The sequence below is a fragment of the Gymnodraco acuticeps genome, unplaced genomic scaffold (assembly GCF_902827175.1).
Source record: "Gymnodraco acuticeps unplaced genomic scaffold, fGymAcu1.1, whole genome shotgun sequence".
Classification (NCBI taxonomy): domain Eukaryota; kingdom Metazoa; phylum Chordata; class Actinopteri; order Perciformes; family Bathydraconidae; genus Gymnodraco; species Gymnodraco acuticeps.
The window spans coordinates 1-62480 of NW_022990644.1; the positions used below are offsets into that span (position 1 = coordinate 1).

At 43.3% G+C, this 62480-nt stretch overlaps 1 protein-coding gene across 2 annotated transcripts; it reads left to right on the forward strand.

Annotated features, from left to right (window-relative positions):
• The first annotated feature begins 17127 nt into the window (after positions 1-17127).
• Positions 17128-44346, forward strand: LOC117554743 (zinc finger protein OZF-like). Of its 2 annotated transcripts, XM_034229233.1 has the most exons (7): positions 17128-17240; positions 19737-19834; positions 21418-21485; positions 21616-21751; positions 37119-37184; positions 42270-42720; positions 42889-44346. In XM_034229233.1, exons 2-7 carry the CDS (start codon positions 19751-19753, stop codon positions 43485-43487), a joined length of 1404 nt encoding a protein of 467 aa, XP_034085124.1. In that variant the 5' UTR covers positions 17128-17240; positions 19737-19750; the 3' UTR covers positions 43488-44346. The 2 variants fall into 2 exon arrangements, with proteins under 2 accessions (XP_034085124.1, XP_034085123.1); XM_034229232.1 differs by having other exon boundaries at positions 42270-44346.
• Positions 44347-62480: the final 18134 nt, after the last annotated feature.

Here is a 62480-nt window from a genome sequence, read left to right on the forward strand (position 1 = left end):
CGCTAAAAATAAAACTTCAAACATCGCAAAATAAACTGGTCAGACTACTGCTTGACCTTTCATCTAGAACCCACCTCACCTCTGCCCACTTTGACAACCTAGGATGGCTTAGAGTAGACGACAGAGTACAGCTACTTGCAATGGGCCTGGTCTACAAGATCCACTACACCTCTATGGTACCCATGTACATGTCAAAATTCTTCCCAAAGGTCAAGGAATACCATGATCATAACACCAGAGGGAGCTCCACAAATCATGTGAAACCCAGATTTGGCACAAAAAAGGGGGAATACACGTTTCGCAATGATGCCACATCAAGGTGGAACGCTCTTCCCACAACTGTAAAGGAAAGTAAAACTATACTTACCTACAAAACCTCTCTTAAAGAGCACCTTCGGGGGAGAGCATTGCAAAACTGTCCCCGGTAATGGTACAAATCTCAACCTGTCGTTCAATGGACAGCTTCCCCCCCCCCCCCCATCTATGTATATACTCGCATTTTAGACTCTGTTACTAACTGTACATCTGTAGACTTGGTATGTCTTAAATGTCCGGTTAAGATGTATTAGAACCAAATCTAAAATGAAAATTGTAAACAAGCCATCTGTATGTAAAAAAAACACCGGTATGTAAATTGTAAATAAGCCATCTGTATGTCAAATATGTCTTATATGTCTTAAATGACATGATGAATTGGAAATGGGGGACCCTGATGTAAACAAGACGAAAGTCTTTCTCTGGTCTGCATCCCCTTAACAATTGTATGTTTTGAGCTGTACTGTACTGTACCCAATATACAAGCTGTTAATAAACTTTTCAATCAATCAATCAATCAATGATAGCTTCTGGCCGTGTCTCAATTCAGGGGTTGTATCCTTCACAGTGGCGTTTTCTCCCGGAGGCCAAGGGAAGCCAGGCTTCCCCTGTTTTTTCGGATTGTAGTTATAATTTAAATAAATAAATACAAACACTTTGTTTTGTTTCGATAATTCTCCTTTGCTGTGTGTTGCTGCCGGCCCGGCTCTCCCCCATTCTCATTGAGTATTTTACAAAGAGTGAAACAAACAGCGCCCCTCTAGATGTTATGGTGAAACAGTAGATTGCACTCTCTGTTGCGAGAGGAGGCCAGCCGAATCTAGCTTCCCTTGGTGAAAAAAAATGGAGGGATTGACCAATCAGATGAGGCCCACGTGATGCCCCTGCCAACCTGTGATTGGTCAGGGCCATGCCAAGGGAAGCTAGCCGCCTCTTGCTTCCCTTCAGAGGCGGCTGGCGGCTGGCGATTTGATTGGACACTGCCATCCAATCAAATCACATCAACATCAGTTTTAATACTGTAACTGTCATCACCGCCGTTAGAAATTATCAAGCAAATGAAGCATTATGGAGGGTGGAGATTTGGCGTACTTAATCAAACATAACTTTACTAAACTTCCGCTACAGCAGCAACTACAAATTAAATCAGATGACAGGCAAATGCCCGCACTCGAGCTGTGTGTACACAGAGGAAAAAGGGAGAGAATCGGACGTTCAATGAGGACAATTATGTCCGCACGGAGTGGCTAACTGGAAGCGCTAAACTTCAGCGTCTATTTTGCTGGCCATGTCTTCTTTTTGACAAGGAAAAAAAGTGCTCCCTGAACAATCCTTGGGCAACTTCAGGATTCATCGACCTTGCCAACCTGTCACGGGCAATTGAGAGGCACGGTAAATCCAAAAATCACATAGATTGTGTGATTGTCTGCATACATTAATAAGTAAAATGCTTAAATTAATAAGGAGAGAGTTTCAGCTGGAGAGTGCGTGCGGACCTGTCGGTTAGATAACAGGCGTGTGCAAGTCCTGCATCTGTGTGATACAAATGTGTGTAAAATGATACCGGGCGCTGTAATCACTCATCTGGTTACGTTATTGACCACCCCCCGACCCAAAAAATGGGCTTCCCCTACATTTTTCCCCACGCCACGCTACTGATCCTTCAGGGTACGCAGCCTACGCGGTCGACGCAGGATGCGGCGGACGAGACCGCGTAGGCTGGACCGAGTGGCCTACGAAATGAGACCGTCTAGGTCAGGGGTGGCCAACCAGTCAGAGGTTAAGAGCCACATGTTTTCTATGTTACTGCAAGGAGCCACATCAAACACACAGTCACTGATACCGCTTGTTTCAGTTTTTTGTTTTCTGGAGACAAGATTTCAACCACGTCACTGATTCATTTTTTGTGGCATTGGGATATATTTTTAAAATCCTCTGGAGCAGAGAGAGGAGCTGTGTATTATTGTTATTGATTAATGCATCAGTGTTTCTTAGGGTCAAAAACACTAAACCCACAAATTAAAATGAAAGCGTTTAGTTTATTTAATAAAAGAGCACATGTTCAATGTGAAAAGTGACAGTAGTTATAGATTATTTGCAATTTGATGCTATATATATTTTTTTTAAAGTATATATATAACACCTTGAATTTCAGGGGGGCGCGGGGCTCCGTTGGCGGCTCGCAGTGCCCCTCCAAGACAATGGTAGGGGAAACACTGAATAGTGTTTAATCAACAATAGGTTTCCCCCCCTCAAAGGTGATTGGTTCATTGCATTGCAGGTATTATTGTGATTGGCTCTTGGGTCACATCAAAATTAGACGCGCTGTCATCCTCTCATACTGACACCTGACACCACACATACACATGTAGGGAGAGCCGGGACGAAAGTAACACGGGACCAAAGTAACGGAGCGATTTTATCCAGCCCAAACAACTTTGACCGGCCAAATTACGTCAGAATGATCAGCATTCAATACTTAACAGACCTACTCAATATCAGGTTTAACTGTCAGTGTTGTCACGATACCAACATTTTGGTTTCGATACCAAGTCAAGAATTGCGATTCCGATTATTTTTCTTAAAAAACGGGAAACAGTCTTAAATGTAATTATTGTGCTTTATGTCACACCAGAATCATAACCATAACACAAACTTTTAAACAATGAGAACAATAAATGACAAGAATTCGTATTAAATAAAATTAATACATTTCTTACAGACAGGCCTCGTGGTGTCCGTAGGCTTGCCCTCACTGTCAGAGATATAGCTCAAATACTTCAAAATTTAGCTTCTGGCGTATTTGTTGTCAACAAGCCGAGGCGCAGCGGCAGTTGCACTCCCACTTGCAGCCATGCTTCTCGTTTTCTCACATGCTCTGGCAGCTAGCGCGTGCACGAGAGAGGGGAGGGATTTAGAGCGTGCTTGAGAGGGGAGGGACTTAGAGCGTGCTTGAGAGGGAGGGACTGCAGGCACGGCTGCAGTGCAGGGATTGGAAGCAGAGCGCTGAACACACACGGCTCTTATTAAAACCCGCGCTTTCTTACCGGAGTACTTTCCCCCGTCATTCTTAAAGTACCGATACTAATGAAACGGAGGAATCGTAACGTTTTTAACGACAGGGTATCGCGGTATACCTTTCAAGTATCGGTACACCGTGCAACACTAGTCAGGAGTCAGTGTCTCTCCCCCAAACTCACACATATACAATTCGATATGAACTGAAGAGCCGCATGAAACTAGGCAAAGAGCCGCATGCGGCTCGAGAGCCGCGGGTTGGCCACCCCTGGTCTAGGTGGTTCTAGGGCCAGGAACAACCAGGCTGAGTCGGGCTGAGTATGCTAAACTAGAGAGAGAATCGCTGGCAAGGGGACTACAACTACAACAAGATGAACATATTTGACCGTGATTTAATTGTAATACACGTTTCAACATACTGATACCGGTTAGTAAAAACCATGAATTAATGCTTTGACAAGTCTGCAGACAGACGGCAGAGAAACACCTTTTAAAATGCGTGTTTTCTAAATGGAGATCGGCTAAGCTAACGCAGTATATGCTCCGACCGTCCACACTCACAACAACGGCCTGCAGACATAAATAAAGCAGCGACTGTATTCTCCATGACACAGGCAGTCTGTGGTTTGTACTTGTTTAACTTTTGTCTAGTTTCTGAACAGATATGAGGAGCTGTGAGCTCTGAGTGCTAACAGCTAACGGCTGTGTTGTTTTTCTTGGGCTCTCATTGAAGATGACGTCACGGCTCCGCCTACACTGCGTTACTATAGTAACTGCCCCAGTTCCTAAACTGTAATGGAAGCGCAGCATTAAAGTGAGCCGGGCCTAATAAGGCCTAACCAAACCGAGCGAGGCCGAGCGAGGCCTGCAGTGGAAACGCGCCATTAGTCGGGCCAGAAAAAAGGTGAAAAAGTAGCCCCGGGCCAAAACTAGGCCAAGTGGAAACGCAACCAAAAACGGGCTCGGCACGCTTAAAGCGAGCTACCCGGTGCAGTGGAAACGCGCCATAAGGATACAACCCCTGAAATGAGACACAGCCTCTGAGTGTTGTATCCTGGCAAAGGATATCCACGCAATGCATCATGGGGAGTGTAGTTTCTTTATTTAAACAGCTATTCAATGGAGACTACAAACAAGACACACTGCCGGTGTTACCGTTTAAGTCAGGGTCGATCGCGATCGACCTGTTGGTTACCCCTGGTCGATCTTCAAAGCCTTCACTGTCGATCCCTAGCATTTAAAAAATAAATAAATAATATTTTCACAAAAAATTTTCATGCTCTGGTTGGTTGGTTGTTTAAACAAACTTTTTAGAGCTAGCTCTGGTTTGTTGATTTGAATCACGCACAGGTCATTTGACAAACTCCAATTGGTTATTAGATATGTTGACGTCTATGAATTGCTGCATGCAATTGTGGGTGGGGCTAAAAAAAAACGTTATTTTAACGGTCATCTTGAGGAGTAACTTAAACTGTACCAAGTTCTGCTAATCTTTAACCAACATCGATATGGCTGAGTGTCCGGCGAAAAATAAATCAAAAACGTATTATTTCCACCCGGGAATGGGAGCATGAATTTCTTTTCACATCAGCGAAAGAGAAGACTGTATGCCTCATATGCCAACAGGCGGTAGCCTTGGCGAAACGGGGCAATGGAGCACCACCATGGTAAATTCAAAGACTCATATCCACTCAACAGCGCATTAAGAACCAAAATAATTGATGAACTGAAAAGAGGACTAAAAGCACAGCAGTCACTTCTCATCGTGCCTACAGCAAAGAGCAATGAAGCTACAGAAACGTCCCTCCGAATTAGCCATTTTGGCTCAGCACAAAAAAACATTTACGGATGGTGAGATGATTAAAGAAGCAATGAGCGCCACAGCCGACGTCTTGTTTGCGGATTTCAAAAACAAAGAGGACATAAAAGCGAGGATAACAAGTGTACCACTTGGTGCGCCTACTGTAGCCAGAAGAGTCCAGTCATTGTCCGAAGATGTATCCCAGCAAGTATTAAAGGACTTGTCTCTCTCTGAATACTTTTCAGTTCAATTTGACGAGCCTACCAATTCCACAGGCACAGCCCAGCTAGGTGTGTTTGTCCGGATGGTGTTCACGGATTTTTAGATAGATAGATCTCTAATTTGTCATTGTACAGGTACAACAAAATTACAATGAACTCAAGGTGCCAACACGCAACAACAAGACAATATAAAAACAACAAGACACTATAAAAACAACAAGACAATATAAAAACAAGAAATGGGACTTAAATAGACATGATAGGGAATATGTACATAAATACATAATAAATGAAATTGCACGATTCCCCTCGTATTGCACGGAAGACTTATATAATTTAAATATTAGCAGCGTTTAGTGCACATATGGCCCTGGGAAAGAAACTGAACTTGAGTCTGTTTGTCCGGGAGGACATGATACAGAAGCGCCTGCCTGAGCGCAGCCGTACGAAGTGCTTGTTACTGTCAAGGAGGCCTTTCTTGCCCTTTGAAAGAAAGAACCAGGGGTGAGGATGTGTAGAAGGCATTCAAGGACTATGTTCGTGAGTACAAGATTCCCATTCATAAAATAGAGTCCTTCACAACCGATGGGGCACCAGCGATGCTCGGTGTTCGTTCAGGATTTGTTGCGCTGTGCAGAAAAGACCCAGACTTTCCACCATTTGTAAACTATCACTGTGTGATACATCAACAGGCATTGGCAGCTAAAGCAATTTACATGTCACATGTATTGAATGTTGTTGTTAAGATTGTCAACTCAATTCGCGCAAAGGCGCTCCAGCACCGGCTTTTTAAGTCTTTATTGGACGAGCTGGACTCTGTGTATGGAGATTTGATCCTCACACAGATGGAAGGTGGCTCAGTCGGGGCAAGGTGCTCCAGCGTTTTCTGGATTTGCTGCCAGAGATCATCCGTTTTCTGAAGTCGAGGAACGAGGAGTATGAGCAGCTGTCCGACGATACTTGGTTATTGGACTTGGGGTTCCTTACCGATCTGACTGCAAAACTCAATGACCTTAACCGAGAATTGCAAGGGAAAGACCGAGAGCTTGGTCACATGATTAGCGCAGTGGAGACATTCAAAGTGAAGCTCAGTTTGTGGACCACTCAGTTAAGACATGCGAGGCTGACACACTTCCCAAATCTTGAAACGGTGTCACAAAACCTCACAGACAAAACTGCTTTCCATCCTGAACAATTCTGCGCCCATTTGAACAAACTGACATTAGAATTTGGTGCTCGATTTGTGGAGCTACAAGACATGGGCAAGTAGTTGGTTTTGTATCAAACCCTTTCCTCAGCGTTGACATTGAACAGCTGTCAGCTAAAATGCAGGAGGTGTTTACATTAGCTATGGGTGTTGACATGGAGATCATTGAAATGCGTGAGTAGAGTAGAGAGAGGTATCCACTGATTGTGTCATGTGCGCTTAAACTGAAGGCCTACTTTGGCTCCACCCTCTCCTCTCCAACTCCGGAGAATTACACATCAACATGCAGCGGGGCGTCACAGTGTTGTCGCCAAGTTTAATGTAAAGTTTCACAGCTTTCTTATAGCGGAATCCAGTTTGTTAATGTTCAGTAGCCAACAGCTAGCATAGCATAAATGTCTAACCGCTAACGTTCGGGTAACTTACTAGTTAGCTCTGCTCTATATATTACAAGCTAACATGACTAGCTAATGCCACACTGTGTGAACCAAAATACTTTTTGTATTACTATATCATACATGCTTGGTCCAAATCACTGCTAAAATCATTATTTTTAACACAATTATTATTATTGTTACAACCCGGCTCGTGGGCTGTAACATAAAGCAGGGAGGCGAGACGAGAGGTAAGAATATACGTTTATTTGTTAAACACGTCAACTAAATAGACACCAGCATCAGGTCCCCGAAACTGGCGCAGAGAAAATGCCCAGAGGAGTGAGACTCCTATATCCTGTTTCATCAGGTGCGCCTCATCAGCCCATGGATGTATAATAAGAACTGGATACAGCGTGGGAGGAGGCGGGGCCTCATTCATTCCTATGAGAGCTGCTCATTAGCGCATGATGATAAAATGGCCCAACTTTTGAGAGAGTGAAACGTCACAGATTACCCAGCATGCCTGAGAAGTACCCGTATGTGCACTCATAGAGCATGCGCAACTTTAACCAAAATGCTCGTTCACATCAAGCACGTCAATTTGCGTACACGTAACAGCACCGCGTTCATGACAGCATGGTAATGGATTGTTGTTATCATGGATTTGATATGAACGAGGCGGCAGTTAGCAGCTAGCGGCTAGCTAGTAATGATGCTAATGTACACATAAATCGTTATGTACTTATATTACGCTGTAACAGGATCTAGTGATATCCAACAGAGCTTCATTTAGCATGAAATAATTATTGCACTGTATATATATATATTTATATACAGTGCAATAAGCTTCTTAGTGCAATACGAAGCTACAGGGACGTTAATAATGTCGGTCATATTAACTTTATTTAATAAAACATTTACGGTACAAGATTTAATCATACAGCCCATGTAGTATGATAATGAATTACAGCAAACATGTGCAATATATCCATTATTACAGCTCCGTGGGATGGCAGTAAGACGATATGGATCCGTTCTTATTGTGCATCCATGGGTAAAGATAAACGCAACTCACATTGGTTTCTCAAACAGCATCTCTGTAAACTACGTGTATTCACTGAATTTCACTCTCTGCCTTTAACGGCTCGTTGTAGCTCCAATAGCTCCAGCCCCACCCTCCCTGTGAGCACAGTGTGCTCTGATTGGTCGGGACACGTAACATGAACGTGCCGGGCGGCGCCGTCCCGTGGATTAGATGCGCGTTCATAATGCAGAGGGAAATAACTCTCAGAATAACGTTATTAGCACATTTTTACAACTTGAGGAACGAATGTTTTTAACAAGGGCTATACAAGTGTTCATACTGGGTAGTTTATTTAGTTAAAAAAATTATCCAACGAGTTACAGACCACTCTTTCCCCATGTAAGTCAATGGGAAAAAGTGTGTCCGGGCCTGGCAACCAAACGGAAGTGTAGTACCGCCGTTTGGCCAGCACGAATATTTTCATCTGAGTCCGGCGCACTTCCTGGGGGCTTGCATCAGACAGCTGCAGCTGGAACCTGCAATCACACACAAAACACACACACAACCAGAAGGCACCCCACGTGGTGTGGAGGGGTCGTCACAATATAGTATGTATTTTTGTTACATTTTATTAGAGATGTCCCGATCCGATCACGTGATTGGGGGTCGGAGCCGATCACGTGATTTTCAAAAGATCGGAATCGGGAGAAAAAAATCGGGGATCGGGAATTTTTTTTTTTTTTTAATGAAATATTTTTATTATTTTATTTAAAGTTACAAAACAAAAATGACCATGTTCGCGTCTTAAAGTCATCCTGAGGCCTTAGTTTTGGTTTAAAGTTACACAACATCATGTATGTGTTGCTTCTGTTGGGCTTGTTTTCAGACCTGGTTCTTCCTCCCAAAGCAACAGAGTGGGCGCAGTGTCTGATAGTAGCAGCTAACGAGAGGCTTCGTTCAGCTGGTGACTCGGGAGTCGGGACAGAGAACATGTCAGGAGTTTGGAAGTATTATGAAATTGAAAGCGAAGGCAGTGTAACAGCCAGATGCAATGTTTGCAAGGCGGAGGTTCCGCGTGGTGGAAAGATCAGAGCTACGTTCAACACGACCAATCTAACACGCCACCTGAGAAACAAACACCACCAACAACAGGACGAGTGCACAGCGGCCACTCAGGTAACGGCCACTCAGGGAACGGCCACTCAGGTAACGGCCCCTCAGGGAACGGCACTGAAGCAACCGACACTTTCAGAGACTTTGAAAAGGAAAGAGAAACGGCCCCAGAACAGTGAAAAGGCCCAAAGAATAACAGCCCAGATCATCGCGTTGGACGACCAGCCGTTATCTTTTTCTCTCTTAAAGCATTGCATAAAGATGAAGATCGGGAAAAATCGGTATCGGCAGATTGTCAAAATCAAATGATCGGAATCGGATCGGGCAAAAAAAGGTGATCCCTACTGACGTTACATTAACCTCCGCTGCACAGTGTCTTTTGCTTTAATAAAAATGTTGATCACAAAAAAAAGGGTTATTTTGCGGTTTGGAGAATCTGAGTCGCTGTTGACTCGTGCACGACGACGAGTCTGCTGGGTCTCTGGATCTGCTACGGCTCTGAGTCCTGTCGTGCACAATAGCCGCGGGAAGTAGGGGTCCTGGAGGCGGGGCTGCGAATGGTGTACATTTGAAAAACTTCATGTAACTAGCCGTTATCCGTTAGCTTTTTTTCTCTTAAAGCATTGCATAAAGATCGGATCGGGAAAAATTTGTATCAGCAGATTGTCAAACTGAAATGATCGGAATCGGATCGGGAAAAAAAAAAAGGTGATCGGGACATCCCTAATTTTTATCACACTTGGCATAAACTATTTGATTTCATCATTTAAGAACAGGAGAATGAAAATAATGATTTGTGGTAATCAAAAACAAGGTATTTAATTAATACTTTGAATATTAATGACTAAAGAAATAGATTTGAAAATGTATAGTAAAGAAACACTGCATGAAATAACATAGCAAAAGAATACAGGTAATGTTTGACCCATGTTGTGCCTTAGAAGTGTGGTGATACAAATATGATTTTTATTCAAAAAGTAAGAAAGGGAAACATAAAAATTAGAATTGGTGTTGATCCAAAACAGGTTAATTGAGGAATACCTGGAATCCTGAATGGTTCAAGTAATTTATTGCAAAGATATTTACAATTTAAACTAATTTGGGTCACTTTTGACACACGTTGGTTGTATGTTGTGTAACAAAGGGTTAACATGACAGCTGTGATGTTCACTCTTTTGACAGAGCCCCAGTGGACAGTGAGGACTATGGAAGAGAAGATGTGATGGCTTTATGTGGAAAGCTGCTGACGCCAGCTTGTGTCCCTCATCAGTCTCTCCAGGCAGCACCCAGCTATTCTTCCATCTTGCAGAAGAAAATACTTTGATATGTGAGTAATAACTAACTTGTGTCTAACATAAGATTCATTGTGGTTTAGTAAAGTATTTAAAAATACCCCACATTGTACATGTACAGGACAATCAGACCTTGTTCAACAAAGGTCATCAGACAATTGTTTTATCTTTGAGGTACAGCCGCAGCAGAGAGTCTGAGTTTGAAGAAAACCCTAACATTTTATTTAGTGTTGTTTAATCAATCAATATTGACTGGTCTTGAATTTCCTCACTGGATTACAAAATGCTCGAATCTTATTGTACAGGGACATTATGCAGATTTCATCACCTGAAGATGAAAATATAGATTCAGCGACATGTACCAACTGTCCTTCACTGCAAACATCGCTGCTACAACCCGTTGCTGCAGATACACGCTTTACAACATCAGGAGGATACGTCCCCAGCTGACTCAGAAAGCGACTCAGGTTCTGGTCCAGGCTCTCGTCATCTCACGCCTAGACTACTGCAACTCCCTCCTGGCTGGTCTACCTGCATGTGCCATCCGACCTCTGCAGCTCATCCAGAATGCAGCGGCTCGTCTGGTCTTCAACCTTCCTAAATGTTCCCACACCACTCCGCTCCTCCGCTCCCTTCACTGGCTTCCAGTAACTGCTAGAATCCACTTCAAGACACTGGTACTTGCTTACCATGCTGCGAATGGATCTGGCCCTTCCTACATCCAGGACATGGTTAAACTGTACACCCCAGCACGTGCACTACGCTCTGCATCAGCCAAACGGCTCGCTGCACCCGCACTGCGAAGGGGACCCAAGTTCCCATCAGCAGAAACACGTGGGTTTGCTATCCTGGCACCAAGATGGTGGAATGAGCTCCCCATTGACATCAGGACAGCAGATAGCTTACACACCTTCCAGACTGAAAACTCATCTCTTTCGACTCCACTTCGAGCGATAGAACTATTAACAAAGCACTTATATACTAACAAAGGACTGACTTATCTAAAGCCAGTTGAGTAGCACTTGAAATGTTTTGCTCTATGAAACCTGATGTACTTATATGATTCTGTTTTCTTCAAGTTTGTATCTTGTTGGTCGAACGCACTTATTGTAAGTCGCTTTGGATAAAAGCGTCAGCTAAATGCAATGTAATGTAATGTAATTTACCATTTTAAGGAAATAAACTGTTAGTGGTGTTGACCGAAGCTCCGCAGCTGTAGCTAGGCGCTGCTAATGAAAACTCAAGTGCTCAATTTGTTGGTTTTTCTTTTTTATTAAGAATTGACCAAGCATATCTTCCTCTTCGAAATCCCAGTTGTACTTCGCTAACACGCAGTGCCTGGGAGGGTGCGTTTGATTGTTCTCACCCTTACCTCATTTATGGACTAGGTCATGTTAGACAAGCAATCCAGTGGTTAGTTTTAGGGTAAGCTCCATTGTTTTGTTTTTATTCATTCACTTTAAGAGAAAGGGATTTCAGAAACAAGTCTCACAAGTTTGGCTCGAGGTAACATTAACAAAAGCTAACTGTTGTTAGACTATGTTCCCCCCTTCTAAACGTAAGAAATGAATGAGAAAAATATGAACGACTCTGAGCCACGACCACACAGCTTCAAAGTTGTAGGAAGCTGAAGCATTGCATTCGTGCCAGCGCCTAGTTATAGTTTCTAAGGTATTAGAAAGTTGGTGTTCTGGAAGGGGTTTAGCATTCGATCAATTCCCTTGGGATGCTCTCAAGAACTATCTTACAATCAATAGTGTGTGTGTGTTTAAGTTTCCAACCCTGCTTCATAGGTCCATCATACAAGATAGGGGATCTATTGGCAGCTGCTGATAATAACATTCATCATTATGGTTTACTAATTGTTGTCTGTTTGTCCTCTAGGTTGCACTGCCACGTTGACAGCAGCGCAGAATGGACAGAGGAAACATGATTGGGCCTCAAGTTTTTTGCAGCCAATATTCATTATCCTACAAACTTGGGATAGGAGGGTGAGTGAACAAGCTATCCATTGGTTGGAACCTACCATTGTTAGACGTACTAAATCCTGCACACTGCTCCTTCAAATTGACAATTTCTGTTATTTTCAGTTGAGAATGTTTCAAAGTCATCTTAAAAAATTCAACTTACTTTTTGTTTCTACTGTTTATAAGTATGATGTTTAAATATGAAATGCTGTATTCATTAATGGTTGTATAATTCTACAAATATTTTTATATTTTAAATTTTTTATAGTAAATGTTCCCTACAGAACATTTTGTGCTGTCATTTTATTGAACGTGTTTGATTGGAAAATGTTACAAAAAAGCTGTAAAATAATAGTATCTAGCTGTAGATCTTTAGGTTCTCTATTTATTTTTGTGTTTGATCATAAAAATCTAATAACAAAAATGTAAAAAACAGTTTTTCTCTTCAGAACTTTATTTAAGGTATTTGAATGTAACATTTTAAGACAATGGATTGTCTCACGGGTGAGATGCTTTTTGTGCATTTTTGCTTGCTGTATGTGGATGACGTGATTAGTCACGTCATCCTATAATATTTGACAGGAAACCATTGTATGAGCTTCCTCCAGGAAGTACCGGAGCTGGGGAGTACGGTTATGCACGTCTATCATTGTAAATTGACAGTAAATTGCTGGCAACTCCTGCATTGCTTTCACAATATAAATGTAAAAGTACAGGCCCTTGTTGTAATGCATGTACAACACAATTATGTAATTCCTCAGTAACACACTGTAATATCACAGTAATTCCTGTCACACTCCCAGGTTTATGTCACGGTTTTAGTATTGTCTGTCTGGTTATGGGTTTTGTAAGTCTGTTCATTCGGTGTTTTGTCTTCCTCCTTGTGTTTTGTCTGGTCCTCCTCCCTGTCGTTAGTTTCCCTGGTGTGTCTGATTGTGTTCACCTGTTGCCCTTGTGTTTCTCCCTCCCCTGCCCAGCTGTGTCTTGTCCTGTGATTACCCTTCTGTGTATTTAGTCTTCCCCTGTGTTCCATGTCGGTTCATTGTTTGTCTCTCCTGTCTCCCTCCATGTTGGTCACGGTCAGTTTTGTGTATTCTTGCTACCTTGTACTATCAATGTTTTTGATTCATGCCATGTTTTTTGTTTTTCAGCTTTTAAATAAAGCTCGCTTTTGTTTATAACCTTTACCTTTTTGTAGTCTGCATTTGGGTCCTACCTTTTCCCGCGAATCCTTGACAGTGATTCTAACAGAATGAACCGACCAACAATGGACCCAGCAGATTTTCATTTTAATTTGGACTTGTTCTCTCTAGAGTACACTCTTCAGTGTCATTATGCTGAATGGAGTAGAACCTCGGCTAAAAGGGACAAAGACGCTGTCCTCAAAAACGCACAAATGGAGGTGGACAACGTGCCATGGTTGAGAAGCTCATTGCCTGAGTTTCTCAGAGTTTTTTCTCGTAGCCCTGAGTGCCAGTCTCCATTCTCTGACCCTTTCTTGGGATCCCGCCTGGCGTTTGGAGGTCCACGGAGCCTCCAAAAGACCTCTAAAAGACGCAAGGTCAGGAAGCCAGCTCGTACTCAGGTATCGGTCCTAGCAGCCATGGTTCCGGCTCCAGTGCCGGCCCCAGCAGCCAAGGTCCCTGCTCCAGAACTTACAGCCATGTTTCCGGCTCCAGAACCGGCCCACACAGCCATGATCCAGGCTTCAGTTCCGGTTCCCACAGCCATGTTTCCGGCTCCAGAACCGGCCCCAGCAGCCATGGTCCCTGCTCCAGAACCGGAACTTACAGCCATGTTTCCGGCTCCAGAACCGGCCCACACAGCCATGATCCAGGCTTCAGTTCCGGTTTTCAGTTCCGGTTCCCACAGCCATGTTTCCGGCTCCAGAACCGGCCCATGCAGCCATAGTTCCAGCCCCAGTCCTGGCCCCAGTAGCTATGGTCCCGACTCCAGTTTCGGCTCCAGTACTGGCTCTCCGGCCAACGCCAGCTCCCTGTGTCCTGTCGGCATACCGGCCAGTTCCTTATCTTGTCTCCTCTTGAGTTCCCTCTCAAGTCACCTCTCCAGTCTCCTCTCGAGTTCCCTCTCAAGTCTCCTTACAAGTCACCTCTTGAGTTCCCTCTCAAGTCACCTCTCGTGTTCCCCCTCGAGTCACCTCTCGTGTTCCCTCTCGAGTCACCTCTTGAGTTCCCTCTCGAGTCACCTCTCGAGTTCCCTCTCGAGTCTCCTCTCGAGTCTCCTCTCGAGTTCCCTCTCGAGATCCCTCTCGAGTCTCTTCTCGAGTCCCCTCTCGAATCTCCTCTCGAGTCCCCTTTCAAGTCACCTCTCGAGTCCCCTCTCAAGTCCCTACCCAATGTTCTGGTCCGTTGGAGGTTCCGCTGGGGGTCCTGCCAACTCCATGTCCTGTGCCGTTGGGGATCCCGCCGACTACTCTTCTGCCGGGAATCCTGCCAACACTATGTCCTGTGCCGTTGGGGATCCCGCCGACTACTCTTCTGCTGGGGATCCTGCCAACCCTATGTCCTGTGCCGTTGGAGGCCCCGCCGACTCTTCTGCCGGGGATCCTGCCAACCCTATGTCCTGTGCTGTTAGAGGCCCCGCCGACTCTTCTGCCGGGGATCCTGCCAACCCTATGTCCTGTGCCGTTGGAGGCCCCGCCGACTACTCTTCTGTAGTAAATAATCTGTTCAATATTTAATATTCCATATGTCATATATCTTTGAATATATATATATTTGCATATATAATATCTACATGTATATTTTCTATTTTCTTTTCTTTCTATTCTTGTTTATTTGTAGTTTTGTTTTATTGTAAAATGCCTTGTCTTTTATGCTGCTGCCACAAAAACTATTTACCAAATTGGGATCAATAAAGTACCATCTTATCTTATCTTACCGCAGCATCCGAACTAAAACCACCAGACTCAGACCCCGGCCACACGAGGACGAAAACGGCTAAACGCATAGGATTAACGCAAACGCAATCGCAAACAAGCTTCCGTCCACACGCAATAGTTATCCGGATAGTGTCTGTCCACACGAGACCGCTCCGTTTAGCTCCAACCGCTGGAGAAGCTGCAGTACATGCAGGAGCCTGTACGTGGCGCTGTAACTTCCTCCACCAAAGCAGCGAAGAAGCATGGTTGTCATGGTTGCCCTTCTGTTTATTCTCCGCGGTGGGGGAACCGGGCAGAGTTTTTCGCCAGTCAACGTGAATTAAAGTTTAAATCTTCCGACAAAATTATAAAAGTGCTGGTCAAAGGTCTTCTTTGTTATTTATTGAGCTTTAAAACAAATGAATAACGACTCTATATATTATAATAATAAAATACATGGAGCCTCTCTTTTTCCTCCCTCTCTTCGGACAGCGTCAGTGTCTGTTTCATGCAGCAGCTGATCCAGTAATGAGTGACCCGGCCGACAGTAAAAATAAACATATTTATAACTAGTTTATGTAGTTTGAGAGGTGTCTCCGTCCTGTCGGATTAGACTCTCGCGTTTATGTCCATATCGAGAGAAAGATAAATAATCTGAATTCAGTGTGCAGTTTACTTTAACGCGGGGGTGAGCAGCAGAGGTGGGGAGAGGCGGGGCTATTGCTATTGCGCAATCACTATCAGAACATGTTCGTATAGGGCGTACACACGGAGCCGTTTGACCCCCCAGAGCGTTGCGTATGCCGTTCTATCCACCTTGGGACCCGTTGTCGTTTCCTCAGTCGTTTAGTGCCGTATTCGGTCGTCCTCGTGTGGCCGAATGGTCTATATGACACTAAACAGTAACGCAAACGGCCGTTTTCGTCCTCGTGTGGCCGGGGCATCAGAGACAGCTTCATCCCACAGGCCATAAGACTATTAAACACCTGAACTTTGAAACAACATTCATCTGGCTGCTACTTAGAAATGATTTGTCTAATATATCATATTCCAATCACTTGTATAGACTCTTATTGCACCATTTCACTTTTTACTATTTTTCTTTGTGTATTTACTTGCACTATTTTTTCTGTTTTATTGTGTTGCTCTGTTGGAGGAGACTGTGACCTAAGTGCCGTCGATGGGTTTCATTCCATCTCAAAATGCTGTTTGGCTAGGCTTAAACTTCGTGCACTGCCACTCCAACATCCAATCACAGAGCTTGAGGGCAAATCACGGGGTTTGTCAAGCAAAGCACATGGAGTAGTCCCAAACGAGAGCTGAGGATTCTGGGTAGTGTAGTGTCTTATAATAATAATAAACATGTAAATATTTACAACTTTGTCATATCATATCTCTTAAAATACCATGCATGGGTTTGTCAATTCTGCCCATTGTCTATTCCTGAAGAAACACACATGTACATTGTTTCATTCTGTATTTATTTTAACTTGTCGGTAGCAATATGTAACAAGAAATATGACAGTCAATACAAGTTGTGCATTAAACAGTGAAAGCACCACAATACTTACAGTACTAAAAGTACTCGTTTAATAGAATAGCCCATCCCTGAATCATAAATATTATAATACAATATAATTACTAAGACATCGATTAATTAATGTGAAGATAGCTTTAATATTGTGTGTATAGTTTGAATATTAAATGTATCAACTAAATATAGTGTAGTAGAAAGTTAAATATTTGCCTCTTAAAGGCTGTAAAGAATAATGACCCCTACATTTCTATTTGTCCGAAATTCACTTTATTTTACATTTTCTAACAGATTTACCCCGAGTTGGTACAGTCCAGTCTCCCCACAGAATGGTACAGTCCAACTGCCAGCGGGAAAGCGCTGTTTGTCACGTGACACGATGTACCCGGTCACCATGGCAACAGAAGAAGGAGAAGGATCGTAGCTTAGAAACGAGAGAAAGCAGAGACTTTATCTCCAGATTCACACCATAATCCCTGGGTTTGTTACGGTATGTAAACCTTCTAATGTCCCGGTAAACTTGCATTGAGATAGATATGAACCACAGAGAGTTCGGGTCCAGCTACAGCTCAGGGTTTAGCCACATGCTAAAGTTAGCTTCAGAGCTAGCAGTCTGTATTTGTAAACAAAGACAGGACGAGCTGGAAATGAAACAAAGAATACTTAAAAACCGGCTAAAAAATGTTTCTGATGGAAGGAGACGACCTTTCTCTCTTTGAATGTGGTTTATACCTTTCAGATAATATCTAGCAACAGTTAAAGCCTTACAATAAACAGTTTTCTATGGTTGGAAACTATACTTTACATACTCCTTAGCTACATATTGTTCTTTTAATACTCTTTGTTTGTCTGGATTATATCTCACATTTGCATTAACAGTAATATATGTATAAAGGCTAAATATATGATGCTCTGCATAGAAACTACTCAGTGTATGTTGTAGTGCCGAGAGATAGGGAGTCGGAGGCGGTGCAATGAAGGTACAAAGCTGGCTTCAATGAGCAGCAGAAATGCAGATGTCGCAGCCCGGGAAGACAAGAGGAAGAATCAAGGAGGGCACACAATATATCAGTTAGCAACACATATGTCCGTGCGGAAACAATACCCCCAACCTGTAGTTCCATGAGTGAATTATGTAATACAGTGGTCACCACAATGTCACAGTTTACACTTCACCGACCTGTTTAAACTTTTGATGTGGTTTATACATTTCAGATGACAACTGTCAACAGTTAACGGTACAAAAATAAACAGTTATTCATGGTTGGAAAGTAAATAAATAAATTTACTCAAATACAGAATGCAGGTAGCTGAAATATTTTCATTTGATGTCACTTTATACTACTCCTTAATTACATACCAGATATACATATGCACTTTTAATAAGATGAGAGAAGAGTTACACATCATGTGAAACTGAAACTGGTATATATACTTATATATATATATATATATATATATATATATAGGCCCAATGACTTTCGGCCTATAGCACTCACCTCACTGGTAATGAAATGTTTTGAGCGTTTAGTTAAGAGGCATCTAATCTCACAAACGCAGCACCTCTTAGATCCCATGCAGTTTGCATATCAGGCCTCTAGAGGGGTGGAAGATGCTATCGCAACTCTCTTGCATCTTCTGCACACTCACCTCGAGACGCCAAAAGCCCATGTAAAGATTCTATTTGCCGACTTCTCATCAGCTTTTAACACCATTAAGCCAAGTATTTTAGCAAATATTTTAACTGAAGAATTCTCACTTGAACCTGGTCTGATCTCCTGGATCGTTGACTTCCTCAGCTGGAGAACTCAGCAGGTCAAAATAGGCATGGCACTTTCTGACACAATAACTACCTGGATAGGCTCACCCCAGGGATGTGTCTTATCCTCTCTTTTGTTTATTTTATACACCAACTCCTGCATCAGCACTTTTCCCAATAGGCACTTTATTAAGTATGCAGAAGATACGGCCCTGGTCAGCCTCCTCTTTGATGAGGAAGAGGAGCATGGGCCTGTCCTTGACTTCTTTATTAACTGGTGTGAGAAGTCAAACCTGCTTCTAAACACCTCAAAAACAAAGGAGATGGAAATTGATTTTAGAATAGCACAATCGCCCAACCCTACTCTTTTATTAAATAGTGAGCCCATTCAATGTGTCACTGAGTACAAGTATCTTGGTGTCGTGCTTGACCACAAGCTCACATGGGATGTTTGGGCTGAGAAAATAAATGCTAAGTCTCAACAAAGAATGTTTTTTTACGTAAATTATTGTCTTTTAATGTCGGCAACAGAATGGTGAAGATGTTTTATCATGCTTTTATCGAAAGTGTGCTCTCATTCGGCATCATATGCTGGTTCGGCAACGCAACTGAGGCACAGAAAACGTCAGTCAGGAGGGCCGTAACATTGTCCAGTAAATTGACAGGAATCTCATTGGCTAATATAGAATGCTTATATAAGGACAGAGTTTTAAAACTGGCACACAATATTGTGAGTGACCTGAGGCACCCTCTTGCCTCTTACTTTGAACTGTTGCCATCCGGGCGGAGATATCGTGCCCCTTATTTCAAAAAGAACAGATCTAGGCTGTCTTTCGTCCCACAAGCCATCAAACTCCTGAACAAATGATGGCTAGGACGCACTGTTTACCCAGCTGGTCTGGCCCTGTCCCCCCTATTTCGCAAATGAGGGCCTATAGGCCCCTTGTCATGTCTGCCGATATCTGGTTTTCTTATGTCTGTTTGTTTTTATCTGTGTCTATGTTGTTGTCAGTGATGTATTGTCTTAACTTTTTGAAATGCCTCTGTGATGTGCTGCAACCCATTTTCCCCTCGGGGACTAATAAACGAATACTATACTATATTACTATATATATATATATATAATCAATGAGTAAATGTGTCTTTCAGACGCCCCTTGATTACATGATGGTTATTAAGTCATCTCAATATATTTCTGTTTTCTTTCTGCTGATTCTCTGTCATTAGGGTGAGTCATCACGATGCCGGGGGAAAACGGGGACCAGTTCAAACAGGGAGACCTGGTGTTCGCCAAGATGAAGGGCTTCCCCCACTGGCCTGCCAGGGTACACACACACACACACACACACACACACACACACACACACACACACACACACACACACACACACACACACACACACACACACACACACACACACACACACACACACACACACACACACACACACACACACACACACACACACACACACACACACACACACACACACACACACACCACACACACACACACACCACACACACACACACACACACACACACACACACACACACACACACACACACAGGCCCGGTTCCAGAACAAAATGACTCAGGGTGCATCTGAGATTCAAGAGGGTGCAGTGGGAAAGTGCTATTTTTATAAGTGGGGAGTGGACCTAACACCCTCTAGGGGGGTCCTCACCTCCTCTAGGGGGGTCCGGGGGCATGCTCCCCCGGGAAGATTTTTTTTTTGGAAATATTGAAGTTAAAAACATCAATCTGGTGCACTTTGAGAACAACATGAAGAGATCTACACCTCAACACCCATATGAAACAGAACTGTAAGCAGATTTACTATTTCTTTATGGATATTCTACAAATCACTCCCCTTTCAAGACCGAAATGTCTACATGCAGAAGATGGCATCTTTTTTACCGGAATATTCCAGCCAATCTGTGTTTTGAAACCATTACCTGCAAAATGAGTGCCTTACCCCACTGTACAGGCGAGTTGGGTACTTTTTTAAATATACCTGGGCAGGCTCTGTTTTGCCGAGGTCCTCTGGCACTTGCGGGCCGCCGAGGGGTGGTGTGTTTGGGGCAACGAGGACGGCTGCGGCTCCTCCGTGGGCGAGGCGGGCAAAGCCGGCGAGTCGGGCGGGAGGACGTTAGTGTCCACGACAGTGGCCGCGGGTAACGTAATGTCCCCATGATCTGAACTGTTATTACCTGCAGTAGATGCAGTGTTACTGCTGGCGATAAGGGCTGGTTGTTTTAACCATTTTCTGATGTCCATCATTGACTGCTGTGTAAGCACCTTGCAGATGACGAACGCACAGCGGCACAGGTCATGCGCATACACTGAACAAAAATATAAATGCAACACTTTTGTTTTTGCTCCCATTCTTCATGAGATGAACTCAAAGATCTAAAACATTTTCTATAAACACGAAATAACCATTTCTCTCAAATATTGTTCACAAATCTGAAAGAATGTGTGAGAGTGAGCACTTCTCCTTTGCCGAGATAATCCATCCCACCTCACAGGTGTGGCATATCAAGATGCTGATTAGACAGCATGATTATTGCACAGGTGTGCCTTAGGCTGGCCACAATAAAAGGCCACTCTGAAACGTGCAGTTTTGCTTTATTGGGGGGGTCTGGGGGGGTCCGAAAACCAGGCAGTATCTGGTGTGAGGGGTAGGGGTAGGGTAATGTTGTGAATCGAGTGGCCTGTGTTCGTCGTCCATAACATACGCCTGCTCATACCATAACCCCACCACCACCATGGGCCACTCGATTCTGTGAATCACAGATGTATGATTTCACTGCGTCAAGCTCAGACCCCTCCTTATGGGAGCTCAGCTCAACATAACTACCTGCGTGCAGATGTGTATAGCTAACGTGATATTCTGTGTGTTCAGGTGTGTCAGTGTGACGGCGGTGGAAGAAATAAGAGAATCCCGGTCTACTTCTTCGGGAAGCATCAAATGTACGTACACACACACACACACACACACACACACACACACACACACACCCACACACACACACACACACACACACACTGTAATCCTGACAGCAAAGACATGATGACTTCAGAGTTGAATATCCGTCCTCAGAGGAACGATCCCTCCGGAGAACATCGTGCCGTACGTCGGGAACAAGCTGAAGTTCGGCAGCGGCGTCCGGATCAAAGGCTTCACTGAAGGCATGTGGGAGATCCAGAACACTCCCGTCGCGGGGAGCAAACTCAAAGTAAGAGTCGCTTATTAAAACTGATGTTCTGTGCAATCCTCTCTCTCTTCATTAGACTCCAGTTTACAACCAGCTGCTCTCACCTTAAAGTGCAGCAGGTTTACTCGACATTGAGAAACGAGCCACTATTTCAAGTATACTACGTCATCGAGTGGCTCCGAAGGACTGTTTAAATGCATGTTAAATGCCCAGCATTCGGCGCCACTCGATGACGTAGTATACTTGAAATAGTGGCTCTGCAGCAGGTATACTCGACATTGAGAAACGGCCTCTCTCTCCTCTTGGGTTGCTTGGCTCTACTGGACCTTGGTTCAAGGTTCAAGGTCCTTTATTTTGTCATACGACCATAGCTACAGTGTAGTTATGCCGATGGAAATCTTAGGTCACAGGCTTCTCCAACAGAGCAACACAATAACACAGATAAACAGAAACATATAGTGCAAGTACGTATATACAAACATACACAAAGAAAAATAGTTTGAAATAGTGCAGTAAGAGTCTATATACAAGTTATTGGAATGATATATTAGATAAATAGATAAATAATGACTAAGTAGCAGATGAATGTTATGAAATAGTTTCAATGTTCAGGTATTTAACAGTCTTCTGGCCTGTGGGATGAAGCTGTCTCTGAATCTGGTGGTTGTAGTCCTGATGCTGCGGTACCGCCTGCCAGACGGCAGCAGACTGAACAGTTTGTGGCTGGGGTGATGGGGGTCTTTGATAATCCTGAGGGCTTTCTTCCTGAGCCGCTGGGAGTGAAGGTCCTCCATGGATGGCAGCTCCGTCCTGGTGATGTGCTGTGCAGCTTTCACCACCCTCTGTTTGTTTTTGCTGTATATACTGATACATGTTCACACACTACACACACTACACACACTACACACACTACACACACTACACACACTACACCAGTAGCCTTCCAGTTGCCTTCCAGTAGCCTTCCAGTTGCCTTCCAGTAGCCTTCCAGTAGCCTTTCAGTTGCCTTTCAGTTGCCTTTCAGTTGCCTTTCAGTTGCCTTTCAGTTGCCTTCCAGTAGCCTTCCAGTTGCCTTTCAGTTGCCTTTCAGTTGCCTTCCAGTTGCCTTCCAGTAGCCTTCCAGTAGCCTTCCAGTTGCCTTCCAGTAGCCTTCCAGTAGCCTTCCAGTTGCCTTCCAGTAGCCTTCCAGTAGCCTTCCAGTAGCCTTCCAGTAGCCTTCCAGTTGCCTTCCAGTTGCCTTCCAGTAGCCTTCCAGTTGCCTTCCAGTAGCCTTCCAGTTGCCTTCCAGTTGCCTTCCAGTTGCCTTCCAGTTGCCTTCCAGTTGCCTTCCAGTTGCCTTTCAGTTGCCTTTCAGTTGCCTTCCAGTAGCCTTCCAGTTGCCTTCCAGTTGCCTTCCAGTTGCCTTCCAGTTGCCTTCCAGTTGCCTTCCAGTTGCCTTCCAGTAGCCTTCCAGTTGCCTTTCAGTAGCCTTCCAGTAGCCTTCCAGTTGCCTTTCAGTTGCCTTTCAGTTGCCTTCCAGTTGCCTTCCAGTAGCCTTCCAGTAGCCTTCCAGTTGCCTTCCAGTAGCCTTCCAGTTGCCTTCCAGTAGCCTTCCAGTTGCCTTCCAGTAGCCTTCCAGTAGCCTTCCAGTTGCCTTCCAGTAGCCTTCCAGTAGCCTTCCAGTTGCCTTCCAGTTGCCTTCCAGTAGCCTTCCAGTTGCCTTGCAGTAGCCTTCCAGTTGCCTTCCAGTAGCCTTCCAGTAGCCTTCCAGTAGCCTTCCAGTACCCTTCCAGTACCCTTCCAGTAGCCTTCCAGTAGCCTTCCAGTAGCCTTCCAGTAGCCTTCCAGTAGCCTTCCAGTTGCCTTCCAGTAGCCTTCCAGTAGACTTCCAGTAGCCTTCCAGTAGCCTTCCAGTTACCTTCCAGTAGCCTTACAGTAGCCTTCCAGTAGCCTTTCAGTAGCCTTCCAGTTGCCTTCCAGTAGCCTTCCAGTTGCCTTCCAGTTGCCTTCCAGTAGCCTTCCAGTTTTCTTCCAGTAGCCTTCCAGTTGCCTTCCAGTAGCCTTCCAGTTGCCTTCCAGTTGCCTTCCAGTTGCCTTCCAGTAGCCTTCCAGTAGCCTTCCAGTAGCCTTCCAGTAGCCTTCCAGTTGCCTTCCAGTAGCCTTCCAGTTGCCTTCCAGTAGCCTTCCAGTACCCTTCCAGTAGCCTTCCAGTTGCCTTCCAGTAGCCTTCCAGTACCCTTCCAGTAGCCTTCCAGTTACCTTCCAGTAGCCTTCCAGTTGCCTTCCAGTTGCCTTCCAGTAGCCTTCCAGTTGCCTTCCAGTAGCCTTCCAGTTGCCTTCCAGTAGCCTTCCAGTAGCCTTCCAGTTGCCTTCCAGTAGCCTTCCAGTACCCTTCCAGTAGCCTTCCAGTAGCCTTCCAGTAGCCTTCCAGTTACCTTCCAGTACCCTTCCAGTAGCCTTCCAGTTGCCTTCCAGTAGCCTTCCAGTTGCCTTCCAGTTGCCTTCCAGTTGCCTTCCAGTAGCCTTCCAGTACCCTTCCAGTACCCTTCCAGTAGCCTTCCAGTTGCCTTCCAGTAGCCTTCCAGTTACCTTCCAGTAGCCTTCCAGTTGCCTTCCAGTAGCCTTCCAGTTGCCTTCCAGTAGCCTTCCAGTTACCTTCCAGTAGCCTTCCATTAGCCTTCCAGTAGCCTTCCAGTTGCCTTCCAGTAGCCTTCCAGTAGCCTTCCAGTTGCCTTCCAGTAGCCTTCCAGTACCCTTCCAGTAGCCTTCCAGTTACCTTCCAGTAGCCTTCCAGTTGCCTTCCAGTTGCCTTCCAGTAGCCTTCCAGTTGTCTTCCAGTAGCCTTCCAGTAGCCTTCCAGTAGCCTTCCAGTAGCCTTCCAGTTGCCTTCCAGTTGCCTTCCAGTTGTCTTCCAGTAGCCTTCCAGTAGCCTTCCAGTAGCCTTCCAGTAGCCTTCCAGTTGCCTTCCAGTTGCCTTCCAGTTGCCTTCCAGTTGCCTTCCAGTAGCCTTCCAGTAGCCTTCCAGTACCCTTCCAGTACCCTTCCAGGATCCTTCCAGTAGCCTTCCAGTTGCCTTCCAGTAGCCTTCCAGTTGCCTTCCAGTAGCCTTCCAGTTACCTTCCAGTTGCCTTCCAGTAGCCTTCCAGTTGCCTTCCAGTAGCCTTCCAGTTACCTTCCAGTAGCCTTCCATTAGCCTTCCAGTAGCCTTCCAGTAGCCTTCCAGTAGCCTTCCAGTTGCCTTCCAGTAGCCTTCCAGTAGCCTTCCAGTAGCCTTCCAGTTGCCTTCCAGTAGCCTTCCAGTTGCCTTCCAGTAGCCTTCCAGTAGCCTTCCAGTTGCCTTCCAGTAGCCTTCCAGTTGCCTTCCAGTAGCCTTCCAGTTACCTTCCAGTAGCCTTCCAGTTGCCTTCCAGTATCCTTCCAGTAGCCTTCCAGTTTTCTTCCAGTAGCTTTCCAGTAGCTTTCCAGTTGCCTTCCAGTAGCCTTCCAGTTGCCTTCCAGTAGCCTTCCAGTAGCCTTCCAGTTGCCTTCCAGTAGCCTTCCAGTAGCCTTCCAGTTGCCTTCCAGTAGCCTTCCAGTTGCCTTCCAGTTTTCTTCCAGTAGCTTTCCAGTTTTCTTCCAGTAGCTTTCCAGTTGCCTTCCAGTAGCTTTCCTGTTGCCTTCCAGTAGCCTTCCAGTTGCCTTCCAGTAGCCTTCCAGTAGCCTTCCAGTAGCCTTCCAGTAGCCTTCCAGTTGCCTTCCAGTTGCCTTCCAGTAGCCTTCCAGTAGCCTTCCAGTTGCCTTCCAGTAGCCTTCCAGTAGCCTTCCAGTAGCCTTCCAGTAGCCTTCCAGTAGCCTTCCAGTTGCCTTCCAGTAGCCTTCCAGTTGCCTTCCAGTAGCCTTCCAGTAGCCTTCCAGTTGCCTTCCAGTAGCCTTCCAGTAGCCTTCCAGTTGCCTTCCAGTTGCCTTCCAGTAGCCTTCCAGTAGCCTTCCAGTAGCCTTCCAGTACCCTTCCAGTACCCTTCCAGTACCCTTCCAGGATCCTTCCAGTAGCCTTCCAGTTGCCTTCCAGTAGCCTTCCAGTTGCCTTCCAGTAGCCTTCCAGTTACCTTCCAGTAGCCTTCCAGTTGCCTTCCAGTAGCCTTCCAGTAGCCTTCCAGTTGCCTTCCAGTAGCCTTCCAGTAGCCTTCCAGTTGCCTTCCAGTTGCCTTCCAGTAGCCTTCCAGTACCCTTCCAGTACCCTTCCAGTACCCTTCCAGGATCCTTCCAGTAGCCTTCCAGTTGCCTTCCAGTAGCCTTCCAGTTGCCTTCCAGTAGCCTTCCAGTTGCCTTCCAGTAGCCTTCCAGTTACCTTCCAGTAGCCTTCCAGTTGCCTTCCAGTAGCCTTCCAGTTGCCTTCCAGTAGCCTTCCAGTTACCTTCCAGTAGCCTTCCATTAGCCTTCCAGTAGCCTTCCAGTAGCCTTCCAGTTGCCTTCCAGTAGCCTTCCAGTAGCCTTCCAGTTGCCTTCCAGTAGCCTTCCAGTAGCCTTCCAGTTGCCTTCCAGTAGCCTTCCAGTAGCCTTCCAGTTGCCTTCCAGTAGCCTTCCAGTTGCCTTCCAGTAGCCTTCCAGTTACCTTCCAGTAGCCTTCCAGTTGCCTTCCAGTATCCTTCCAGTAGCCTTCCAGTTTTCTTCCAGTAGCTTTCCAGTAGCTTTCCAGTTGCCTTCCAGTAGCCTTCCAGTTGCCTTCCAGTAGCCTTCCAGTTGCCTTCCAGTAGCCTTCCAGTAGCCTTCCAGTAGCCTTCCAGTAGCCTTCCAGTAGCCTTCCAGTAGCCTTCCAGTTGCCTTCCAGTTGCCTTCCAGTAGCCTTCCAGTTGCCTTCCAGTTTTCTTCCAGTAGCTTTCCAGTTGCCTTCCAGTAGCTTTCCTGTTGCCTTCCAGTAGCCTTCCAGTAGCCTTCCAGTTGCCTTCCAGTAGCCTTCCAGTAGCCTTCCAGTTGCCTTCCAGTAGCCTTCCAGTAGCCTTCCAGTAACCTTCCAGTAGCCTTCCAGTAGCCTTCCAGTAGCCTTCCAGTAGCCTTCCAGTAGCCTTCCAGTAGCCTTCCAGTAGCCTTCCAGTAGCCTTCCAGTAGCCTTCCAGTTGCCTTCCAGTAGCCTTCCAGTAGCCTTCCAGTAGCCTTCCAGTAGCCTTCCAGTAGCCTTCCAGTTGCCTTCCAGTAGCCTTCCAGTAGCCTTCCAGTAGCCTTCCAGGTAGCCTTCCAGTAGCCTTCCAGTAGCCTTCCAGTAGCCTTCCAGTAGCCTTCCAGTAGCCTTCCAGTAGCCTTCCAGTAGCCTTCCAGTTGCCTTCCAGTAGCCTTCCAGTAGCCTTCCAGTAGCCTTCCAGTTGCCTTCCAGTAGCCTTCCAGTACCACTGGGTTTCAGTGAATAAATACCCGCCACAAGTATCTGTGCGAGTTTAGTCAGATAAGGGGCACACTGTGATGAGTTAGTTGAGCATGGGGAGTCACCAGTTGTTGTTGCCTCTAGTTGCATAGTGTAAAGGTTTGGTGTATGTTACCTCAATTTGGTTATCTAGGTTGCTAGATTTTTGTGGTTTGATATGGCTAACATTGTGGAAGATTTATATTGCACTCATGTTCAGTGTCTGCAGATGTACGGAGTTTATAGCGAATGCAAATCGAAGAGATAATACATTTTACAGCATAGGTAGACCAGATGTTTGGAAAGACCAGATGTTTGGAAAGACCAGATGTTTGGAAATGCATGTGTCTGTAATAAGAAGATGAATCCACGAGGATGTCAGCAATCCTGTGGGAGCCATCAGGGAAGTAGTATGGTGAGAGTCTGGCAGGACCGCAGAGACAGGTTCAGCCACGACTCGAAGTCCAGGACTCAGATCCAGGACTCAGGATAGAGGATCCAGGGCTCAGGATAGAGGATCCAGGACACACGACCGCAGCAACAGGATTAGCCTCGACTCAGGATCCCGGCGTGGATATGGACACAAAAAAGAGATTTGGGGGAAGCTGGGTTAATCGGAACATGAGAGTACACAGGTACAACCAGACAGAAAGACGGAGTTAGGTGCCCCCCAACAGTCCAAGCCTATAGCAGCTAAACTAACGTGTCTACATACATGCACTCCCTTAGGATAGGTTGAGGGATAAGTGGTAGCAAGTAAGAATGTAACGTGTTTAAGAGACTTTTAAAACACACACAAAGGGTAAGTTCATCCTTACAGGTGATTTCATCCGAGCTGTTTTCTGTTAAACCGTGGTTTTGTTGCCTCGGACGGATTTAAGGCCTCCTGTGGTTCGGTTTGTTTTTAGCTTTTAATGCTTTGTGGCTAATCGCTAAGCATTAATAAAGGGGTTTTAATGTGCTCGGGAGTAACGAGATGACTTCATCAGGATACAGAAAAGAAGGTAACTATATTTGATTATAATTACGTTACCAAAACAAGTAATCAGATTACTGTTACATTCTTTAAACACGTGGATACCAGCACCGCTAAGATACATTTTGAAATACAGATATAGATATTAAAGATAGACATATTGCCTTCATTTCCGGTCTGCTTTTTATTTCGGCTACTTCCATTCTTTGAGTTGTTTAATGCAGAACATGGACACCTGACTTATGAAACAGAAACACTGTTTCCTTTCAACTGAAGCTTAAACTCAAACAGCATTATTAATTGAAAAAATTGATACTTTGGATCTCTCTCAATGCTAATTTGTTACAGCTAATTTTTTTTGTTTATTCCAAATTGATTTTTTTACTTCAAAAAATGAATTTCAGTCAAGTAAAAAATATTTCTTCCGTCTAAGATATATATTTACATTCACACAAAGTAATAAGATGATTAATTCTGAAGACCGCACAACATTTACTACTTTGTTATAACTGCATTTTTCCTTTTGGAAACTTCATATTTATATTAGATCTAAGTAGAGTTTTTAATTTGATAAAAAAAATACTTCATTTCAGGCAATATTTTTTATTGTAGCTTAAAATATATATATATTTTTTTTTATTACAAACATTTATTGGGATGTCTTTAAAATATGCATCACCTATTCTGTTTGATCAAATACAATATGTTTTAAATTAAAAATAAATACATCAATAAATTAATTCAATTAATTGAGTAAATTATGCAGCCAATTTGCACTTATGTAAAAAATAAATAAAAGTAAATCAAGATCACTTTGACTTGTTTAAAAACTCTCCTGTAGCCTTAACCAAATCCATCACAAAGATGCAGAACATGTTAAGCTAGCTCACACATCTCTCCTTTAACATGTAAATATGTAATGCGTTTAAACCTGGCTGCCTTTTAATTAAACACTAACGTATGCATGACATCTTGTTTTTCTTTACATTTTTAAACACTTCAACAATATTTTCTGCAGCTCTTAATTAGAACTTCAGATAAACATGTATTAGCCATTAAGAAGGGTTTCAGTAGCATTACCAGAATCTGTGAAGTCACATTCTGTTTCAACTTCAAATGAAACACAGAGGCCAAAGCAATTAAGCAACGGACAATGCAGTTCAATCCCTAGCATTGCAGTCTTTCAGTTCAATCATTTCAACCAGATACGAGTTCTCGTAGAGACTGAGCTGGAGGGTGGACAAGATGTCAGTATCGTCTGATTGAGCAGACGCTGCTTCTTCACAGACGGTAAAGATGGATTCTTGGACACCATCATCAGGTATTGGGATGACCTTGATAGTTGTTAAATCTTCAAGGTCAGCCGTGGATGTCAGGTTGACTAGTGCATCTCCAATGTCTCTGTCTTGATATTGCATTCTAAAACATCCACCTATAGAGTGCCACAGTGACGCGTCCTAGAACCCGGAAGTAAGTCAGCATTTTACCACTCCCGGTTCCTTCGTCAAACGCAATGCAATCTCTCCATAGGATTTTAGAAAATAGCTGGAAATAAGGTCTGTGGTTGAAACACATTTAAGAGAGGGATCACGTTTTGTTCAGCCGGATCATATCCACATGTCTACCCTACTTTTATCATTTTCAAATCATAAATCTATTGATCAGAGATCTATTAAATCTAATCTATCAATTAGATTTATGATCCGGCTGAACAAAACGTGATCCGTCTCTTAAATGTGTTTCAACCACAGACCTTATTTCCAGCTATTACCCAAAGTCCTAAGGAGACATCGCATTGCGTTTTTGCCGAAGGAACCGGAAGGAGTTTACTTCCGGGTTTTAGGACGCGTCACTGTGGCTCTCTATTTCACACACTTTCCTGACTTCATCAGTAAGTCCATTGTCTCTGGAATTCCATCAGGCAGAACGAGCTTCCTGGTGTCATCGGGATTCAGAAGAATTTGTAACTCGGCTGGCGTTTTCACGGTCATGTCAGGCAACCCAAAAGGAACTGGAAAAAACGAGAACATAAACAATGGTATTAGTAATAGTGCAATGATACACTGACGACTGAATGTCAGTGTATGTCTCACAACAGTGACATGCCTGGAATGACGGAGCAAATGAAGATGAAATGAAATGTAGAGTAACGCAGCGTCCACACGGCAGCGTGCGTTGAAGCTAAATTCAATCACATCGATCTCCCGCCCCGGACACACAAGCACACGGTTTGATTGGCTAGAGCTTCTACTGGCATATCATTTGATTGGCTGACGCTTCCATCGAAGCTTGAAAAGTTGAACTTTTCTCAACTCTTGAAGCGAGCAACGGAAGCACAATGCAGCTCGGCAAAGCGTGACATCAAAGTGAATGGGAAGCTGCGTTGAAGCTTCAACCAGGGTTCAAGTTATAAACTGAGCTCTATGGGGTCTTTAAACAACAACAACAACACACACACAAACTTAAATATGAAAAGGTTCAACTACGCACACACACCATCTCGGCTAGCGCAGCACGCTCACAGGCATAGATTGCGCAACCTTGGAAGTGCAGTACAGGCATATTGTCATTCAAGAGATGCGTAGTTCTTTTGGAAAACATGTTTTTCTTAGCCTATTCACCTCGTTAGCATAAATAATACTCATTACATTGACACATGCATTATTTTTGATAAAAATAATGGTTGTTGATAATGTATTAGCAACCCACACAGATGTATGATTTCACTGCGTCCGTTGGCTCCCACATAACTCGAACCCTGGCTTCAACGCACGCTGACAAAGGAAATAAATAAATAAACAAGGTGTATTTAAACGATCTTAACCCAGCATAAACCACACACCCTCAAAGCATGGTCAGCAAGACGGGCAGCGTGTTACAAGGGGATTCGGGTTGTTTCCCCCTCCCCACTGTTTACAGTCCCCTCTCCGGAGCGGCGTGGTCCGAGTGCGGGTTGCTGCAGAGCAGAGATACACCTTCAGCCACATAACTATAGCGGTCCCGGAGCTTTAATAACGGCTCGCCAAAAGTATAAACATCTCTAACGCTGGCTGGGGTCTGGCTGCTAGTGTATTTAATATGCTGCAGTGTTTTTTATGAGCGGAGCACGCATTGAAAATGCATTTTTTTTAATGAAGACATGCGATGCTGATTAAGTTAGCGTTGTACTATGTGCTCTGTTTAGCCCCCGACGGCCCCAGCCCCTGTTCATAAACAAGCTTGAATTAAACACTCTCGTTTTACTCCAAAGGCCCATGCCACTCACAGTTATATGCATTTCTACGGAGCCCCCTAGGGGACATGGAGAAGAAGAAAAATATATTTGAAAAAATATATATATGTTTTGCGAGAAATCGCAAAACCCCGTAGCAGTTTGTAGACGGTCCCTAAGCACTCCTCTCCCTCCTCCAGCTGCAGATTGTGACCAATTATTGATGTTTAGCTCGGATGACGGCGCGTATCGAACTGTTCTGATAGAAACGACTCTGTAGCTCGTTGTCTACCTTGCTATGATTGTAAAGTCATGTTGTTTGTATTTTTACAACGTTATGTTCATGAGTTATTGATCCGCGAAATCTGTCAATAACTCAGCTCAGAGGGACGAGCATGTCCCCTCGCTCTGAGTGTTCTCTTGAGGTGTCTTCACTTATGTGAAACCCTTTATATATACAGTCTATGTGTGAAACCCGTGCCTATTGCCAAGCATTGATGTTATATCTTTATATTTAAGGCCAAGCTCAAAGTAAAATCGATGAACCGCTCCATTGTTGTGGCTTCTGTGTTGTCGTAGCAGCCAAACTAACCAGGAAGTACTAAATGAAAAGTATTTTTTCTTCTCCATGTCCCCTAGGGGGCTCCGTACATTTCAGTCACCAAATTCATAAAATCTTTTCAGGGACCTTTACTTTCTTCTCCCCACTTTGCTACTTTGTTACACGTGGTTAAACTTTACTAACACATTGCCAAATAGAAAGACAGATGGTAAACTAGTTGTTTATCTTGACACGACACTAAATGGATAAACATTTAAACATAGTTTTAAACAAAAAAACAACCATTTCAAATCCTTACCTTATTCAAAAGTGTTTTTGGGTCAGACTCTCTCACAGAGAGCGGGTCGCGGTGTAATGGCGGCTGCAGCTTTGTACGTCACGTGGTCATGTGACATGCTTTGAAGTGAAAATAACGATTTAGGTTAAATATTGTTTTTAAGTTATTTCAGGAGGGATGTGTTTTGCTTCTGGGCAAACGGAAAAAATCATGTCAAAAACGGAAACCATGATTCTTAATTAGACCAATTTAAAAATGTACTTTGATTAAATGACACAGTTGTTGCACTTTTTTCAGTGTAGTAGTCTGTGTCATTTGAGATCACACTCATACCTCAAGTATAAAACCACTGATTTTTGTAATGCCTTACTTATTATATTGTGTATGTGTTCATTATTAGAACAACTGTCACAAAACCACATGTTCCCATCGGATAAAAAACGGCTTTCATTTGTAGCTGGTGGATTTACTCCAGGTGGAACTAAAGTCTGATTTAACACTTGATTAGATTTCACATCATTCATCCAGATCTGTGAAGTAACTGAAGGGATTAAATACATGTTGTCACGGTGTGTGAAGCAGGTAGGACCCAAATGCAGATTAAAGTGAAAGTTCCTTTATTTCAAGGCTAGGTGATAACAGACAGAACAGAACACTCACCGACGAACTAGTCATGACAAAAGACGAACCAACAAAGACAGACAGAAAAACCAGAACTTAAATACACACACGACTAATCACAGAAACAAGACACAGGTGAGGAGGGAGGAGAAAACACAGGGACACCAGGTGAACACAATCGGGTAATCAGACACACCAGGGAAACTAACGACAGGGAACCACAGACAGATCCAAACAAGACACAACGCAGACAGAAACAGGCAAGACAGGAAGTGAAGACCTTTCAAAATAAAACATGAAACAAAACAAGACAAAACACCATAAAGACAGATCGTGACAGAGGTAGTGGAGTAGAAGTACACCATGTACCTCTGAACTGTAGAGGAGTAGAAGTACACCATGTACCTCTGAACTGTAGAGGAGTAGAAGTACACCATGTACCTCTGAACTGTAGTGCAGTAGAAGTACACCATGTACCTCTGAACTGTAGAGGAGTAGAAGTACACCATGTACCTCTGAACTGTAGTGCAGTAGAAGTACACCATGTACCTCTGAACTGTAGAGGAGTAGAAGTACACCATGTACCTCTGAACTGTAGTGCAGTAGAAGTACACCATGTACCTCTGAACTGCAGTGGAGTAGAAGTACACCATGTACCTCTGAACTGTAGAGGAGTAGAAGTACACCATGTACCTCTGAACTGTAGAGGAGTAGAAGTACACCATGTACCTCTGAACTGTAGAGGAGTAGAAGTACACCATGTACCTCTGAACTGTAGTGCAGTAGAAGTACACCATGTACCTCTGAACTGTAGAGGAGTAGAAGTACACCATGTACCTCTGAACTGCAGTGGAGTAGAAGTACACCATGCACCTCTGAACTGTAGAGGAGTAGAAGTACACCATGTACCTCTGAACTGTAGAGGAGTAGAAGTACACCATGTACCTCTGAACTGTAGTGCAGTAGAAGTACACCATGTACCTCTGAACTGTAGAGGAGTAGAAGTACACCATGTACCTCTGAACTGTAGTGGAGTAGAAGTACACCATGTACCTCTGAACTGTAGTGGAGTAGAAGTACACCATGTACCTCTGAACTGTAGAGGAGTAGAAGTACACCATGTACCTCTGAACTGTAGAGGAGGAGAAGTACACCATGTACCTCTGAACTGTAGAGGAGTAGAAGTACACCATGTACCTCTGAACTGTAGAGGAGTAGAAGTACACCATGTACCTCTGAACTGTAGTGGAGTAGAAGTACACCATGTACCTCTGAACTGTAGAGGAGTAGAAGTACACCATGTACCTCTGAACTGTAGTGAGTAGAAGTACACCATGTACCTCTGAACTGTAGTGCAGTAGAAGTACACCATGTACCTCTGAACTGTAGAGGAGTAGAAGTACACCATGTACCTCTGAACTGCAGTGGAGTAGAAGTACACCATGCACCTCTGAACTGTAGAGGAGTAGAAGTACACCATGTACCTCTGAACTGTAGAGGAGTAGAAGTACACCATGTACCTCTGAACTGTAGTGCAGTAGAAGTACACCATGTACCTCTGAACTGTAGAGGAGTAGAAGTACACCATGTACCTCTGAACTGTAGTGGAGTAGAAGTACACCATGCACCTCTGAACTGTAGAGGAGTAGAAGTACACCATGTACCTCTGAACTGTAGAGGAGTAGAAGTACACCATGTACCTCTGAACTGTAGAGGAGTAGAAGTACACCATGTACCTCTGAACTGTAGAGGAGTAGAAGTACACCATGTACCTCTGAACTGTAGTGGAGTAGAAGTACACCATGTACCTCTGAACTGTAGAGGAGTAGAAGTACACCATGTACCTCTGAACTGTAGAGGAGTAGAAGTACACCATGTACCTCTGAACTGTAGAGGAGTAGAAGTACACCATGTACCTCTGAACTGTAGAGGAGTAGAAGTACACCATGTACCTCTGAACTGTAGAGGAGTAGAAGTACACCATGTACCTCTGAACTGTAGAGGAGTAGAAGTACACCATGTACCTCTGAACTGCAGTGGAGTAGAAGTACACCATGCACCTCTGAACTGTAGAGGAGTAGAAGTACACCATGTACCTCTGAACTGTAGAGGAGTAGAAGTACACCATGTACCTCTGAACTGTAGAGGAGTAGAAGTACACCATGTACCTCTGAACTGTAGAGGAGTAGAAGTACACCATGTACCTCTGAACTGTAGTGCAGTAGAAGTACACCATGTACCTCTGAACTGTAGAGGAGTAGAAGTACACCATGTACCTCTGAACTGCAGTGGAGTAGAAGCACACCATGTACCTCTGAACTGTAGAGGAGTAGAAGTACACCATGTACCTCTGAACTGTAGAGGAGTAGAAGTACACCATGTACCTCTGAACTGCAGTGGAGTAGAAGTACACCATGCACCTCTGAACTGTAGAGGAGTAGAAGTACACCATGTACCTCTGAACTGTAGTGAGTAGAAGTACACCATGTACCTCTGAACTGTAGAGGAGTAGAAGTACACCATGTACCTCTGAACTGTAGAGGAGTAGAAGTACACCATGTACCTCTGAACTGTAGTGCAGTAGAAGTACACCATGTACTTCTGAACTGTAGAGGAGTAGAAGTACACCATGTACCTCTGAACTGTAGTGAGTAGAAGTACACCATGTACCTCTGAACTGTAGAGGAGTAGAAGTACACCATGTACCTCTGAACTGTAGTGAGTAGAAGTACACCATGTACCTCTGAACTGTAGTGGAGTAGAAGTACACCATGTACCTCTGAACTGTAGTGGAGTAGAAGTACACCATGTACATCTGAACTGTAGTGGAGTAGAAGTACAACATGTACCTCTGAACTGTAGTGGAGTAGAAGTACACCATGTACCTCTGAACTGTAGAGGAGTAGAAGTACACCATGTACCTCTGAACTGTAGTGGAGTAGAAGTACACCATGTACCTCTGAACTGTAGAGGAGTAGAAGTACACCATGTACCTCTGAACTGTAGAGGAGTAGAAGTACACCATGTACCTCTGAACTGTAGAGGAGTAGAAGTACACCATGTACATCTGAACTGTAGTGGAGTAGAAGTACACAATGTACCTCTGAACTGTAGAGGAGTAGAAGTACACCATGTACATCTGAACTGTAGTGGAGTAGAAGTACACCATGTACCTCTGAACTGTAGTGGAGTAGAAGTACACCATGTACCTCTGAACTGTAGTGGAGTAGAAGTACACCATGTACCTCTGAACTGTAGTGCAGTAGAAGTACACCATGTACCTCTGAACTGTAGTGGAGTAGAAGTACACCATGTACATCTGAACTGTAGTGGAGTAGAAGTACACCATGTACCTCTGAACTGTAGTGGAGTAGAAGTACACAATGTACCTCTGAACTGTAGTGGAGTAGAAGTACACCATGTACCTCTGAACTGTAGTGGAGAAGAAGAACACCATGTACCTCTGAACTGTAGTGGAGTAGAAGTACACCATGTACCTCTGAACTGTAGTGGAGTAGAAGTACACCATGTACCTCTGAACTGTAGTGGAGTAGAAGTACACCATGTACCTCTGAACTGTAGAGTAGAAGTACACCATGTACCTCTGAACTGTAGAGGAGTAGAAGTACACCATGTACCTCTGAACTGTAGTGGAGAAGAAGAACACCATGTACCTCTGAACTGTAGAGGAGTAGAAGTACACCATGTACCTCTGAACTGTAGTGGAGAAGAAGAACACCATGTACCTCTGAACTGTAGAGTAGAAGTACACCATGTACCTCTGAACTGTAGTGGAGTAGAAGTACACCATGTACCTCTGAACTGTAGTGGAGTAGAAGTACACCATGTACCTCTGAACTGTAGAGTAGAAGTACACCATGTACCTCTGAACTGTAGTGGAGTAGAAGTACACCATGTACCTCTGAACTGTAGAGGAGTAGAAGTACACCATGTACCTCTGAACTGGAGTGGAGTAGAAGTACACCATGTACCTCTGAACTGTAGAGGAGTAGAAGTACACCATGTACATCTGAACTGTAGTGGAGTAGAAGTACACCATGTACCTCTGAACTGTAGTGGAGTAGAAGTACACCACGTACCTCTGAACTGTAGAGGAGTAGAAGTACACCATGTACCTCTGAACTGTAGAGGAGTAGAAGTACACCATGTACCTCTGAACTGTAGAGGAGTAGAAGTACACCATGTACCTCTGAACTGTAGTGGAGTAGAAGTAGCATACAATGTAAATACTCAGGTAAAGTACAAGTACCTCGATAGTTGTATTTAAGTACAGTACTTGAGTAAGTGTACTTCCCACCTCTGCTGCTAAGCTACTTCTTAGCTGTAGATTGGTTTTGTGGTGACTGTAGTGTTAATACTTATTTCAGAGAGCCAGCAGGAGAAGGAGCACTGAGAGCAGCATGGAGGAGAACAAAGAGACCCCCAGAGCTCAGGTCAGTGTTCACTTCATCTCAATATACTCCTATCACTGTTATCCCTTACACTGGGGGTCATTTGGGTTATTTAAGGACTTTAAAGCTGTACTTTTATTTAAGGAGAAAATAAACTTGAACATTGTGGGGTTTATTTTACAGACTCTTATTTTAGATATGGGTTAAGGTGTATATCAGTAGTGTCTCTACTTTAAAGAGTCCTCTCCTGCTGATGTTCAGGTGTATATCAGTATGTAGTGTCTCTACTTTAAAGAGTCCTCTCCTGCTCATGTTCAGCTGTATATCAGTATGTAGTGTCTCTTTAAAGAGTCCTCTCCTGCTGATGTTCAGGTGTATATCAGTATGTAGTGTCTCTACTTTAAAGAGTCCTCTCCTGCTGGTGATCAGGTGTATATCAGTATGTAGTGTCTCTACTTTAAAGAGTCCTCTCCTGCTGATGTGCAGGTGTATATCAGTATGTAGTGTCTCTACTTTAAAGAGTCCTCTCCTGCTGATGTCCAGGTGTATATCAGTATGTAGTGTCTCTACTTTAAAGAGTCCTCTCCTGCTGATGTTCATGTGTATATCAGTATGTAGTGTCTCTACTTTAAAGAGTCCTCTCCTGCTGATGTTCAGGTGTATATCAGTATGTAGTGTCTCTACTTTAAAGAGTCCTCTCCTGCTGATGTTCAGGTGTATATCAGTATGTAGTGTCTCTACTTTAAAGAGTCCTCTCCTGCTGATGTTCAGGTGTATATCAGTATGTAGAGTCTCTACTTTAAAGAGTCCTCTCCTGCTGATGTTCAGGTTGTATCAGTATGTAGTGTCTCTACTTTAAAGAGTCCTCTCCTGCTGATGTTCAGGTGTATATCAGTATGTAGTGTCTCTACTTTAAAGAGTCCTCTCCTGCTGATGTTCAGGTTGTATCAGTATGTAGTGTCTCTACTTTAAAGAGTCCTCTCCTGCTGATGTTCAGGTGTATATCAGTATGTAGTGTCTCTACTTTAAAGAGTCCTCTCCTGCTGATGTTCAGGTGTATATCAGTATGTAGTGTCTCTACTTTAAAGAGTCCTCTCCTGCTGATGTTCAGGTGTATATCAGTATGTAGTGTCTCTACTTTAAAGAGTCCTCTCCTGCTGATGTTCAGGTGTATATCAGTATGTAGTGTCTCTACTTTAAAGAGTCCTCTCCTGCTGATGTTCAGGTGTATATCAGTATGTAGTGTCTCTACTTTAAAGAGTCCTCTCCTGCTGATGTTCAGGTGTATATCAGTATGTAGTGTCTCTACTTTAAAGAGTCCTCTCCTGCTGATGTTCAGGTGTATATCAGTATGTAGTGTCTCTACTTTAAAGAGTCCTCTCCTGCTGATGTTCAGGTGTATATCAGTATGTAGTGTCTCTACTTTAAAGAGTCCTCTCCTGCTGATGTTCAGGTGTATATCAGTATGTAGTGTCTACTTTAAAGAGTCCTCTCCTGCTGATGTTCAGGTGTATATCAGTATGTAGTGTCTCTACTTTAAAGAGTCCTCTCCTGCTGATGTTCAGGTGTATATCAGTATGTAGTGTATCTACTTTAAAGAGTCCTCTCCTGCTGATGTTCAGGTGTATATCAGTATGTAGTGTCTCTACTTTAAAGAGTCCTCTCCTGCTGATGTTCAGGTGTATATCAGTATGTAGTGTCTCTACTTTCAAAGAGTCCTCTCCTGCTGATGTTCAGGTGTATATCAGTATGTAGTGTCTCTACTTTAAAGAGTCCTCTCCTGCTGATGTTCAGGTGTATATCAGTATGTAGTGTCTCTACTTTAAAGAGTCCTCTCCTGCTGATGTTCAGGTGTATATCAGTATGTAGTGTCTCTACTTTAAAGAGTCCTCTCCTGCTGATGTTCAGGTGTATATCAGTATGTAGTGTCTCTACTTTAAAGAGTCCTCTCCTGCTGATGTTCAGGTGTATATCAGTATGTAGTGTCTCTACTTTAAAGAGTCCTCTCCTGCTGATGTTCAGGTGTATATCAGTATGTAGTGTATCTACTTTAAAGAGTCCTCTCCTGCTGATGTTCAGGTGTATATCAGTATGTAGTGTATCTACTTTAAAGAGTCCTCTCCTGCTGATGTTCAGGTGTATATCAGTATGTAGTGTCTCTACTTTAAAGAGTCCTCTCCTGCTGATGTTCAGGTGTATATCAGTATGTAGTGTCTCTACTTCAAAGAGTCCTCTCCTGCTGATGTTCAGGTGTATATCAGTATGTAGTGTCTCTACTTTAAAGAGTCCTCTCCTGCTGATGTTCAGGTGTATATCAGTATGTAGTGTCTCTACTTTAAAGAGTCCTCTCCTGCTGATGTTCAGGTGTATATCAGTATGTAGTGTCTCTACTTTAAAGAGTCCTCTCCTCTGATGTTCAGGTGTATATCAGTATGTAGTGTCTCTACTTTAAAGAGTCCTCTCCTGCTGATGTTCAGGTGTATATCAGTATGTAGTGTCTCTACTTTAAAGAGTCCTCTCCTGCTGATGTTCAGGTGTATATCAGTATGTAGTGTCTCTACTTTAAAGAGTCCTCTCCTGCTGATGTTCAGGTGTATATCAGTATGTAGTGTCTCTACTTTAAAGAGTCCTCTCCTGCTGATGTTCAGGTGTATATCAGTATGTAGTGTCTCTACTTTAAAGAGTCCTCTCCTGCTGATGTTCAGGTGTATATCAGTATGTAGTGTCTCTACTTTAAAGAGTCCTCTCCTGCTGATGTTCAGGTGTATATCAGTATGTAGTGTCTCTACTTTAAAGAGTCCTCTCCTGCTGATGTTCAGGTGTATATCAGTATGTAGTGTCTCTACTTTAAAGAGTCCTCTCCTGCTGATGTTCAGGTGTATATCAGTATGTAGTGTCTCTACTTAAAAAAGTCCTCAGGCCACATTCTCAACAAAGTCACGACATGACCCCAAATTTTATTTGAAATGCTTTTATTGATTCAGAAAATAATTTAATTAATTTAAAAAATAATTGTATTGATTTAAACTGACATGCATCCGCTAAGACTACGTAGTGTTTAGAGTTTTGAGAGGTCCTGATAATTTATTCCGGGAAATTACTCTGACCTCCTAATTGACCTTTCCGAAGATTATTGAGTCTATGTAAGTTTGCTGCGTGGCTCAGATCCACCAACGTCAGCAAGATCTCACCTCTTCCTAACCCCCCCGAAGAACCAGGTTCAATTAACTGCTGTTTCAATTCAGACAACTCTTTTTTAATCTGTTTAAGCGATCCCGAAGGATTTTGATATCAGTAAATGGAGTGTGCTCCTACCTAAGTGTGTGTGGCAGGGTGCAATCTTACCTTTGAGGCAGGAGAGGAGGGCACAGGTGTCTTTTAAAGGATCCCAATCCAACAGGTGGGATTCAGTTTATTTGAAGAAAAATAGGTCCAAACTAATACAGGGTTTTTTCCTTCTCTCTCACAACATTATAATCATACTAACAAAAAAACCGTGCTGTGATCATGTTCAAATGAAACTTTAATTCACAGTCTTACATTTATTACCAAAATGTTTTAATTTCAACTGCCCATTTCAGTTGTGACATTTTAAAATTCTCCCGATAGAATTTAGAGGTATTTCCTCGTAAAAAGACCGGTGACAATAAAAAGCGCATTCAACTTTCCATTCACCCATTTATTCACATCAGTTTCATACCGTTTTTTCCGACACAGACGGCGGATATAACATTTAAAAACCCATACCTCTCCGCAAAATTCGGGGGACCAGATTTCCCCACAGGTCGCGGTATTTATAAAGGTTCATACACTTTCTCTCATCAAATCATTCCACTCAGCCAACAACCAATAAATTCGAGAGATATTTACCCCGTCTAGAAGGACCTTACCGAGAGCTATTAACCCAGCTCTGAAGCACACAGCCTACCGGGAGAGAGTCTACCAGGGGTCACCCCCCCTCTCTCGCGCTCTCTCAAAAAACCAGTCTCTTTATGCTAAAAAAACTGGATCCTAAACCCAAAAAAACAAACTCCTCCTCTTACACCCAATTCAGTTGAAAACTGCGCATGCGCACTAATGTACAAGGCTAAACATGTCTCAACATGTTCCACAGCTGTTATGGGATAAGACACCCTTTCATATGAGGTAAAAAGGACATGAACTCTCTTTGGCCTCTTAATGTTTCTCCCCTTAGTGTGAAGCCCCCCCCCCCCCCCCCTCTCTCTGGACTGCTGCCAGAGGAGAGGAAGAAAACTCAACCTAAACAACCCACTTTGTTTTGTTTATACTGTAACTATAGAAAACCTAAAATATGAAGCATTTTCATTGTGGGTTATACAAGAATATAATTGATTATATTTGATTATAACTAACTTTCGTTTTTAAGTATTAAACATATTATGAAAACTCACAACAGTAGCAACGGCAGGAACTGCTTCGATAATTTTTTTATTTCAGATTTGAAAACATCGTTGCTTGCTTTAAAAGTAGCACAATTCATGATGTCAAACCTTGGAAAGTATCGAGATATCCCTGCCCTAATGCCAAAGTAACTGTTAACTGAATATGTGTCGTCGTTTGATGTCTGGATCGTTGCGTAAAAAGGACTGCAGCTCCGTGTTGAGGGTTTCTGCCCCGTTACTTCTCCGCTGTTTTCTTGTCCTTCTCGTCTTTTTTTAAAATTTATTTAATTAATATTAAAATCCTCCACGTTGTTCTCATTCGGAAGACAATGGAAAACTAAAGACAAGCAAACAGTTTGAAAAGTATACAGTTCAATCGACCGGACTTCTTTCTGCAGATGTGAGCGTCCTTAACAACGGTCAATAAGTCCTTGACAGCGGTCTGTACTACAGGATTAACAACGTGTCATGTGTTCTGAATTGCCCAATCAGAATTGAGTATTCAACTAAGCCATGTAATAACAGTATGTAGTGTCTCTACTTTAAAGAGTCCTCTCCTGCTCATGTTCAGGTGTATATCAGTATGTATTTAAACCTGTACTTTTATTTAATGATAAATCAAACTTGAATATTGTGGGGTTTATTTTACAGACTCTTATTTTAGTTTTTAGATATATCTGCATCACAGCTTCTCACTGACTCTTTATCTGTCTGTCTTTTTTAGAAACAGAGAAGAAAAAAGGAACCAAAACATTTCAGCTGTGACCAATGTGGGAAAGATTTCTCTGCACCAAGTGGACTTCGGGTCCATTATCGTATTCACACTGGAGAGAGACCACACAGCTGTGACCAATGTGGGAAAGATTTCACTGCACCAAGTGGACTTCAGGCCCATTATCGTAGTAACACTGGAGAGAAACGACACAGCTGTGACCAATGTGGGAAAACATTTAGTCGAAAAAGCGGCCTTTCAATACACCAGCGCATCCACACAGGAGAGAAACCACACAGCTGTGACCAATGTGGGAAAGCTTTCACTGCACCAAGTGGACTTCGGGTCCATTATCGTATTCACACTGGAGAGAAACCACACAGCTGTGACCAATGTGGGAAAGCTTTCACTGCACAAAGTGGACTTCAGGCCCATTATCGTAGTCACACTGGAGAGAAACCACATAGCTGTGACCAATGTGGGAAAGCTTTCACTGCACAAAGTGGACTTCAGGCCCATTATCGTAGTCACACTGGAGAGAAGCCACACAGCTGTGACCAATGTGGGAAAACATTTTCTCATAAAAGCAACCTTTCAACACACCAGCGCATCCACACAAGAGAGAAACCACACAGCTGTGACCAATGTGGGAAAACATTTTCTCATAAAAGCAACCTTTCAACACACCAGCGCATCCACACAAGAGAGAAACCACACAGCTGTGACCAATGTGGGAAAACATTTACTCGAAAAAGCGTCCTTTCAATACACCAGCGTATCCACACAGTAGAGAAACAACACAGCTGTGACCAATGTGGGAAAGATTTCACGACACCAAGTGGACTTCAAGTCCATTATCGTATTCACACTGGAGAGAGACCACAGAGCCGTGACCAATATGGGAAAACATTTTCTCAAAAAAGCGGCCTTTCAACACACCAATGTATCCACACAGGAGAGAAACCACACAGCTGTGAAGTGTGTGGGAAAGCATTTTCTCAAAAGGTTACCCTTGAATACCACCAACGCATTCACACAAGAGAGAAACCATACAACTGTGAAGAGTTTGGGAAAACGTTTGCTCAATCAAGTGATCTCACAGTCCATCATCGTATTCACACAGGAGAGAAACCACACAGCTGTGAAGAGTGTGGGAAAACATTTTCTCAAAAAATTACCCTTGAATACCACCAACGCATTCACACAGTGGAGAAACCATACAACTGTTAAGAGTGTGGGGAAACTTTCTCTACATCAGGTCATCTTAAGATCTATCATCTTATTCACAAAGAAGAGAAACCATACAGCTGTGAAGAGTGTGGGGAAACCTTTTCTCAAGGTGGTAATCTTAGATCCCACCAGCGCACTCACTCTGCCTCCAACTGATCCTTTTCTGAGTCAAGCTAGCATTCCCCCTGATTTTCTCCAAATGTAAAGCTGACCAACAGTGACTTTACGCTCCAATAAACATGTTTTTTATGGACTACATTCAGACTTCCCCAAAACCCGGCTGCCCTCACTAACTTAGTTCTATATGTGAGTGCTCTGGTTAATACAAATGTTTTTTGATTTATATAAAGCAAATGTATACTGTTGCTGCGATGCTGAACGTAACAATGATCTGTCTACCAGCAGCCTGTGAATGAGACGTTTAGGGAACATCTGTAAATAGAAGCATCTCTTGATCTTTGGTCTGTATATATTATACTTCCTAATCAATTATCTGTTATGTGTGCAGATGCAATTTCAGTGAGCATCAAGTTCAGAATGTTTGTTGCCACACACCGTATTTGCTTCTGTGTGTGACGCTCACTGAATAGTTTTTATTCTACGTTTATGTTCAATTGAAATGTTTGAGTTGCCTTTTTGGTACTTTTTTATTTATTACTTCAAGTGATGTTCAAAACACTAAGACACGTTTGGTATGAGAAGTGATGAAGTACATTTGTGACGTTCTTGTTTGGTTAGTGAAACTCTGCTATAATATTATCTCATGTTCATTCTTTGACTTCATTGTGACGGCCGTTAGTTTTCTGTGTTCTCAGTAAATGTGATTCTTGCTGCTGTAATAATCTGAGCTGTAAACTTAAAACTTGCTTTCTAGCTTCTCATTTCATTTCATTGTTTATTTGAATAGGGACAATGCACATTAATGAACACTTAAGACAAATAATGCTTCAAGTGTAAATATGCCGGATTTTAGCTCTGGCATACAATTTATAAGAACGTGACATTTATAAACATAGCAAAAAATAAATACATGATATGCAAGACAGCAAGAGCAGCACACACGAGTATTTACCACATGGCAGTACAATATAGCAGCAACGACATATCAAGTTTAAGAGATGACACAAGAGCTGCATAAAGTGCAAGAGGAGATACCCCCATGTTAAAGTGCATTTAGCGGTGATCGCACGTCTGGTTGTTTCAATCGCTAAAACGACAATCCCGTATCTCAGTTGGGAGGCTGTTCCACAAAGAGCTGCCTTAAATGGAGAGGACATTTTGTCCAAAAGTTGTCCGTCTGCGGTGGACTTCACAGTCTCCTCTGGTTTCTGACCTAGTGCAGCGTCCAGTGTGTTTTTTTTGTGGATGAACTCCCCTAAGGGGGGGGGGGGGGGCAGTCCATGTAAACATTTATAAAAAAAACACATACTTTTAAAAGACTTAAAATTGTCAAAACTCAAGAAATAGTGTTTTTCCAGGATGGTACAGTGGTGGTATGAATGTAGCTTTCTGTCAAAAACCTTGATAGCTCTCTTGAACAGCTGTTCTCTGGGTTTCAGGTTTGTGGCTCAAGCAAACGACCAGTTAGTCAAACAGTATTCAATGTGGGATAGAATCACACAGTGGAGGTATGTCTTTGCAGCATTGACAGTTAAGAAAGGTCTCATTTGTAAAAAAAAATTGCAAGTTGAACTTAATGGTATTGAATACTTTCTTAATGTTTCTTAAAGGTCCCATGTCATGCTTTTCTGGTTATGACCCGTCCCCTTGTGTTATGAAGGTTTTTCTGCATGTAAACGGTCTGCAGAGTCAAAAACCCTCAAAGTACACCCTGTAGCGAGTAAAACTCTAAAACAGTCTATGCTGCCCCAAAACGCCTCGTTGGAGATTTCTAATTTTTCCAATGTTTTCTTCCTGGGTATCGCTACGTCGGGATACTCAGTAGCCACGCCCAGAGCTATGTCCGCACCCTCTGCCAGCCTTTCACGAAAACAAAGCTTCCCAAACCTTTCAGCATTCATGCCGGATATGCTCAGCGTAGGGCGCTGAAGAACAAAGCTGTTCCTACTTTGTTTGGACCAGCGGGAGATTCGGGTACACAACCTGCAAGTATTCATTGTTGTTTGTGTATTTATGATGTTTAAAACAAACAAGGTATCTACCACGACTGTTTGAATGGGTAAACGTTTTTCGGGCTACTACGTTGGGATGGTGGAGAAATGCTCTCCGCAGACCCACAGCGTTATAAACCTTTTTCTTACTCAATATCAAGCCACACTTATTGTTTTTACTTCGGCTGTGAGTGTTTGTGTGCTCAGGATGAGTTTCGCTTGTTCTCCTGTATCGCCGAGACGCCGACACGGAAGCCTGTCTGCTCCTGCAGCAGCTCACACAGCTGCGAGCAGCAACGAGCCTCTCAGCTTCGCGACCAATCAGAGCACACTGGGCTCACAGGGGGGGGGGGGGGGGGGGGGGGCAGGAGCTCCAACAAGCCGTTTAGGACAGAGAGTGAATACACATACTTTACAGAGATGCTGTGAGAAATCAATGTGAGTTTGGAAAATTGCACAATATAAATCTATTATAGTCGACCTCAACGATGGAACTCTGATCAGTAGAAATGGCCATGACATGGAATCTTTAAAAGTTAAGTTTGAGTCCAGAATGACTCCAAGATACTTGAACTGGGAGACCAGTTCTATTTCTGCTCCGTTTAAAAACACATTGGATCCTTCGATGTTGACTGGTCGTTTACTGAACATCATGCATACTGTTTTTTTTTGCATTTAACTGTAAGCAAATGTTGTTCAGTCAGTGTTGAACCTCGTCCAAAGCATTAGAGAGACAGGATGAGATCATTTCAGTATTTTTCCGGTGTACAAAGATGACGCATCATCGGCATACATTTGTGCATTCAAATCAGGACATTAATGTACAGAGAAAACAGTAATGGTCCAAGAATGGAGCCTTGTGGAACCCCAACAGGGTTCACAAGGGAGGGGGATTTGGCTCCGTTGACCAAAACACACTGTTTTCTGTTCGATAAGTAAGACTCAACTCACTGTATTGACTCTCCCGAAAAATTGAAATACGTCAGCTTTGTAAGGAGCACTCGGTGCTCGACAGTGTCTCATTAAAGTTGTCGACACAAAGAGACTCTTTGACTCCTCATTAGAAACTGTTTAATGTTTTATAATTACTTACAATCACTTTGCATTAGGTTTTTAAGCTTGCTCTTGGTTTACTAGCAACAAATAATAGAACGAGTATTAAAATATATATACATAGAGTATTCTGATTATTTAGTCATTTATATTTTCGTTTATCGTTTTCCCCTTTTATTATTTATTAATAGGTATTATTATTATAGATTTGAATAGTTATTGATATTTGCTTTAAGTCCAATATATTCATCTAATTATCACTTTATTTATCGATGTTTGTATTTATTTATCCCTTTTTCCCATTAATGTATATTTTCATTTTGTCTTTCTCCCTTTTTATTTCTTTGTTTACTGTAGAAGTGTCCTTGGGTTTATGAAAGGCACTATCTGCATTTCAGTTATTATTATTAAATCATTTAAATTCTAATAAAAGGACCAAATAAGAAAACAATAAGAAAACTATTACAACATTAAGCAATATCTATATGTAATATAGATATACTCAAAAATAATATGAATACGCACAGTATAATGAACTATTCGTTAAAATAAAATACAAAATGTGCAGTATTGGAATGCCGAGGAAAGCCTTGCACATATTCAAGAAGGGGTCTTCGTGTACAATGTGCAAACAAAGACGAGGCTAACTTATTACATATAGAGACAAATAAAAAAACACGTTAGTTATAGAATAAAAAGACAAAAGCTTTTCCAGCCTTGGTTGAGGAAAAGGACACCACATGATGGCTGTATGTTCAAAACCAGAAACAGTACATATACATTTCGTGTCAGTTATTTATAATTTGTAACATTGTTAACGTGTTTTTAATAAGCATTTAAACATTTTCAATTCATTTCAGAAAATGTTGAAAAAATTTAAAAAAAGAGAATATATTTAGCACAACGAAAACAAAAAGCGTAGACAATGGTTTATGTAACAGTCAAATATGTTTTAAAAAAGTACCTTAAAGGTGGGGTAGGTCATTTTGGAGAAACCGGCTCGAGTGGCTAGAATTTGAAAATACTCAACCGGAACAAATCTGCCACTTCCTCACAGAGCCCCTCCTCCAACACACACGAACGCGCTCATGACCAATGAGGGCACGAGATCAGCTTGTGCACAGATGGAGGGCTGACAGGCAGGTAGGCCATCCAGTTACTTTAGCTGGCTCAGATGATTGGTCGAGCTTTTTACAGCGCCACGGCTTCCACAGATGACATGCTTCAAAGCACTTCAGATATTCATTGCTATCGGGATGTTGAGAGCATTCCATGGAATATAACAAAAAGTGTTTCTGAAGTGAATGACCTCCCCCACCTTTAAGTGGATGTCATTCAAGACCTTTACAAGAGCAGTCTCAGTGTGGTTTGTGTCCTCTCGGTTTTTATCATTAATCTGATGGAATTGTGTCATGGTGTTTGAATTGACATTAGGTGGACACAGGGTGTATACCTAGGTATTAGGGATTTTAAGATTCACCGATTCGCATCGGTGCACCGGCATAATAATAATAATACATTTTATTTCTATAGCGCTTTTCTTGAACCCAAAGACGTTACATTTGGGAGGGAGGGTAGACAAACAAAACAAAAACAAAAAGAAACTAAACAAAACAGAAAAGCAGTCAGGAGGAAGTTGGTTGAGGGGGGGGGGGCTTATGGATACAGAGTTGAAGAGGTGACTTTTGAGACGGGACTGGAACAGGGTGAGGGACTCAGACTCACGGAGGTCTTGGGGGAGGGAGTTCCAGAGCTTCGGGGCTGCCACAGAGAAGGCTCTATCCCCGAAGCTCTGGTGTTTGGCCTTGGGGATGGAAAGCAAACCGGCTGAGGTGGATCTGAGGGTCCGGGGTGGATGGTAGAGGATGAGGAGGTCAGTGAGGTAGGGGGGGGGGCCAGATGGTGGAGGGCTTTGAAAGTGAGGACCAGGAGTTTGTAGTGGATGCGGTGAGAAACGGGGGGCCAGTGGAGTTCTTTGAGGACCGGGGTGATGCCATGATTGGGTGTGGGTGAGGAGTCTGGCGGCTGCGCTCTGGACACGCTGGAGTCTACTGAGGGAGGTGGAGCTGATGCCGTGGAGGAGGGAGTTGCAATAGTCAAGGCGGGAGGAGATGAAGGCGTGAATGAGTCGCTCAGCTGCAGGGCGGGTGAGAGAGGGACGGAGTTTGGCAATATTGCGGAGGTGGAGAAATGAGGTTTTTACAACTTGACGGATGTGGGGCTCGAGGGAGAGGGTGGGGTCAAATATAACGCCAAGGTTGCGTGCCTGTGTGGAGGGGGAAACAGGGGTGCCATCAATGGTGATTGTCAGGTTGGGGTTTTTGCTGAGGGTGGATTTGGAGCCGATGAGGAGGAGTTCAGTTTTATTGCTGTTGAGTTTGAGGAAGTTGTGTTGCATCCAGGATTGTATTGCAGTCACACAGGATTTGATGTGGGTGAGGGGGGGGGGAGGGTTGTGGGGGGATTTGGTGCTGAGGTAAATCTGTGTGTCGTCAGCGTAACAGTGAAAGTCCAGGTTGTATTGGCGGAGAATCTGACCAAGGGGGAGGATGTAGATGATGAAGAGGAGGAGGCTGAGTACTGAACCTTGGGGAACACCTTGGGTGACTGAAGCTGTGGCAGAGGAGTGGTTGTTGAGGGAGATGAAGTGGGATCTGTCGGAGAGGTAGGACTCGAGCCACCTGAGTGCAGTACCTTCGATACCGATATCATATATCATCATATCAGGCATAAACGTTCAAGATGCGAGTGCACCGGTTGAGAGAGTGCACATCGGCTACAGTTTGGGTTGAACTCGCGATGCATCGATTGTAGCATCTTTGCATCGGTAAAAAAACGATTCATTCATATAATATCCCCTCATCCAATCAGCACTCAGCAGAGACGATCTTTGATCTCTGCTTCGCACTACGGAGGCCGAGAGTCTCAGTTATCAACACACATGGAAGTCGAGGAGAAAGAGAAACACAGCGCACCGAAAAATACCTACAAATCAAACGTTTGGCAACACCTCGGATTTTTCAAGAAAGACGGACAACTTGAAAAATCGCTCGCAAATTATAAACGATGCCGAGCCGCTTTAAAGTACACAAGTAGTACGAGGAACTTAGCGACGCACATAAAGAGACGACATGGGGTCTACCATATTGAAGTATCATTATTTTTGCATCGTGTTGAATCGCATCGTAGCGAACTGTATCGCAACAGGGGTGAATCGTATCGTATCGCCTGGTGTTTCAAATGTATCGTTAATGTATTGTATCGTTGGCAACGAATCGAGATGCGCATTGCATCGGCCTCAGCGATGGAGATGCACATCCCTACTAGGTATATTACATGAATTAAATACAACTCAAACTACTTCCGGAGTGCTTTACATGAACCCTCAAAGTATTACTTAATATCGTCAAAGTGAGGCTCCACAACAACAGTAAAGCCTTTGATACCTACGCCACCTTAGATGATGGATCTGAGCGTACGATGCTGCTTCCAGAGGCTGCTAAGTACCTTGGTTTGGAGGGAGAGCAAGAGAAGCTTGAGTTATGTACAGTGAGACAGCAGAGAGAGATGCTAACCTCAAACTATCTGCTGCCTCATTCTCTGAAAGGAAATTCTCGATTGAGAATGTATTCACCTCTGACATGATCTTGCTGGTCGAGCAGAGCTACCCTATTGATAAACTTAAGCAACGTTACCCACATTTACATGGTGTCCCAATTAGTTTGTTCTCGAAGATACAGCCACACATCCTCATTGGATCAGACAACCCATTCCTCATCACGCCGATTGAGAGAGTCCAACACGGTCCAAAGGGAGCACCTGCAGCAGTGAGAACAAGGCTTGGATGAGTCATCCAATCCTACCCAATGCCTATTCACGTCGCATGTCAACCCCTATAAGGAGCTCAAACGCCAGGTAGAGCTACTCTGGCAAGTAGATACCCTTCCCTTTCGAAACGAGAAGTTGATAACAGGATAAGGAGGCCCTTGCCCGACTGGATACAAAGACAATGAGAGTAAACATTGACGGAACTGACCGTTATGCAACACCTTTGTTGAGGATTAAAGCTGTATTGAATGCCCCCATTTACCTGTAGTGCCCCTTCTCCGCCGATCAGAACGTAAGCTCGAGAAAAACCCTGTACTGACCAACATCTATAATAAAGAGATCAGCAAACTCAGACAGGCTGGTTATGTAGCCAAACTAACTGCAGCACAGATAGCTGAGTCCCAAGAATCATGGTACATTCCCCATCACTTAGTGGAGCATAACAACGAGCATCGAGTCGTATTCAACTGCTCCTTCCCCGATCAAAATCAAGTACTTAATGACCAGCTTGTCCCTGGACCCCCTTTAGGCCCCTCGCTACTTGGTGTTCTGTTACGATTCCGTCAACACCGAGTTGCGATGAGCGGAGATATTAAAAGGAATGTTTCACCAAGTGAGGCTCCTTCCAGTGGACAAACCGCTTCTCAGGTTCTTGTGGTGTGACACCGAACGCAAAAAGACACCAACTTTATATGAATGGCAAGTGCTCCCATTCGGCACAACATGTAGCCCTTGCTGTGCAACTTATGCTGTGCAGAAACATGTGCAAGATAACCGTAATGACAATGAGGTTGTGGTTGATACAGTACTTCAGTCGTTCTATGTGGATAACTGCCTTAAGTCACTCTCCTGCCCCAATGAAGCAAAACAACTTCTCCTCAAAATAAGGACTCTGTTATCCTCTGGCGGATTTGAAATAAGGCAATGTGCCTCTGATACCTTGGGCTATAGACATATACCTGTCCCCTATCAAACTCTAACCATGGGAAATGTATATAAGTGCTGGCTTCACAATACAACCCGTTAGGATACATAATCCCGTTCACCACTAGAGACCAGCAGCTCTGGGTAAACAATAAGCAGTGGGACCAGCCCATCCCCACTGGTGACCTGAAACATGCCTGGGCCGACTGGGAAGGGGATCTCCCCAACCTGGTTCACATTTCCTTCCCCTGGTGGTACGACGGAGATGACCCTCATGTCCCTTGGGAAGTTATGGACAGAGAGCTACACATATTCTGTGATGCTTCAGAGAAAGCATACGGTTCAGTGGCATACATGAACACAACAAACCAGACAGGTGAGACTAACGTCACCTTTGTAATGGCCAGATCACCTGTAGCTCCTCTAAAGCAACTGACTATACCCTGCTTAGAGTTATCCGCAGCCCTGACTGGAGCCCAGCTAGGTAAACTGATCAAATCTGAACTGACAGTCCCCATTGACAGAACCCTTTTGTGGTCTGATTCCATTGTGGTACTGACATGGCTGCACTCCGAGTCCTGCAGGTATAAGGTGTTTGCAGCCAACAGGATTGTGGAGATACTAGACCTAACCTCAGCAAGTGAATGGAGGTATATGGATTCAAAGTCAAACCCAGCAGACAATATCACCAGAGGTAAGCCACTTAAAGATCTTACCACAATTCATCGATGGCATAAAGGCCCCGCATTTCTTTATCTGCCCACTAGCCAATGGCCCGTCTGTCCTGCTCCTACCAAAGAGATAACCACAGAGTGGAGAAAACCCCTTTTTTGTGGCCTCATACAACCTAATGAGCCCTCTGACCTACCTGACCCACAGCAGTATGACACCTGGACAAACCTCATAGATGCTGCATACCAAGCAATGCAAACCTCAACCAGTCGTCCTAATCCAGAGGACCATCAGCCCATCAAGAACCAAAGCCGAAACTGCATTAATCTCCTGCGCTCAATCCCAGAGCTTCCCAGAGGAGTATCAGGCACTAAAACTGGGTAAACAAATTACCCCGAATAGTCGTTTGGCACCGCTCTCCCCTGAGTTTGATAGAGCCCTTGAAATCTTACGTGGCAGACTTAGGGAGAGTAAAGACCTTGAGCCCGATACCATCCATCCCATAGTGCTTGACCCTAAGCATCCACTAACACAGCTTCTGATTAACCAGTTAAGCCCCAAGCCTGTTTTCAGGTCTCAGGCTAGAAAATGACATTCCCAGAACAAATGACCATATCTACACTTCTAAAAGGGGTGAGTAAATAATCTTTTTTTCTCAAAGCAACGATAAACCTGTGAGTTGGATGTAGAAAAGTCAGAATAAATATAGAATGTTTTGATACTAAAGTAAATTCAGATTGAACATAGTAAAAAAATGTAAATGATAGTGTCCGTCCAAAAAATAAACATTACTTATAGTGAACACCAGTGGTTTAGTGGGCGTTGGACGCGGGGGTACGCCGTACCCCCACTTATTTGGAGCATGATCTTTTTTTTAAGTCTAATAAATATAAAATCATTGCCAGTGTTATCAGTTGCAAGTGTGTATTTGTTGTAATAATGACGAAAACATAATACATTTCACAGTATTTATAATAAAAAATAAAAATGATTTCCTTAAAAAAGTATAATTCATCATCACGCTCGTGACCCCGCGGTCACTGACACACCCACGGCGAGCCAGCTCGCCGCTCTTTCCCTCAAGAACGCTAACGAAACAGCTCTATAGTGGCAGGCTAACATGTTTTACTTATTTTCTAAAAACAAAATAATTCACAAGAAGAAAGAAGCTAGCAGCACCGAAGCTACAAGTGAAGCTGTTACTAGTAATACATCATCAGAAGAGCCGCCTAAAGACGTGGATAATGCTAGCTAACGTGTACGTTAGCTGCGCTAGCAACGTTCCCTGGCTAGCTCAAGCTCACCTTTCCCAGAGGTATGGACGGAGGAGATGTGGCGGAGGAAACAAGAGGCTACCCGTGGATCCACTGCAAAGCTGGGAAACTGTGTGTGTGTGTGTGTGTGTGTGTGTGTGTGTGTGTGTGTGTGTGTGTGTGTGTGTGTGTGTGTGTGTGTGTGTGTGTGTGTGTGTGTGTGTGAAAAGCAGCGCTGTCTGCTTATTTGCAATGTAGGCTAGGCCTAATCAATAAATTAATAATCTTTTTTCTCAAAGCAATGATAAACCTGTGAGTTGGATGTAGAAAAGTCAGAATCAATATAGATGTTTTTTATTTTTAAAGAAAATTCAGATTGAACATAGTAAAAAACTGTAAATTATTGTGTCCGTCCAAAAGATATTTTGTACTTATAGTGAAAACTAGCCTTGGATGATGGTAAGGTAGACTAAAAGCTTTAGGAATCCAAAGTACAACATATAATAAGTATCCTGTATCAAGATTGATGCAAAACAAGTTACCTTTGACCTTTTTAGACAGGTTTAGCAAAAACAACTCCACCTCTGAGGTGATTTGGGTGGAAATGGCCGTTTTTACCGTTTCTCTGGAACCCATTGGTCGATTTTGGGGATTGACATCTCTTTCTGACCGTTAGAGCCAATAGAATCGAAGGGGGGTTTCCACATACACACCCACCTTACCATTGAGAAATGAGAGCTATGCGCATTGCGCACACAGTTTTGCATGAGAGCGAACCTATCTCTCGCTCTGACATCTGGAAACGGAAAAGCAGGTTTATTGCTTATGGATTATCAGAAATCATTTCAAAGGGACACAGACACATTGGATTAAGACGAGACACGGCAGGCAAAAACATCGTTTTTCAAGTACTGGTCAATTTTGAGATTTTGTGCTATTTTGATTCTATAACATGTTTTCTTTCAGGCTTTTGGAAGGAAAACGTACAAAATACACATTTAAGTGTTTATTTTACTATAGTGTGTCTATTTGCGTCTGTAGATTTCTCCTAAATTCAATTGCCTCACTGCAATCTTTAAAGGTCATTTTCTCAAAATGAGTTTTTTCTCCTACTCTGAGTTCGAAATGTCAACTTCAGTAGCACGTACATACACCAGACCTTCCAGTTATATTCCTATCAATATTATGAAGGCTTTTACAGAAGGGTTTGTTCATATATAATTCATAGCCTGAATTATACAACATTGTATACCTAAAAACATGGCGAAAATGGATATTTTAGGGCTGTTGACAGTATTTTCTGATTTATGGAGTGATAAAAAGAGATATCCAATATTCCTTCTGTAAAAGCCTTAGATACTAATATGACTACAAAATGAAACGAGAATTTTGAACCTGGCTTTTTCCAAAGTTCAGATTTCGATTCGTGAAATGTGTTAAAATGTGCGCATATTTAATGAGATAATGGATAATTTGTATATTTAAACATGCTATTTCAGAAAACTTGTAATACAAAAGACAATTTCCTTATTGTAAGTAATTAACTGGAGAACTTTCTAGCTGATACTTTTAAGTTAAAAAAATTACCCTATTCACCTGGGGTGTCTCGCCTTAACCTATGGATTAACTTCAGCAGAGTTTTTATCGTTTTAATGCCATTGAACAACTTTTGATCAGAACAACAGCAAAGGTAAGAATATCTCTGTGTTTCCTCCACAAAGCTACGTGGTGTGATGTCTGGCTTCTCCTGTCGCGAGTTCTGATCGCTCAGTGATGATACTTATATTCCTGGAATCTTTTAACAAAAGGGAATATGAACATTTTTATGAAAGCAAAACACATTTTCAATGTCATGTTTAAAATTGAGATTTCTTTTAACTTCAATTTAAAATATGCAAACGTAATTTATGAACAGAAACAAACTTAACAAAACTGTCTCTATTGTCTCTAAGGCTGGAGCCACACGAGGACGATAACGCAAACGGACCGCAATCGTTATCAAAAAAGTCTTCTGTCCACACGCAACAGGCACCAGAAACGTGTCCGTTCACACGAGACCGCTCGAAAGCGCTGGAGACGCTGTAGTTCATATGCCAGGCCTGTAAGTGGCGCTGTAGTCCTGCCACAAAAGCAGCGAAGAAGACTTCCCGTGCATGGTTGCTATGGTTGCCCTTCTGTTTATTCTCCGCTCTGGCTCTTTTTCTCCCTCCCCGAGGCGAGCGTTTGCTCCTGCTGTAACTCTCTCCGGTAGTCCACCAGCAGATGACAAACACCCACCTCTCCGCCTCTTCCAAGGGCCGTGTGCCAGAATTTCAGTTAGATTTGTTTTTGCCTGTCAACATGTCCATTAAAGTTTAAATCTTCAGGACAAAATTAGAAAAGTGACGGTCAGAGGTCTTCTTTGTTATTTATTGAGCTTTAAAACAAAACAGAGCCTCTCTTTTCCTCCCCCTCTTCTGAGAGCCCAGCAGCTGATCTCTGAGCAGAGAGGCGGGGCTATTGCTTCATCGTTATCAGGACATGTATAGGCGTAGACACAGAGCCGTTTGCCCACCAGAGCGTTTCATTTGCAGATCTACCCACCTTGGGACCCGTTATCGTTTTCTGCGTTTCCATGTCGGCCTCGTGTGGCCGAACGTTTATCTGATAGAGAACTGTAGCAGATACGACCGTTATCGTCCTCGTGTGGCCGAACGTCTATCTGATAGTGAACTGTAGCAGATACGATCGCTATCGTCCTCGTGTGGCCGAACGTCTATCTGATAGTGAACTGTAGCAGATACGATCGCTATCGTCCTCGTGTGGCCGGGGCTTAAGACGTGTTGCTCCTGGATGTTGGACCTAACCCTTAAGGCCCGGACACACCAAGCTGACACCAAAGAACTGACACAGACGGACCCCGACTGTTGCGTCGCCTCACGTCTCTGCGTCTTGGCCGTGTGTCGCACTGGAACACACCGTAAAGACTTCAGCCGACGGCCAAGAAGCACGTACGAACTGCGCATGCGTGAGTGGCAATAACTCTCCTCACCAGCAGGCGGCGGTAGTGTGTATTCGTCATTCAAAAGAGGCAACAACCGGAAGACAGACTGCGTGATAACCGAGAGAAGAAGAACAGACTGCGTGATATAAACAAACAACAAATAGCGTGCGTTCCATTTTCACTCTACAGCGAGAAGCTCACGGGGCTTTCCCGAACCTGTCGAGAGCTGGAGTTAAATCAAATCTCAGATTTGCCTTCTTAATGGTTTCTTTGGGTCCCTCACTTTCGTTTCGCTTCTCATGCACTGATTCGCTAAGCTGAACAGTCAATCAAAGTGATTTCTTTTGCCGAATGCCTTTGGCCGACGATGAGCGTCGACACGCCCTACTCAGATTGGTGTGTCCCGCACCGTCGTTTATTTTCAGCCGTGCCGACGCCTTTTCGGACGAAAACCCGCCGATTCTCGGCGGGCAGTCGGACAAAGGCAGTCGAAAAAAGAAATCACTCTGATTGGCTGTTCAGCTACCGAATCAGTTTTCTTTCAAAAACAAACAGGCGTTTTATTTCTTAACCTTCCACACTATTTTACAGAAGCATAAACGTCATGCCTGGTGCTGCGTTCACCAGCAAGGAACAAACACACATGCCCCCCCTCCCCTCTCTTCCCAGCCACATTTATAGGAGACCGCCCACCTTCCCAATCAGGTCATGGTTCTGAAAGGGGAGTGAAGGGTTAAATACAGAATTAAACACCGTTGTCTACATTTAATAAAATCCTAAAGGCTTAATTAAGTTCATAATTGTATCAACATACATATTGTGCCTTCAACAACAACAAGGTCTGCTTAATACGGATAGTTTTTAACCTAATTGACACTCGTAAAAATCACACATTTACTGACCAATCACGTGCAAGACTCCGCCTACTCATAATATAAGGAGTACTTTGGAGTTCCCCCTTTGAGTCCTGGCACAAGATGGCTGCCAGGTCTGAACAAAGGAACTGGAGATTACTTTGTGATTGTGTGTTTTAAAGACTGTTAAATTAATGGAGATGCATTTTATTAATTTGTCATTAATTACATTAATATGTAAACTGGTTTTATAACTATGACTCTTTAAAGTAGAGGCACTACATACTGATATATACCTGAACATCAGCAGGAGAGGACTCTTTAAAGTAGGGACACCACATACTGATATATACCTGAACATCAGCAGGAGAGGACTCTTTAAAGTAGAGACACTACATACTGATATATACCTGAACATCAGCAGGAGAGGACTCTTTAAAGTAGAGACACTACATACTGATATACACCTGAACATCAGCAGGAGAGGACTCTTTAAAGTAGAGACACTACATACTGATATACACCTGAACATCAGCAGGAGAGGACTCTTTAAAGTAGAGACACTACATACTGATATACACCTGAACATCAGCAGGAGAGGACTCTTTAAACTAGAGACACTACATACTGATATACACCTGAACATCAGCAGGAGAGGACTCTTTAAAGTAGAGACACTACATACTGATATACACCTGAACATCAGCAGGAGAGGACTCTTTAAAGTAGAGACACCACATACTGATATACACCTGAACATCAGCAGGAGAGGACTCTTTAAAGTAGAGACACCACATACTGATATACACCTGAACATCAGCAGGAGAGGACTCTTTAAAGTAGAGACACTACATACTGATATACACCTGAACATCAGCAGGAGAGGACTCTTTAAAGTAGAGGCACTACATACTGATATACACCTGAACATCAGCAGGAGAGGACTCTTTAAAGTAGAGACACTACATACTGATATACACCTGAACATCAGCAGGAGAGGACTCTTTAAAGTAGAGACACTACATACTGATATACACCTGATCATCAGCAGGAGAGGACTCTTTAAACTAGAGACACTACATACTGATATACACCTGAACATCAGCAGGAGAGGACTCTTTAAAGTAGAGACACTACATACTGATATACACCTGAACATCAGCAGGAGAGGACTCTTTAAAGTAGAGACACTACATACTGATATACACCTGAACATCAGCAGGAGAGGACTCTTTAAACTAGAGACACTACATACTGATATACACCTGAACATCAGCAGGAGAGGACTCTTTAAAGTAGAGACACTACATACTGATATACACCTGAACATCAGCAGGAGAGGACTCTTTAAAGTAGAGGCACTACATACTGATATACACCTGAACATCAGCAGGAGAGGACTCTTTAAAGTAGAGACACCACATACTGATATACACCTGAACATCAGCAGGAGAGGACTCTTTAAAGTAGAGACACCACATACTGATATACACCTGAACATCAGTAGGAGAGGACTCTTTAAAGTAGAGGCACTACATACTGATATACACCTGAACATCAGTAGGAGAGGACTCTTTAAAGTAGAGGCACTACATACTGATATACACCTGAACATCAGCAGGAGAGGACTCTTTAAAGTAGAGACACCACATACTGATATACACCTGAACATCAGCAGGAGAGGACTCTTTAAAGTAGAGACACTACATACTGATATACACATGAACATCAGTAGGAGAGGACTCTTTAAAGTAGAGGCACTACATACTGATATACACCTGAACATCAGCAGGAGAGGACTCTTTAAAGTAGAGACACCACATACTGATATACACCTGAACATCAGCAGGAGAGGACTCTTTAAAGTAGAGACACCACATACTGATATACACCTGAACATCAGCAGGAGAGGACTCTTTAAAGTAGAGACACTACATACTGATATACACATGAACATCAGCAGGAGAGGACTCTTTAAAGTAGAGACACTACATACTGATATACACCTGACCATCAGCAGGAGAGGACTCTTTAAAGTAGAGACACTACATACTGATATACACCTGAACATCAGCAGGAGAGGACTCTTTAAAGTAGAGACACTACATACTGATATACACCTGAACATGAGCAGGAGAGGACTCTTTAAAGTAGAGACACTACATACTGATATACACCTGAACATCAGCAGGAGAGGACTCTTTAAAGTAGAGACACTACATACTGATATACACCTGAACATCAGCAGGAGAGGACTCTTTAAAGTAGAGACACCACATACTGATATACACCTGAACATCAGCAGGAGAGGACTCTTTAAAGTAGAGACACCACATACTGATATACACCTGAACATCAGCAGGAGAGGACTCTTTAAAGTAGAGACACTACATACTGATATACACCTGACCATCAGCAGGAGAGGACTCTTTAAAGTAGAGACACTACATACTGATATACACCTGAACATCAGCAGGAGAGGACTCTTTAAAGTAGAGACACTACATACTGATATACACCTGAACATCAGCAGGAGAGGACTCTTTAAAGTAGAGGACACTACATACTGATATACACCTGAACATCAGCAGGAGAGGACTCTTTAAGTAGATACACACATACTGATATACACCTGAACATCAGCAGGAGAGGACTCTTTAAAGTAGAGACACTGCATACTGATATACACCTGAACATCAGCAGGAGAGGACTCTTTAAAGTAGAGACACTACATACTGATATACACCTGAACATCAGCAGGAGAGGACTCTTTAAACTAGAGACACTACATACTGATATACACCTGAACATCAGCAGGAGAGGACTCTTTAAAGTAGAGACAACTACATACTGATATACACCTGAACATCAGCAGGAGAGGACTCTTTAAAGTAGAGACACTACATACTGATATACACCTGAACATCAGCAGGAGAGGACTCTTTAAAGTAGAGACACTACATACTGATATACACCTGAACATCAGCAGGAGAGGACTCTTTAAAGTAGAGACACTACATACTGATATACACCTGAACATCAGCAGGAGAGGACTCTTTAAAGTAGAGACACTACATACTGATATACACCTGAAACATCAGCAGGAGAGGACTCTTTAAAGTAGAGACACTACATACTGATATACACCTGAACATCAGCAGGAGAGGACTCTTAAAGTAGAGACACTACATACTGATATACACCTGAACATCAGCAGGAGAGGACTCTTTAAAGTAGAGACACTACATACTGATATACACCTGAACATCAGCAGGAGAGGACTCTTTAAAGTAGAGACACTACATACTGATATACACCTGAACATCAGCAGGAGAGGACTCTTTAAAGTAGAGACACTACATACTGATATACACCTGAACATCAGCAGGAGAGGACTCTTTAAAGTAGAGACACTACATACTGATATACACCTGAACATCAGCAGGAGAGGACTCTTTAAAGTAGAGACACTACATACTGATATACACCTGAACATCAGCAGGAGAGGACTCTTTAAAGTAGAGACACTTACATACTGATATACACCTGAACATCAGCAGGAGAGGACTCTTTAAAGTAGAGGACACTACATACTGATATACACCTGAACATCAGCAGGAGAGGACTCTTTAAAGTAGAGACACTACATACTGATATACACCTGAACATCAGCAGGAGAGAACTCTTTAAAGTAGAGACACTACCTACTGATATACACCTGAACATCCGCAGGAGAGGACTCTTTAAAGTAGAGACACTACATACTGATATACCCCTGAACATCAGCAGGAGAGGACTCTTAAAGTAGAGACACTACATACTGATATACACCTGAACATCAGCAGGAGAGGACTCTTTAAAGTAGAGACACTACATACTTGATATACACCTGAACATCAAGCAGGAGAGGACTCTTTAACAGTAGAGGACACTACTACTGATATACACCTGAACATCAGCAGGAGAGACTCTTTAAGTAGAGACACTACTTGATACACCTGAACTCAGCAGGAGAGGACTCTTTAAGTAGACACTACATACTGATATACACCTGAACATCAGCAGGAGAGGACTCTTAAAGTAGAGACACTACATACTGATATACACCGACATCAGCAGGAGAGGACTCTTTAAGTAAGGCACACTACATACTGATATACACCTGAACATCAGCAGGAGAGGACTCTTTAAAGTAGAGACACTACATACTGATATACACCTGAACATCAGCAGGAGAGGACTCTTTAAAGTAGAGACAACATACTGATATACACCTGAACATCAGCAGGAGAGGACTCTTTAAAGTAGAGACATACGGTGTGGTGGGAACATCAGGTGAATGGGAGAGGGGACTAAGTGGAAGACACTACATACTGATATACACCTGAACATCAGCAGGAGAGGACTCTTTAAAGTAGAGACACTACATACTGATATACAGCTGAACATGAGCAGGAGAGGACTCTTTAAAGTAGAGACACTACATACTGATATACACCTGAACATCAGCAGGAGAGGACTCTTTAAAGTAGAGACACTACTGATATACACCTTAACCCATATCTAAAATAAGAGTCTGTAAAATAAACCCCACAATGTTCAAGTTTATTTTCTCCTTAAATAAAAGTACAGCTTTAAAGTCCTTAAATAACCCAAATGACCCCCAGTGTAAGGGATAACAGTGATAGGAGTATATTGAGATGAAGTGAACACTGACCTGAGCTCTGGGGGTCTCTTTGTTCTCCTCCATGCTGCTCTCAGTGCTCCTTCTCCTGCTGGCTCTCTGAAATAAGTATTAACACTACAGTCACCACAAAACCAATCTACAGCTAAGAAGTAGCTTAGCAGCAGAGGTGGGAAGTACACTTACTCAAGTACTGTACTTAAGTACAACTATAGAGGTACTTGTACTTTACTTGAGTATTTACATTGTATGCTACTTCTACTCCACTACAGTTCAGAGGTACATGGTGTACTTCTACTCCTCTACAGTTCAGATGTACATGGTGTACTTCTTCTCCTCTACAGTTCAGAGGTACATGGTGTACTTCTACTCCTCTACAGTTCAGAGGTACATGGTGTACTTCTACTCCTCTACAGTTCAGAGGTACGTGGTGTACTTCTACTCCACTACAGTTCAGAGGTACATGGTGTACTTCTACTCCACTACAGTTCAGAGGTACATGGTGTACTTCTACTCTACAGTTCAGAGGTACATGGTGTACTTCTACTCCTCTACAGTTCAGAGGTACATGGTGTACTTCTACTCTACAGTTCAGAGGTACATGGTGTACTTCTACTCCACTACAGTTCAG

Excerpts from the sequence above, each read along its gene's own strand:
- LOC117554743 (XM_034229232.1), top strand. The coding sequence starts at position 19,751 with ATGCCGGGGGAAAACGGGGACCAGTTCAAACAGGGAGACCTGGTGTTC. Across the intron at positions 19,835-21,417 it reads TCCCCCACTGGCCTGCCAGG|GTGTGTCAGTGTGACGGCGG; the intron begins GTACACACACAC and ends CTGTGTGTTCAG. Across the intron at positions 21,752-37,118 it reads TCGCGGGGAGCAAACTCAAA|AGAGCCAGCAGGAGAAGGAG; the intron begins GTAAGAGTCGCT and ends TACTTATTTCAG.